At 44.2% G+C, this 72,089-nt stretch overlaps 1 pseudogene; it reads right to left on the bottom strand.

Annotated features, from left to right (window-relative positions):
* Positions 1–60,698: 60,698 nt before the first annotated feature.
* Positions 60,699–61,185, bottom strand: LOC109501140 (annotated as a pseudogene).
* Between the last annotated feature and the right edge of the window lie 10,904 nt (positions 61,186–72,089).

The following is a 72,089-nucleotide window of genomic DNA, read 5'->3' as shown; positions in this document are numbered from 1 at the left end:
CGTTCTCATGAGTTATTAGCTGTAGCCAGTGACGAGGTAACTGGTGGGTTTGCCTCAACCCTGGGAAGGGGCAGCAAAGCTAGTTAGCCTTTGTTTATGAAGGAAGATTCACTTCTTTCCATTCTGACCCTCTCCTCCTGCCAAGAGGCCACCGAATGGCTAACTCCTGGGGTCTGCTTCCCAGAGGTGGGATGTGTATGGGAAGTTACCACTTCAAGCAGCAGTAAAACAATGCCAACATTTTATCACTCCCAAAATACTTTTTAGTAATAAAGTGTCATTAATTAGAACTCCTCGCCCCCCAAAATTTGCTGGGAAATATGTTCCTGACTGTCTAAAGGAGATGACCAGGGAAGGCCACCCAACTTTTGTGAGAGCCAATGCCCCTCCCTCCTCTGGGCTGGTTTCAAGTGCACCCGTCAGGGGTGAGTGCAGCTGCTGGAGGGAAATGGCCCAAGAAGAGGAAAGCTGCACCCCTCAGTAAAGCTCCTCAGTTGCTTAACCCTGGAGCATGACCGTAGAGTATGACCTACCACTTCTACCCCCAGGGATCTCCCCAGGAGAATGGAGAACACAGTCCACTCAGAAGGTTGTTCATGAATGCTCCTAGTAGCACTATTCATGGTAGCCCCAAAGTGGAGACAACTCAAACATCCATCAATTGGTGAATGAATAAGTAAAATGTGGCATATCCATATCATGGAATATTATTTGGCCAAAAAAGGGAACGTATACATATTGTATGTATTCGTACATGTTACATGTTATGACATGTGTGAACCTCTCACCTGTTACAACATGAATGAACCTCAAAAACATCATGGCAAGTGAAAGAAGAAGAAGCCAGACACAAAGGACAAATATTATATGATTCCATTTATATGAAATGTTTAGCACAGGCAAATCCATAGAGGTAGAGAATAGATCGGTGGTTTCCTAGGGCTGGGCTGGGGTTGGGGAGGAAATGGGTCGTACTTGCTAAAAGGTACAGGGTTTCTTTTTGTAGTGATGGATATGTTCTAAAAATGGGTTATGGTGATGGAGGCGCAGCCCTGTGGATATGCCAAAAGCCACTGACTTGTACATTTTCAGTTGGTGAATTGTAAAATATGTGAATTATATCTCAATAAAACTGTTAATAATTTAAAGAAGGGTTGTAGTAGGGGTAAATGATTGACTTACAAATAGTCGATTGCATCCAGCTATTTGGAATTATGGCAAAACGGTTCATATCCCATCACCTATTCCAAAGGAGACAATAGTATAATACTACATCCTCAAACATTAAAGACCTGCATATAGTCTTATAATTTTATACAGGAAAGACTGAATGTTTAGTACCCCTGAATCCAGTATTTGGACCCATGAAATTAAAAAAAGAATAGATTGCCAAATTGTTGTGTGACCTTAGGCAAATGACCTCTCTGGTTTGCAGTTTCTTCATTTATAAAATGGGGGTAACAATAGCAACTATCCTCTAGAGTTGCTGTGAGGGTTAAACACGTAAAATATATAAAGCACTGAAAACAGTGCCCAGAATATTATAGAATGTATTTGCTACTATTTGATTTCTTTTTTTTAAGTTAACTTATTTATTTTGAGAGAGAGAGCATGTGCACATGCTACTGGGGGAGGAGCAGAGAGAGGGAGAGAGAGAATCCCAAGCAGGCTCCACCCTGTCAGCTCAGAGCCCAACATGGGGCTCCTTCCCACGAACCTTGAGATCGTGACCTGAGCCAAGGTCAAGAGCCTGATGCTTAACCGACTGAGCCACCGAGATGCCCAGCTATTTGATTTCTGTGTCATGGCCTTAGGACTTTGTTTCCACTGCCTAATGTCTTTACCTTAAATTTTCATATGGCTCAGCCCCTTACTCTTATCAGGTCACTACTATCACAAGGCAGATGACATAGCCCCTTGCCTGACCACCCTAGCTGGGTGGCCTCTCCCATCACACCACTCTGTTTTATTTTTATTCATACTGCTTTTATTACCTGAAATTGCTATGTCGGTATTTGTTAGATTACCATCTAGCTGCTCTACAGGGATGCACACTGTCTTGTTCACACTGAACCTTGCCTGGATCAGAGGCATTCGCTGAAGGAATAAATGAATCAGGGCATGGCTCTTCACTGGGTGTGGAAGAGATCCCAGAGACCTATGTTCCCACCTCAGAAGACTTAGGCCCATGCTGAGGAGCCAGAGGATCCTTTATCCATTGTGTGCATCCAGGCGTCTCTTAGTTCCAGAAGTTCTGGAAATGGAGTGGCCAGAAACTGGAAGCTACAAAAACACAGTGAAGTTGGCCAGAGGCAGAAGCCAAATTCATTTTGAGGGAGAACTCCTTCCACTTTGGGAAACAAAACCTTCAGTGGCTTTGTCAGGTGAAGGCAGGTCTTACTCTGGGTGGGGCAGCTGACAAGGGCAGAGCCGGGCACCTTCAAGCTGTTGATACTTTGCAGGCAGGAAAGAGGAAGAGGGACAACTGGCCAAGGGCCATTCTAGCTGAGCTGGTCACCCCGTCTTTCCCCCAGATCTGGATCACATGGCTGCTGAGCTGCGGCCGAGCCAGGAAGTGGATATATTTTTGCTGGGCATATGGATACCCTCATCAAAATTAGAATGGAATGAAGAAATCTAGAACAGCTATTAGCAATGGAAAAAACTAGCTATTGGATGGGTAACCAGTAGTACTTGCCACGGAGGCTATAGAAGAGCCGGGTGCCTTCACCACTGGTGAAGGATGGGAACTGTCAAGCTGTATAAAAACTTCAGCACCATTCAGTGCCATGTTTACAAAAAAAAAAAAAAAATCACTCTGCTGAGTTGCCCCCTCATCTACATCACCATTTTTTGTTTTTCATTTTTCAAAGTTTTTTTTTTAATGTTTATTTTTGAGAGAGAGAGAGAGAAAGAGAGTGTGCACTGGTTCGCGCAAGAGTGGGGAAGGGGAGGAGAGAGAGAGGGACAGAGGATCCGAAGCGGGCTCTGAGCTGACAGCAGTGAACCCAGTGTAGGGCTCGAACCCATGAACCAAGAGATTATGAACTGAGCTGAAGTCCGACGCTCAACTGACTGAGCCACCCAGGCACCCCTAAATCACCATTTTAAAAAACTGCAGGCCCTCAGCTGCTAATTAAGGAAAAAACCACGCGTTGGGATGATTTACATGGGGCTGGATGGACCTGCTCTTGGAAACACCAAATGACCCCAGCCCAGGGGCACTCAAAGGTAAGCAAAGACACAACCCTGTTCTCCTTTTACAAAGCAAGCAAACAAATAATGTCCCGGACCCCAACTATAAGCAAAATGCCATATCTGTTCATCATTGAGCATTTGGAAAATTCAGAGAGATATAAAGAAAATGAAAGTCTCCACAACCCCACTACTCAGAGATGAGCACAGTTAAGATGCTGACGTACTTCCTTCTCATTTCTTCCTCCAGCTCCCGATGGCATGGTTGGCCGGGGACCGCCCCTTCCCGCCCCCCCCTCCTCCCCCCCCAGCACCTTTGGAGTTTATGAGCCACTTTTCCCCTTGTGTGTATATCAACCTTATCTCTGTAGAAAGTGGCTTGAATCTCTAGAAGCCAGTTCAGGGGCTTAAGCAGAGAGAAAAACCACTCCTCCAGCTTCTGGCTTCCCTATCAGATGTGCACCACTTGTGACTTCCAAATCTGGGTGCAGGAATTGTATGTTTCTTAAATTACACTGACGGAAGAACCACGTGGGAAACAAGTGATTCTCCAAATGGGGTTTTTATATGCCTTGTGTGGCCAAGCGAGCCTCGGGCCTGGGGGAGAGGAAGTGCACGGGGTTTGCTTCTTGGAGAGACCAGCCATCTTCAAGTATTTTTTTTTTTTTATTCAATTAGCTTTGGAGGGAGGAGGGTCACCAGCTGCATGGTTTGTGAGTCACTTGGATTTCAAGCTCTAAACTGCCTATTTTAGGCAATAGATGCTTAAGGTTTGAGAGTTTTTATTATTATTATTATTATTATTATTATTTACTAATTTTCAAATCTGGCCCTGGAAAAGACTGGTTCTTTCCCCTCAAACTTTCAGCGTTAGATCTTGAAGCCTGTAAATAAGAAGGTAATTTAAAATACCCATGACCTAAATTTGGGGAATTAAAAATGCAATTAATGTACAAAGAAAAAAGTAATTGGTGTTGTGGGGATGGAAAGAGAGGGTGCAAAGTCTGTAAATCACCCATTTATCTCAAAGTGACCCCATACATCCAATGTTGGCTCTGAAACTTAACTGGGTTCTACAGTCTGACCACAAGGAAAAACATTTGCATCGAAACTGTCCTGGAAAGTTTGAGGAGCACTATAGCCATAAATATTGACTGTGCTTTGTCTTGTTTATTAAATACACATTGATTAGGGCCGCTTGGGTGACTCAGTCAAGTTAAGCATCCAGCTCTTGCTTCCCGGCTTGGGTCATGAGATCTAGCCCCGAGTTGGGCTCTGCACTGAGCGTGGAGCCTGCTTGAGAGTCTCTCTCCCTCCCCTTCTGCCTCTCTCTCCCCTTCTCCCCAGCTTGCTCTCTCTCTCTCTCAAGTTAAAAAAAAAATACTATTTAAATACACATTGACTGATTTGAGCTGTGTGCTGAGCACCTTCCCTATGGGAAGCAGTGTGATGGTCCGCACTCTTAGAACTTGATATGTGAAGAATAATCAACACTCCGGGGGTCAGGAGGGGGTGAGTCCCTGACTAGTAGTGTTTGCAATGTCTATGGTGTAAATACTCCTGCCAATGAGACATCATTGAACTTGGAGCTGGGGAGAGAAGTACAGCAGCACATACTATATGGTATTCCCACCATATAAGCACCATATAGATCGTAAATAAATATAAATAAACTCAATTGTAAAATAGAGTAAATTAATTAGGAAGTGATGAGTTAGGTGGGATCTGTGTTTTTGATGCAATGTATTTAATTGTAAGTTTATAATTTAATTTTCCGTAAAAGCTGTGTTTAACAGCCAGCTCACAAAATTTCTGGAGTTGTCCTGGTATTCTCTCATGATCAGGAATGAGCCAGCTCCAGGATGCTGCTGTCAAAGGGGTCAGAGAGGGAGTAAATGAATATTAAACCTCGATGGTTGGCCGATCAGGTCTAGGAAGATCTGATCCCTGCTGTCCAGAGAATGCAGCCTTTCTACCCTGGCTAGCACAGTGGCTCGGCCACCCGACTGATCATATGATGGTGACCAGAGCCTCTTCCTGATTCCCAGGTCTGCTAGATTTGGAGCCTATCTCTGAGCCTCAGACCTGCCTGACTTCTCCCAATTCTGAGATCATCTGTCTTCAGATGGTTCAGGGCATCTTCAGTGTAAAAGCCTGGCTAGTGAGGACAGAGCTTCACTCTGCTTTGCTCTCTGTGAATGTGCTTCCCTCCCTTCTCTCTCTCTCCCTCCCCTTACTATCTCTCCCTCTGTCCACCTTCTCCCTTTTCCTCCACCTCCAACTCCCTCCCTCAGTCCCTCTCTGTCTCTGTCTTTGTTTCTCTCAGTCCAGGACAGCAAGTGAAGTTAGCCCACTGCGTGCCCTTATTAAAAATAATTTGTTGTTGGGGCGCCTGGGTGGCGCAGTCGGTTAAGCGTCCGACTTCAGCCAGGTCACGATCTTGCGGTCCGTGAGTTCGAGCCCCGCATCGGGCTCTGGGCTGATGGCTCCGAGCCTGGAGCCTGTTTCTGATTCTGTGTCTCCCTCTCTCTCTGCCCCTCCCCCGTTCATGCTCTGTCTCTCTCTGTCCCAAAAATAAATAAAAAAGCGTTGAAAAAAATTAAAAAATAATAATAATAATTTGTTGTTGTACGGAAACCAATTTGACAATAAATTTCATATAAAAAATAATTTGTTGGGGGAAGGGGTTAAAAAGTACAAACTCTTGGCTCTAAATTAGGTAAGTCATGGGGATGTGATGTACAACATGGGGACTAGAATTAATAATACTGTATTATGTATTTATAAGTTGCTAAGAGAGTAAATCTTAAAAGTTTTCATCACAAGAAAAAGAAATTCTATAACTACGTAACATTAGGGATGTTAACTAGACTTATTGTAGTGATCCTTTTGCAGTATATACAAATATTGAATCATTGTGTTGTATACTGGAAACTAACATAATATATATGACATATATAACATTATATATGTCAATTATATAAAAAAATCATCTGTGGGAGAGTCAGGTGGGGACATTGGAAAATCGCATGAACTCTTGAAAAAGAGGGTAAAGATAGAAAACTGGGTCTCCAACCCCTAAGCTAGCATCTAGAGCCCTTGTCTCCCTGGCCTAACTGCTAGAGGTCATCTTACACTAAAGAAGGGGTAGGTGGCTGACGAGCACTCTGTTCCTAGAGCCACAACCTGGAGAGAAATGGGGCTCTTGCTGCCTGGAAGAAGGCCACCCTTTGGTTGACTTGGTTTGGTTTGCTTCAGACAAACTCACCTTGACTCAGGCCACCTTTGACCTTGACCCACCCTAGGCCTCTAAGCTAGAGTGGGCAGAGGTATCAATGCCACCTGCCCATCAGGACAAGGTGCCCACCCCACAGAGCCAGTCCCTTCACTTGGCACACCCATGGGAGGGGTGGTGTTCAGTGTGGGAAGGAAAGGCCTGACAAAGACTAGGTTTTCATGGGACACACTCGTCTTCAGAGACACAAGTGATGATAATGAAGATGCCATTAACTAAATTTTATAGGACAAATTCTGGGGAAGCTGGCCAAATAATGGAAGGCGAAACGAAGGGGTGGGGGGAGTCAGAAACCTAGAATATTGATTTTATTGGACAAATTTGACATGTGATATTGTGTCCATTTAAGATGTTCAGCATGTGACTTTGGTACACTTGTATATTGTCATATGGCTGCCACTGTAATGATATTTATCACGTTGCACACTTACAGTAATACGTTATCATCTATATTCAATACACTGTACATTAGATCTCTATGGTTTAGTATTCATTACAAGTTAGTAGTCTTACACACCATCAATCTTACTTCCCCGGTAACCACTATTTACTCTCTGGGTTTGGTTTTGTTTTTTTAATAGGTTTGACTTTTTAGATTCCAAGTATAAGTGATATCCTACAGTACTTGTCTTTCTCTGTCTGACTTATCTTGCTTAGCATATGGTGCTAAAATATTGCAAATAGCACAAAGTCATCCTTTCTCATGGCTGAATAGTATTCCATTGTGTTTCATGTCTTTTGTATTCATTCATAAGTTAATGGGCATTGGGGATATTTCCATATCTTGGTTATTAAGTAGTTGCATTTTGATTACTTTTGAAAATATAAAGTGACTTGAAGGGATCTGACTATGGGTTGCCAAGTAGCCTCACTTAAAGGATTGTTTTTTAAAAAAAGTTGGGAATAATGTGCTATTTCCATATTGATGTTTTTAAGAAACGCTATCTGCTAAAGTGCTCAGAGGTTGGGCGGGGGGATGGGTGAGGAAGAGCCAGGAAGAAGACAGACTTTAGTGAATTCAGGGCATCTTGAGTCTACCACCTTTAAAAATTTTTTTTCATCTTTATTTGTTTTTTTAAAGAGAGAGAGAGAGACAGAGTGCAAGTGGAGGAGGAACAGAGAGAGAGGGAGACACAGAATCCAAAGCAGGATCCAGGCTCTGAACTCTCAGCACAGAGCACCAGGTGGGGCTCGAACTCATGAACCACGAGTTTGTGACCTGAGCTGAAGTCGGACACTTAACCGACTGAGCCACCCAGGTGCCTGAATCCACCATCTTAATGGGCTTTTGACACTATGTTTATAAATATAAAACTATTAGCCAAAAATATTTCAATTTTTTTTTAGGGAAGGAGGTATTTTCTAGCATTAATTCTATCACAATAATTGCAATTCAAGATGCTTTTCCCATGAAGGGGTTTTAAAAGATCTGTTTGTCCAATTGTTGTTTTTACTTTACTGAAACTTCTTTCATCAGAATTAATTCTTGGGGCACCTGGATGACTCAGCTAATTGAGCCTCCAACTCTTGATGATTTTGGCTCAGGTTGTGGGATCAAGGTTGTGGGATCAAGCCCCACATCAGACTCTTCGAACTAACTGTGTATGAGCCTGCTTTGGATTCTCTCTCTCTCTCTCTCTCTCTTTCTCTCTCTCTCTCTCTCTCCCTCTCTCTCTGCCCCTGACCCACTCGCACTCTCTCTAAAATTAAAAAGAAAAATGAGGTGACTGCCTGGGTGGCCCAGTCAGTTAAGCATCTGATTTTGGCTCAGGTCATGATCTTGGGGTTCATGAGTTTGAGCCCTGCACCAGGTGCTCTGCTGTCAGCATGGAACCCACTTCGGATCCTCTGTCCTCCTCTCTCTGCCACTCCTCCTCTTGTGCATGCTTGCCATCTCTCTCTCTCTCTCAAAAATAAACATTAAAAATTTTTTAAAAAAGAATTAATTATTTTTTCCAGGACAACTAGAACCGGGTCCTCTGATACCCTCCTCCTGCCAAGACTCTTCTCTCTCCTCCCTGCTGGCTGATTTTTCTCAAACACTTGGGCCCAGGCAGTTTCACCCTACATGTCTCCCAGCTCCCCTCCAGGAGATAGACTGAGGCTCCCTCTGGCCCCAAGTTAAAAATCGTGGGGAAACCTTTGACTGATTCAGCCAGTGTTCCACATCCATTCCTGGCTGGACCACCTTTGGCCAATAGGGACAGGTTCAGTGGCTTCCCTATCAATCATGGAGCTAGGGTGGAGTCAGTAAATAGATGGAAAACCTGTTTGAGCCCCGAAGTGTTTAGAATGGGGCTGGTGTTATGGGCAGATGAAAAAGAGTTGTTCCAGGAGTGCCTCGGTGAGGTTTTTTTTTTAATAATTATTTATTTATTTATTTATTTATTTAGGGGGAGGGGCAGACACAGGGAGAGAGAGAATCCCAAGCAGGCTCCACACTGTCATCACGGGGCCTGACTCGGGGCTCGATTCCACGAACTGTGAGATCATGACCTGAGCCAAAATCAACAAGAGTTGGATGCTTAACAAACTGAGCCACCCAGGCGTCCTTAGTTACTTTTTTTTTTTTTTTTTTTTTTACAAACTCCATATTACTGCAGTTCAATTACAGGGATCTCTGTAAAGCTCAAACCCTGCATAGACATGTGTGGGTCAGCTTGGTGGCACCCCAGAAGGATGAGGAGGCACAGTGGCATCAGAGAAGAGCCCCCACTCTGTGATCAGACAGGCCGGCCAGGAACCAGGTGACCCTGGGGCCTCCATTCGGCAGGGCCTGATGGGCACAGTCAGAGCTGTGAGTGGCCTGGTGCCTCCTGAGGTCAAAAGCTGCGGCAGAAGCAGATGGTGGAGTCAGGAAGACTCTCCTGATGTTTGGCCCACTTGTGATTTTCTCATTGGCCCTAGTATGGCAGGCCATGCATGCAGGATGCCACGGGCTCTTATTGGCGCTCCTGTCCTGGCTCTTGGTGGGTTGTGTCAGGGGCAATATGATGGCTTCTCTCCTCTGGGCTACTGCCAGGTCTCAGCACCCTTCCAGGGTATATTTCTTACCTGCTCTGTGCTTTGGTTTTCCTCTTCTGTGAAATCCTGTGAGAATTAACATAAGCATTAGAGCAAGTTCCTGGCACTGAGGGAGAGTGACACGTAAGCATTTGTGATTGTTGTCAGCTCTTAGGAGCTGGGATCGACCTTCAGGTTTGCCTAGCTCCCCACTCACAGGACTGCCATCCATTGTTCCATCCTGGCGTCTGGATAATGCCCAGAAGGACACGGATCGGATCCTTGGGGACTCCGGGTTCCTCCAAGGAGGCCTCCTGCCTGCAATAGGGGAGGCCTCTGCACCCTAGGCTGGACTCCGATGGACTGGGCGGGTCGTTCTGGCAGCCCATGGGAAGGCAGGACCTGTGGAGGCGGCCACGGGGCAGGGCAGCCATCGGCCATCCCGGGAGGACAGTGCTGTAATGGACTTGGCCAGGAGGCCCAGGCCGAAATGCTGATCTAATGTCTCCATGCTGGACTTGTCTGGGCCATAACAACCGATAGTAACAATAAAGCAGAAGAGAATTAGAAAGGCGTTGAATCCCCTTACAACCCATGTGCCAAGCTTCTAGGTAGGAGAAGACTGGTCATACTGGGGAGCAGGAGGCAGGGGCGTCAAGTAAGACAGGATCACAGAGGCCCTCTCTACAGACTTCCTGGAAGCCAGGTCTTCCCCAGAGTGAGGACAGGACCCTTGGGGAAGCTAAATGTCCACACTTGGAGTTATATAAAGTCTCATAAAGGTCCTGCTAAGCCCTCAGGGTGGGAGAGGAGTGGTCTCGCTCTTGTCCTATGGACGCAGCTGTCTCTGCATGTCCCTGAGGACTTTGAATACGTCCCCCTTCACCCCTAGCCTTCAGGTTCCTGAAGCCCTTTCCCTGGGGCTAAGCCGCATGAAATCTAAGCCTCATGCTCTTTACCCCAAGCATCATCGGGAGGGAGGTTTTTAGGAAGGGTGTCATGTACACAGACTGCCCCTTCACTATCACTTGTCTTCAAGGTGGCTCTAATTCTCCTCATTTTATAGAAAACCAATGATCAGAGAAGCCCGATGAACTGTCTGCATGCACCCAGGATTCAAGTGCAGGTCAGTGAGAGTCATAGGCTTCTATCAGAATTCCAGGGACCCGACCATGATGGGACCAAGCCCTTTCTGCATCCCAACCTCAGATGAGAGGAAGAGGAAGTTTGAGAGACTGAGGTTGGCCATCTGACTGGGTCAGCTTGGTGGGTTGGTGTGCTTTGCGGTGAGTGATTGGAAGGGGTGGTAGCCAAGGAGGAAGGGTGGGTGCCTCTGGGGCTCCAAGGCTTGTGGCCCTTGGTGCATTGAGAGCCCTCACTGCTCTGAAGGGTGAATAATTTCCTCCCAGGCTGCCCTGGTGCCTAAGCAGTTCAGGTGTCTCCGATGCAGAGGCACAGAGATGCACTCAGGCCACCTTGCAAAAGGGGGCTGTAGTGCCCTCAGTGCCTGATGCCCACGGCTGGAGTTGGAGCCAGAGGGGCTGCCATTTTCCCCTAGAGGTGCTTCTTCTGTGTATGCAGCCTTCTCTCTTCAGTCAACAGATGAATGGGGGAGATACAGATGAGTGAAAGAGGGAAGACCCAAGGAGGAGGGAGAGGGAAAGGGAGGGAGGGAGGGGGATAAGGGGAGAGGAAAGGCTGGGTGGGAGCAAGCCCATCTGGTTTCTGTTTCCTGGTCCTTCTTCTCACCAGCTCTAGAGACTTTGGCCAAGATGCTCAGCCCCTCTGAGCCTCAGTCCCCTCATCTATAAGACAGGGAAGCAGTCCTCCCCTCAGGGATGTTCTGAGAAACATCCAGGGAGCAGTCATCTCACTTCATCCCTGACCCTTAGGGCAGGGTAGGACCAGGCTCTCCACAGGGCAGGGGCAGGGTGAGGTTTTGGCCTCAGTGGCCACCCACTGAACAGGCATTTCTGAGGTCTCCGGGGAGGATGGGCCCTGGCCCAGGCCCTGGGAGAGCAGCAGTACCTGCCTGCCCACCTGCAGTGCCCTCCCCAGCCTGGCTTCCTGCCTGGCTGGGGTGCAGAGGCCCTCACTCCCTCTGTGACCCTGTGTTCCTCATCTGCACGGGCAGTTCTGATGGAGGTTAGATGGTGAGGCCCTGCCCGGTGCCTACTTCGGAGAACATGGCCCACGGTTGTTTCCAGGTGGGGAAAGTGGGGGTGGGACCCAGGCCAGTGCCTGTGGCTTCCTTGTCCAGCCTGCTTCCCAGGCTCACAGGGGCTACAGCTGGTGCCAGGCCAAGGTCTCCTGGACCAGAAACACCCAGGCTTTGCACAATCCTCTGGTCTTAGTTCACCTATATCACATGTCCCCTAAATCACTCGAGTGACTGCATGGCTGTCTCCCCCTGTGTGTCCCTCACTGTGTCTGTCTTCTTCCTATCTGTTTCCTTCTGTGCCTGTGTCACCATCCACCCTCCCCCCCCCATCTCTGACTCTTGTCTCCCTGCCTCCTTGCCTCCCTGCCTCCCTGCCTCCCTCCTCTTCTCCCTCCTCCCCTCCCCCATCTCTCTCTGGGCCTGTCTCTCGGCAACCCCCCTTCCTGCCTCATACTCTCATTCCCTTCCCCCACCCAGTTGCGTCTCGAGGGGACAGCTGTGAAAAATTAGGAACTCGACAGTGAGCATCAGTCCCGAGTGGCACAGGATGATTTATGTCTCCGTGGGAGATCAGGCAGGTTTTCTTAATTATTTCACCCAATAGCACATGTCCTGGGGCTCTTGGGGCCTTTCCTTTCAAAGTCTTGACTCTCACCTGAGTTGGACAGTTTGTTTTTATTTTTAGAACAGTTCCGGGCCCCATGAGTCCGGCCCAGCCAGCCTCCCCCCCCCCCCCCCGCCCCCAACCCCGGTCCAGAGAGCATTCACGCAGGAAGCTAGCCTGCAGCTGGGACCGGCCTATGCTCCCCCATGCATCTCCCTGATCTGTTGCTGGGGCCCCTGCCCCCCAGCCCCCACATCGGCCAGACTCCAGATCAAAGGCACACAGACCTGAGCTGCCACTGTCACCTTGGGCAGCCGCCCACCCATTCTGAGCCTCTGCCTTCTCCTCTGTACAGTGGGTGCCAAAGGTGCCTGCCTCCCGGGATCACTGCTGAAGCTAGAATAATCCACCGGGCACTGAGCATGCGCCAGGCACCGTGTTAAAGCCCCTACATGCGTAATCTCCTCCCTCTCCATGACCATGGGGGCAAGCCTTTGTGTGCCCATTTTATGAGTGGAGAGGCTGAGGTTTAGAGAAGTCAAATTGTTTTCCTCGGGCCCCAGGGTGGCTGGAGACGGTGGTGCAGTGGAACCGCCCCCCCCCCCCCAGCGGCGTCATTCCACACACAGGAAGCCCCCGAAGTGGTCCGCCTCTAGCCACCCCTCCTGATATTTTCCACTGCTGTGGATGAATGCCCACACGGCCTCCCAGCACACACAGGGGGAGGGAGCCAGGATGCCCTGGCAGTTCTGCTCGTGGTTAAAGTAGGGGGAGCTCACATTTCAGTTCTTTCTGGCTTGGAAAAGGCCCTTGGAAAAAACAACTCTCCCCCACCCCCAGCAACATGTGTTCACAGCTTGTCAGTCCTGGCAGGCCCAAGAGAGCCTCCCGGGAGGCAGTGGGGGGACCTGGGGCAGTGGGCGGCGACCAGGCTGTGGAACTTGCTCAGTCCATCCTTTCTCAGTTCAAGCCCCTTGCACTGCAGGGTCCAGGGGACCCAGGGGTCTGAGGCTGGGTAAGCCCAGGGTCCTGGGAATTGGCAATGCTTCCTACCCCGCAATGTGGGGCTGATAAAGGTTGGTAGAAATACACAACAGCAAGGCCAAGGTTGTGCAAACAAGAAAGAGATTCATTCCCTCAGTCATTCCCATTGCAGATTGCAGGCAAGCGGCAAGGCTCCGCACTACTGAACAGCCTAAGGAAAGCTCCATTCTTTACACTGGCCAACGGGAGGATGAGGAAAAGGTGGCCTGACCAGGAATGCTAAATGAGCCAGAATTTGTGAGGTTCAAATAACAGAAACACAAGTCAAACTGTCATAAGCAAAAAAAGGAAACTCATTGAATGTAATTAAAAAGTTCACAGCATAGCTTCAGGCATAGCTGGATCCAGGTACTCTAATGATGCCATCAAAAAGCTATCACTCTCTTGCTTAGCTTTCTTTGGCTTGGCTTCACTTTCAGGCAGATTATTCCAAGAAGAGCCTTCCCGCATCTCCAGGGCTACATCATGGTCTGCAAACAAGTCTTGAGGCTGCTCCTCATTGGCCTGAATTGGTCCATGTGTTCATCCCTGAACCTATCATGATGGCAAGGAGATGCACTGTGCTGATTGCTTTGGTCTGAGTCACATCCTTCCTCTGGAGTAGAGGTGCTATGCAAGACCACAAACCACATGACAGAACATAGTAGTGGTGGGGTTGGCACCCCAAGGAAAAGTGAGGAGCTGTTATCAGCAAAGGTAATAAGAACAGAGCTAGGTCCACTTTGAACCCCCACCTGGTGCCTCCAGTTCCTCATCAGAGCCAGAAGAAAGGAACTCCACATCCACAGTTCCATGGCTCCGTGGTCTCAGCATGGTCTGAGCACCTACCCTGGGCCAGGTGTGAGTCATGGGGAGTTGGACTTCGAGCCAAGGGTTCTAGACCCTCTACCCTTCACCTCAAGTTCAGGGAACAAGACATAAGTCGAAATAAGGACCAAGATCCTGTCACAGGCTACAGGGGGCCTTGCGTGTCTCCCGGCCTCTTCTCACACCTTGATCTTGCTGCCTAGGCTCCACCCGCCGGCTGTCAGCTCTTCCTTCTTGCTTTGGGGCCTTCAGTCAGGCTGGTCCCTCTGCCTGGAGACTCCTCTACTCTGGGCACTTGGTCAAGTCCTGCTCATCCTTTAGACCTCAACCCAAGAGTGCTTTCTCAAGAAGCCCTCTGTGGCACTCCAGGCAAGCTGCGGCCATGGGCTTTTAGAGTGCTCTATGCTCCTCCCGTCCTGGGGACTCAGTCTGTTAGCTGCAACCCTGAGTGAGATCACTTCTGTCTGATTTCTGTCCGATTTCCAGAGCCAAGCTGGAAAAGAGGGAGGGTCGCCCACCAAAGCAGAGAGGAATAAGCAGACATGGCATGTGGTTCTCTTTCTCTGCCATTCCTCTTTGCCCCTTTGAGCCTGATCTTGAGGCTGAGGCTGACTGTGCCAGGGAAGGAGGACCTGGAGGCACAGACTGAGACACAGCAGAGGAAGCGGCACAATGCAAACTCTGATCTCAGAGGCACGTGTAGGGCAGTAGCTTTAAGAAAGCGCAGGTGCTCAGTGCTGCTCAAGAAAGACTCGGTGTATAAGGTTTACCCCAGAAAAGGAGGAAGTGTGGGTGCCTCTGGGTCTTCAAGGCTTGTGGTCACCAGCTAAAAGGCCTCAGGAACATCCCCGGACTGTGGGATGACTCACCCCACTCTCCAGGGTTCAGGGAAAGACACCTTGCATGGGTTGACGGGTGCCAGGTCAAGGGCACTGGGTCTTGTCTTCCACCTGGGACTCTGAGGGTGACAGCTTCTCTCACTGACCTGGTTGGTGTAAAGATGCCCCTCTGGTGGCCATCTAGAGGGACATAGTGGTGGAGGAGGTTGGGACAGAAACACCTGCCCTCTCTAGAGCCAGGGCAGCCCCGAGAGAATCCACAACTTTCCCAGGGCTCTCCAGAGAGGTGTGGAGGTGGCTCAGAGGTGCGCAGAGAGGACGTAGAACTGGCACCTCTGAAGGGTGGATGGAGGCCCAGGCCCAAAGAGGGAGACGTGGTGTCTCAATTCAGAGAGCATGTGCAAAAGGAAGCCGGCCTATCACCCAGATGATCCCTGGCCCACACCAGCATTAGACCTCCCCAGGAAGAAGGAGAGACAGAGGAGAGACTCATAACTCCTGAGATAGGTCAGCATTTGGAAATCAGGGAATCCCAAGCCCTGGGGTCTCCCTTCCGTTCCAGTGATCCAGGAGTCAGCCCCTTGGCCAATACCACACTGTCTTGATTTTTGCCACTCTATGGTAAAACGTAATATCAGGCAAGTGACGCCACTGCCTTCATTCTTCTTTGTCAAGATGTTTTATTCTTGAGTCTCCCTTTCCATAGGAATTTACGGATCAGCTTTTCTGGGTCTGCAAAAACCTTGTGGAGATTTTGATTGGCATTCCATTGAAACTATTATCAATTTGGGTAGAAATTGACATCTTTACAATGCAGAGCCTTCCAACCCATGAACACAGATGTTTCTCAGTCTGTTTAGGTCTTCTTTGATTTCTTTGATCAACAGTTTGTAATTTTCATCATACAGATCTTTCTTTTATTATTTTTAAATCCAATAAAAGGACACACCGGAACTTTCCAGGGTAACTGTGGCTTTCCTTCTTTGTCTCTTTTCTTGATCTCTTGCTGAAGTCAGCACCCCATTCCACTAAGGACATCTCATTGAGCCCCCAGTCCATGTGATTGTGGCCAAGTTGTCACCGTGCACAAGCTTAAATACCTCTGGGGACAGGAAACACATCCTGCTGAGGCAGTTCATCCTTTGGTTGTGCCTACTGGAAAGTTCTTACATATACCAGGTTTCTGCCCTCAGTGGTCGTGGTTCTACCCCCAGCTAGAAACACCTACCACAGTTCTAATCCCTAATCACATCTCTGCTTTGCAAAACTTTCCTCTCTTCCTTAAGCCTCAACTACTTCCCTAAGCTAGGTATTCCCTGCCCTGCTCTGTGCCCTGTCCTGTGCTCATCTCCTGCATCAGACCCGGGCACCGTCTGTCTGTCTGTCTCACACACACACACACACACACACACACACACACACCATACCTTCCTTTCTTCTTCCTTCATCTGACCCACACCTGGCGGGGGACAAAGCATTTTGCATGAAAGGAAACACACCCCAGCCGCTTTTCTCTTCCAGGCTAACATGGTAAAGGTAGGGATGAAGAGGGAAATGGCCACATCTAGCAATCTAGCTTAGGTCTTCACCTATCTTTTCAGGCTATGGTGATAAGGCTGGGCTCTGCGGGCTGATAGGGTCACTGAAGCTACCATGACCAGCCGATTTGGTCAAAGTTTCAGACCCTATAAATGCCAACTGCATCTGTGACTAGTAGCTGATAACCTGGAAGAAGCAGCAGGGTTTGTAGAGGCACTGATGGCTTTGCTGCTCTGGCCATGAGGCCCCCAGGCAAGACACTTGCGTCTCTGAGTCTCTGTTTCCTCCTCACAAAACAGGGTGCTAATCCCTACCTCCCACAGAGTGGGTGCACGCTGTGGAGATCAGATCCAGCACCAAGCACCACGCCTGGGACATGGTGGTGGCGGCTGCGACCACAGTCGTCATAAATGTTTTGGAGGGAGGCCACCCAGCTCTGCGGCTTCCCGCCTCTCTGAACTTGATCACTTGTGTGGCTCCCTGAAGAATGGTCTGTAGTGGTTCCTTCCTCTAATGGGAACAGCACTGGGTCTATTTGCCTTATGTCTCACCAAAGTGCTGACTCTCTCAATCCAATATACCCAAGTCTCTGGGCTGAGGGAAGAGCAGTGGGGAGGGTGGCCCTGGGGTGGTCAGGGGCTCCAGCCTTCCTGTGCTGATGCTCTGGGACCCTCAATGCCCATCTGCACTTCTGTTCCTTCAGAGACCCAAACTCAGCTTTGACTGCTCCAGAGGGAGGCCTCATCCTCACTCAGAGAGAGAATCCAGATGATAACCAACAAGATTTTAGAACTTTCCTGTCCAATATGGGAGCCGCTAGCCACAGAAGACTACTGAGCCTTTGAAGTGTGGTTAGTCCTAATTGAGATGTGCTGAGAGTATAAAATCCACACTGGCTTTCAAAGACTTAGTACAAAAAAATAGTGCAAACTATCTCATTAATCATCTTTATATTGATGATATATGTTGAATGACAGTATTTTAGGCAGATCAAGAAATTATATTATTACAATTAATTCTACTTGTTTTGTTTTACTTTTTAAAATATGGCTACTAGAAAATTTGAAATGAGGTAGGTGGCTTGCACTTGTGGCTCATATAATGTTTGTATTGGATAGCATCTTTCTAGACAGTATGGCCAATATGACATGGCTTGCTTTAAGGGCATGCTGCTAGGTGCCAGAGCCCTCTTCTTTCCTTGGTCCATGGCATTTTAGCCCCCATCCACTCTGGCACACATACAGCAAAACACAGAATCATGAGAAGCTTTCATTGCCCCATGCAGCTTTGGATTCCCACCACCCAGAACCATCTTCCCAGTTCCTCAAGCAAAGATAGCACTTTTGTGTGATCCATCCCTTACTCAAGATACTTTATCGTTATTCTCTTAAAAAACTGGCACAAGAAGGGCACCTTGGTAGCTCAGTCAGTTAACCATCTGACTCTTGGTTTCAGCTCAGGTCATGATCTCATGGTTTAGTGAGTTTGAGCCCTGTGTTGGGCTCTGTGCTGGCAGCATGAAGCCTGTTTCAGATTCTCTCTCTCTCTCTCTCTCTCTCTCTCTCTCTCTCTCTCTCTCTGCCTCTCCCCTACTTGCACTGCCTCTGTTTCTCCTCAAAATAAAAAAAACTTAAAAAAAAAGAAAACTGGCACAAGAAACATGAAAATCTATGATATCTGTCTACTATGGGATTGGTGCCCCTTTAATAGATCAAGCTTGTGCAGTGTGAAACCTTCTCAGCTGTATGTGGCAGATCTGCCAATATCTGTCTGCTCCATATATATTAGTTGGAGGGATTTATGAATACAGAGTAGCAACCATCCCCACACCTGCCACCTTGGTATTCCCAGGCTGAGGCTCCATCTCTTCTTCAGCAATTAGAACTGAGAGACTTGATTGAATCTCAGAAATATGGTTTCACCCTCATTGTTGTCCATATGAAAAATATGTCAGTGTAGAGCCATGGTTCCAACATTTATCCAGGAAGTTCACAGAGCCATAGACAGAAGGTAAACTCCAACCAATGCTTCAAGACCTAGGCTCAGGGACTCCTCAGTGAAGAATATCCCCCCTCTGAGCTGTTGAGGTCATACAGGTTCCCCAGGTGAGTGTAACCTGGAGTTGTTACCACTTTGGTTGGAGGACCGTTGCTTTGTTGAGGGATGGGTGCTGGAACAGACTGGTATAAGGTTCTGGCATGCTTTTATCAAGGAATGTTGACACACATCTGCTTAAAATCATTTAAGTTTATCATCTCCACTGACTCATAGGGCAGCATACACAGAAAAGCAGGAGGATGAGGTAAGCAGGGAGGGTTGGGAGTATTGCCTCATGACTTTTCACGGTCATCTCTGTTTTCACCTCCAAATGCCCTATTTGCTTTCAATAAGTTTTGTTGGTTGATTATGTAAGCACATAGATATTTATTTACCTGTGTTGAGGTTAGTTCTAATTCTACACTGTGTTAGTTTCTCACAACTGTTAAGTATAGATTTTATTTGTAATATGTTTTATTAATGTCTAACATTCATGATTTACCCTCACTTTTACACTTCTTTGTTACATGGAAATTTATCTGCAGTCCCCAGAAAAATGTAAAAAAATGTATTTTGTTTGTTTGTTTATTCCTTTATTTTAAAAATATTTTATTTTTCCCCCAAATCTGAGTTTGATCTCTTCTGGGGAGCAATAGGAAGTGAGTTAGGGGCCAAACCAAGAGGATAAAAACAATTCACAGCCCAGTTTTCCAGATCTCCTTGTGGTTCCTGTAACTAAATGGATGTTTTGTGGACAGTTAGGTTATTTTTTACAGTAAATAATTTCTTTTCTTTTCTTTTTAGCCATTTAATGTGGTATCATGAAAGGAAGATCAACTTCTTAATGAAAAAAAGCTGAAAGGGGAGAGGGAGGCGAGTACATGAGGAGCACTTCCAGGCTTACATAAGTAACATTCCCGCTGCATAAACATCTTGGCAAACCCAGAGACTAAATCCCCATCCCACACTGCTGGCCTGAACCAAACACTGTATAATATTTAAAAAAAAATCCTGTTGATGGTAACATTTTTCTGTCCAGAAACAAGTCATTAGTTTGGACAAAGGAATCCAAATGCATCTGCTTCATTCCCCAAAGTTCTAGTGGAAAATATTATCTAGAGAAAAAGTAAGTGAAGAATAAGAGTGGAGGATTGTGATTTCTTAAGAGTGAAATAGAGAAATGACACAATCTCATGAAGCTCTTCTTAGCACAAAATCACAAACTCCAAACCAAATTAAACCATCCTAATTTGGCAAATGCCAACCTGAGTCCAAAACAAATCATTTTTCAAGAATTACTATTTCTATTGGAGATTTTAACCAAAATTGAATCTTTACTTATTAACCTAACTGAATTGACATGACATTGAAATATGCACTTGGTGGTTTTGGGGATCCCAGCTCTATTGTGATATGTACACACCAATGTATTTATACAAAGTTTTGTTTCAAGTAAAGAAAGGTCTTAAAGAATGCTGTTTCACAACATATTATCAAGGACATTCAACTTCCAAAAAGATCTAATGTAAGTTGTGAAGAAGGACTATTTCTTCTTTCTATTGTGTTTAAAGCATAAAAACAAAGTAATATACCAATAAAAACAGTACCGTGATCCCCGACCTACAAAGAATATTTGCATTTCTTTCTTTGATTCTTGCATGTCATAACCCACTAGAAATGGCCCCCTTTCTTCAAAAAGCCTGAACAGACCAATTATCATAGAAGTAATAGAGAAAGTAGTTAGAGCTGTCCCCCAGCACCCCAAAAGAACATTAAGCCCAAATAATTTCTGAGGAGAATTCTAACAAACCTTCAAAAATTGGGTAATTCCAGTGCTACATAAACTATTCTGCAGCATAGAAAGAGAGGGAAAAGTTCTGACTATTGCTAAGAATATCATCATTTGAAAATATGAAAAATTAAAACTACAAACCAATATCACTTACTAATATTGATATGCAAATATTAAAGAAAAACCTAAGCAAATAGAATCCAACAGCACATTAAAAGTAATACATTATGAGCAAATAGTGTTTGTTCCAGGAATTCCAGTGTGGTTCAATATAGGAAATCCAGAAATATAATTCATAATATTCATAGAACTAAGGATAAAAACAGTGTGACAGTCTCCAAAGATACAAAAGACATTTGAGAAATGCAGCACTCATTCATACTAAAAATACTTTCTCATTGAAGTCAGAGCCAAGCAAAGATGTCCACATCACCAATACTGTGTCAATTTGTGTTGGAAACATTAGGCAAAACAATGAAACAAGGAAATATTTAGAAGCAGAAGAATTTGAAAAGAGACAATAACAAAATGATATCTGTTTATAGATGATATGATAATATATTGGGAAAACCCGAGAGAATCTATGGAAAAACTAACATAAACAATAATGAAACTCAAAAGTAGCAGGCTGTAAAATCAATAAGCAAGAGCAATGGCCTACATATCTATAAAGAAAGGCCATTTGAAAGAAACAATGAAAGAGGAGATTTCATTCATGATAGAAAAAGAAAACTGTGGGTATGAACTCAATGAGAGATGTTTAAATCTATGCAAGATAAATATAAAACTTTTGTGAAAGTAGCAAAAGAAATGGGGAGATATACCATGTTCATAGATAGAAAGACTGAACATCAAAAGATATCAATTCAATTTACCCTAAAATAAATTATGAATTTAACATAATACCATTTTTTTTCTGGAGCTGGACAAATTGAATCAAAAGTTCAAGCAGAAATAGCCAGGATAATCTAGAAAAAAGCAATGTAGAGAAACTAGCTTTACCAAATATTAAAATGTATTACAAAGTCTTTATCACTTAAAAAAAAGTGTAGAATTAGTAAATGGATAGGCAGACTGATAGAACTGAATCAAAAGTCCAAAAAATAGCCTCCATTGCTTATAGAAATTTAGTATATACTAAAGGAGGTATCTCAAAAGATACACTTTTTAAATAGTGTTGGGATAGCTGTACAGCTGTAGGGAAAAAGAAAACTGAATCTGTCTCTCACTCTGTATACCAAGATACATTCTAAATAGCTCAGAAATTAAACAGAATATTTAATAATATAGAATAAATCCTAGAAAATATAGAAAAAAAGGATTAATTCCTAAAAATTCAGAGACTAGGGAAAACTTCTTAAACTATGATTTGAAAGAAAAAGTCTAATAAATCTAATAGCAAATACATAAAATTTCTGCATGGCAAAAACAAACCAAACAAAAACATCATAAATAAAGAGAAAGGCCAAATGATTAACTATGAAAAACAGATTCTAAAAGAGAGATGGAAAAAAATCCAACAATCTCATTTAAAAAACAGGCAAGAGCTATCTATAAACAAGTAGGTCAGAAAAGAAATGCAAATGGCCCTTACAAACATATACAATGCTTAACCTTCTTTATAATAAGAGAAATTTAAATGAAACCCATACCAAGTATCCCTTATAACCTGTTATGGGACAAAAATTCAAAAGTTTGATGACAAACTTATTGCCGGTGGGAATAAAAAGGTGCTACAACTCTATGAGAAGAAATTTGGAAAGATTAGCTACATTACATAAGCATTTAATACAGAAATCCCTTCTATATAAATCAATACTGAAAATATAGTGCCAAATATGAAAAAAATTATACACCAAGGCTATTCATAGCAAAAGACAGGAAGCAAACCAAATGTCCACCAATGGGATTGTATAAATTAAATGTATAAACTATAGTACTTCCACTCAGTAGAATGCTATGTAGGTTTTAAGAGAAATTAAGAATATCTCTATACATTGCTACAGATAATCTCTAGAATATATTATGATGTGAAGAAGAAAATTGGACAATAAAATTGTAAAACTAATATATAACTAGACTTCTATGAATGTACCTGTTTCCAGTACTTGACTTTGCAGCCATGTAAATGTTTTACATATGCATAAAATTAAATAAAAGGAACACTTATAAGGTAATTTCTAAAAATCGGAAGCTAAATTGGAACAAATAAATCTTTTTATTTGACTGGTGGCTTATTCATACAAAGGGGTATAACTGCAAATGGTTTTAAAACACAGTAATTTTATTGAACATTTTTTTTGGATATACTCCAAAGACAAAAAATAACTACAAGGGACTCTTAACTGTTAATAATCATGATATTATAAAAAATTTTGGAACTGATATTCTGAAACCAATATATATATACATATTTATATTATTTATTTATTTAATATATATGTATTTATATAAATATATATTTGTGGAATATATAATATATATAAATAAATATATATTTATATAAATATATATATTTGGGGCAAGTAAATAAGTAAGTATGCTAATCTTGTTAGGAATCAAGATTTAATGTAAAATTTCTGTAATCCTAAATTTGAATTTGAAAATAACATAAACTCATGATGTATTAAAAAATAAAGATTTTTCTAGTTCTGTTCAGTAGCAAAGGCCTAAAATCAATGGCCAACCAAGGATCAGTGAAGACCAGTAATGCCCAGATTTTGGTCTCTAAATTCTATTTTCCACCAGAAGGAACAGGCTCCTTGAAGAAATGGCTAAATCCTAGTCTGGTACAAGAACTGTGCAAGAGGAACCCACAGCACCTTGTCAAGCTGGAGAACAAGGAAGTGGTTGTGGACTTCTAGGGATGAGCTAAAAGGACTCAGAAGCCAACTTAGAAGGTTCCCAATGGCCAAAGATAGTACAAATTGAATATCAAAAAGAATAGTGGTTACCAAAGATTGAAGCACATGAAACATGTTTAACACATGAGTTCATAATGATGAGGAGACACACAAAACAAGACAAAATTCAAACTTATTTTGCATTTATAGCCTGATAGAATGCCAATTCATTATTCTGAAACTGGTAAACAAAGGGAAAGAATCCAACATTTATCCTCTGTGTCTTCTATGAACTGTATCTCAGAGTAATCAAGTTGTTGATGAAAGGAAATTTCTTGTTGTAGATGCAGTCCAGCTAATAAATTAAGAAGGAATGATAGAAGTAGGAGATCACCATTTTGTAGCCTCTGATGATCATCAATGCCTGATAAAAGTATTAGGTGAAAAACTGATGGGGAACTTTATAATGGATGGATCAGGCTAACAATATCTGAAACCCTATTGATCAATTCTGATAGCATAGACAGGACCAGACATTATGTACACAGCATGACTTATGAAATATTCTTGTCTCCAAAAGTCAATATGTTTATAATCAAGTCACCAAATCTACCATGTTACACAAGGAAGACTGCAGATGGAAGAGTATGGTAAATGACATCAGGGGTTGCAATCAGCAAAATCTAAAATACCACAAACTCTATAGGGTGAATAATTTAGACATTCAACAGGTACATTAAGGGAGAGAGGAAGTTTATTATGGATTAAAAAAGATTTAGGAAACTCATCAACCAATACAATGTACGGACTTTGTTTGGATCCTGATTCAAACAAACCAAATGCAAAAAGAATTATAAGATATTGGAGAAAATAAAAAAGCTGGTAATATTAAGACATTTAGTTCACATTTTTAGGCTTGATAATAATAATATGGTTATTTTTTAAAGTCTTATCTTTTGTATATACATACTGAAGTATTTACAGATTAAAAGACTTGATGTTTGGGATTTGCTTCAAACAAATCCACTTAAGGGAAGAAAGGAGAGATGAAACAAGATTGGCAATGAGCTAATGATTACTGAGACTCAATGATGGGTGTTCATTATACTTTGTATGTATATTTGAGTATGTTCAAAATTTTCCTAACAAAATAAAGTTGTTCTCGGTATCTCAGCAGCCCCCCATTGTCTGGTGGGAAACCACAGAGTCCCCATCTGCTTATAGCACTACTTATGGCCTCAGAAAACAGGCCATCTGATCACCTGTCTTGTATCCTCTATACCAGACCCTCATGGTGAGGACAACCAAAAATAGAAGAAGAATCTTTATAGTTCACATATAAGTGGGGATGATATATTTGGCAAGAGGGACTGGTGGCTAAAGCCCTAGGCAAAAGGTGGGGGAAGGGGCAGTAAAACTTAATAGTATAATGAAAAATAACCATAATAAAACTTCTTTTGAATAATGGGAGGGAAATTATGCAGCTTTCAATCTGAAAGTCATTATTTTTCTACCAAAAGTCATAGTACCCACACAGACCTAAATTCATTAACCCCATTCATAAAGTGTCATGCTGTACCCAAAGGTGAATCCAAAATCACCCACAAGTTGCTATATCAATCATCTTTTCAGACTAGCACTTTATTTTTTTTAATATGAAATTTATTGTCAAATTGGTTTCCATACAACACCCAGTGCTCATCTCAAGTGCCCTCCTCAATGCCCATCAACCACTTTCCCCTCCTTCCAACCCCCCATCAACCCTCAGTTTATTCTCAGTTTTCAAGAGTCTCTTATGGTTTGGCTCCCTCCCTCTCTTTTTTTTCTCCTTCCCCTCCCCCATGGTCTTCTGTTAAGTTTCTCAGGATCCACATAAAAGTGAAAACATGGTATCTGTCTTTCTCTGTATGACTTATTTCACTTAGCATAACACTCTCCAGTTCCATCCACGTTGCTACAAAAGGCCAGATTTCATTCTTTCTCATTGCCACGTAGTATTCCATTGTGTATATAAACCACAATTTCTTTATCTATTCATCACTTGATGGACATTTAGGTTCTTTCCATAATTTGGCTATTGTTGAAAGCACTGCTATAAACCTTGGGGTACAAGTGCCCCTATGCATCAGCACTCCTGTATCCCTTGGGTAAATTCCCAGCAGTGCTATTGCTGGGTCATAGAGTAGATCTATTTTTAATTTTCTGAGGAACCTCCACACTGTTTTCCAGAGTGGCTGCACAAGTTTGCATCCCCACCAACAGTGCAAGACGGTTCCTGTTTCTCCACATCCTTGCCAGCATCTATAGTCTCCTAATTTGTTCATTTTAGCCACTCTGACTGGCGTGAGGTGGTATCTCAGTGTGGTTTTGATTCATATTTCTCTGATGAGGAGTGATGTTGAGCATCTTTTCATGTGCCTGTTGGCCATCTGGATGTCTTCTTTTGAGAAGGGTCTATTCATGTCTTCTGCCCATTTCTTCACTGGATTATTATTATTTTTTTGGGGGGGTGTGGAGTTTGGTGAGTTCTTTATAGATTGTGGATACAAGCCCTTTGTCTGATATGTCATTTGCAAATATCTTTTCCCATTCCTTCAGTTGCCTTTTAGTTTTGTTGATTGTTTCCTTTGCTGTAAAGAAGCTTTTTTTTTTATCTTCATGAGGTCCCAATAGTTCATTTCTGCCTTTAATTCTCTTGCCTTTGGAGATGTGTTAAGTAAGAAATTGAGGTCAGAGAGGTGTTTTTGTTTCCTGCTTTCTCCTCTAGGGTTTTGATGGTTTCCTGTCTCATATTCAGGTCCTTTATCCATTTTGAGTTTATTTTTGTGAGTAGTGTAAGAAATTGGTCTAGTTTCATTCTTCTGCATGTTGCTGTCCAGTTCTCCCAGCACCATTTGTTAAAAAGACTGTCTTTTTTCCATTGGATATTCTTTCCTGCTTTGTCAAAGATTAGTTGGCCATACTTTTGTGGGCCCAATTCTGGAGTCTCTATTCTATTCCATTGGTCTATGTGTCTGTTTTTATGCCAATACCATGCTGTCTTGATGATTACAGCTTTGTAGTAGAGGCTGAAGTCTCTGCTTTGGTCTTCTTCAATATTACTTTGGCTATTCTGGGTCTTTTGTGGTTCCATACAAATTTTAGGATTGCTTGTTCTAGCTTTGACAAGAATGCTGGTGTAATTTTGATTGAGATTGCATTGAATGTGTAGATTGCTTTTGAGTAGTATTGACATTTTAGGTTATGACTAGCATTGAATAGATCTGTGCAGTATTTTATGTACTAGAAAGTTAGATCTACAGAACTAAGATTGACCCAACTTAAAGTATGAACTTTGAAGGAGGCAAAGGATAAAAGACTCTGGTGCATAGAGTGAGCCCAAAAGATGTTTGATTGTATGTTAGAAGAGCAACACTGATACCTACTTTGTTACACTTAGAGATAGAGACACTTCAAATTAGATACAAGTCACAAAAGTAAGTGCTCAATAAATGGTAACCATAAGAGAAAGACTAGCTGGGAGACAAAAGAAAGACTCATGACCAAGAACCAGTAGCTTAAAGAGAACTGAATAGGTCCTTGGATAACAGTCTTATGGAAGTCTTAATGAGGAAGAGTGGGAGCTGGACATTCCATTTAAATGTTGACTGTTGTGTATATATAGTGAATCATTTGGTTCACTCCATAGAGTGTGATCATTATCTTTATAAAATCCTAAGCAAGAAAGCACATCAGGAATCATTCCAGAGAAGGACTTGGACTGGAGAACAAATGGACCTTGGAAATCAATATTCTTGTGCACAGAGTGGCAGCTTGGATGAGCAGCATTCTTACAAAGTGGTGTCTGATCTGCTCCTGCTCCTTTTGGTGGATATGTTGATATTAGATTAAAAATAATAAATGTAATAAAACTGTTGATATTTTGACTGTGAAAACAGCAACATCATAGGATTCTAAACTGATTCTGTAACTTCAACATGCAGAAGGTTGAGGAAGTAGGTCAGAATGAGGTTTCTCAAAGGTGGTAGTTCTTAACACTACCAGATAACATCCTCTTTATAACTAATGCTTTGCAATGTCTCCTTCATTTTCTTGAGAGTCAGGTAATATCACCCAACCATATGTATTTTTAGAAAAACAATAATGGTCTTCAACTTTATCATAAGGGAGAAATTAGATGAAATTGCTTTATAATAAGGTAATATTGTGATTTTATGTGTCAACTTGGCTAAGGCCATGGTATCTGGGTATTTGGTAAAATACCAGTCTAGCTTTGGCTGTAAAGATATTTTTGGATGGATTAGGATTTAAATCAATAGATTTTGTGTAAAGAAGATTGCCTTTAATAATGTAAGTGGGTCTCAAGTAATCAGTTGAAAACCTTAAGAGACAAATAAATAAATAAATAAATAATAAAAAGAAAACCTTAAGAGACAAAAACTGAAGTCCCCCAAGGAAGAAGAAATTCTTCCTCTAGACTCCTTTGGACTTGAGCTGCAACATTAACTAGGTATCCAGCCTCCTGGCTTGCCCTATGGATTTTAGACCTGCCAACATCCACAATTGTGATGATCACAGTCATGTAAACCAATTTCATAAAAATCTGTGTCTCTCTCTCCCCCCCTCTCTTACCCTCTCCCTCCCTATCACACACATACAGTTCTATTTCTCTGTAGAACCTTGACTAATACATTTTAATAACAAATTTTGGAGACTTTTACTTTAGGGAAGATGGAATAGACATACTTTTCCCTATTCTTCACACTAAGTGCAACTAAAAACTAGACATTATATATAAAACAAAAGAAGACTCTGAAAAGTGAAAAGAAGAAGGCAGGCTGGCTAACTGCCTTGAGAACAAGGAATGACAACATGGCGATGGCTCCCCTGGGGTTTCTTCCTGCCTCACATATACCAGTCTTGGAGCCGAAGGAGGTGGAACCCTTGAAATACCAATGGGGACAAACAAACAAACAAAAAAAACAATAATAAAAGCCTTCTCTCTCAAACCAGAGGACCAGAAAAGGACAGCCTAGCAAGACCAAAACTTTTACACAATAACTGCTCTATTCTAATAAAAAACCACAGAAAACATTACCCATGCCAGCAAAGACCAAGTGGGGAGCCTAGACTTCTATATTTGTGAAGCTCTAATGACATGTCCCAACACCCCCACAAGGGTGGTGTCAGAGAAGACCAAGCAGAAACCTGGGTTTTTATCCCTAGTGACTGAAACACTCCACTTTAACCAGGGTCAGAGTGGTGACCACGTGGGAAGCTAAATCTCCCACCTACATGAGGCTATAATGAAAAGCCTTATACCTCCAGTGTCTATAGTGACTGAGTGAGGGTACTGGACTTATACTTCCGTCTGACAATAATGAGGCAGCACTTCTGTCCTTCCCCTGCAGAGTAGCAGCAGAGAAAGCCAGCTAAAATAGAAAATTTAAATGAGATATAGATTCATAACATAATACAAGAATGTCCAGTATAAAATTGAAATCACTCATTATATCAAGAACCAGGAAGATTTCAAATTGAATGGAAAAGGACAATACCATATGATTTCACTCATGCAGAATTTAATAAACAAAACAAATGTAAAAAGGAGGGAAAAAACAGAGTCTTAAATCTGGAGAACAAACTGGTGGTTGCCAGAGGGGACTGGGTGGGGTGGGGAGATGGGTGGAATAGATAAAGGAGATTAAAAGTACACTTATGATGAGCAGAGTTAATATATAAAGTTGTTGAATCATTATATTGTAAACCTGAAAGTAACATAATACTGCACATTGATTGTACTTCAGTAAAAGAATAAAAAAAATCAGACGCAAACATGAAGACAAATGAGAAGTTAAAATTATCTAAAAAAGATTTTAAAGAAACCATGATCAAAATGCTTGAGGAAGCAGTCATGGTCACACTTGAAACAAATGTGGAGAAAGTAGAAAGCTTCGGCAAAGAAACGCAAAATGTAAAGAAGAACCAAATGGAAATTTTAAAAACTTTAAAAATTAAAAAAAATTAAAAATACAATAACTGAAACAAACAGCCTGATGGATGGGTTCAATGGCAGAATAGAATATACAGAGGAAGGAATCAACTAAACTTGAAAACAGAAAACTAGAAATAATCCAATCTGAACAAAGAGAGAAAATAGACTGGAAATAAAACAAACAGAGGCTTAGGGATCTAAGGGATTATAACAAAAGGTCTAAAATTTGTGTCTTCAGAATCCCACAAGGAAGAGGACAGAGATGAAAAAGTACTTGAAGAAATAATGGCTGAAAACTTTCCAAATGTGGCGATAGATTTGGCCTACAGATTCAAGAAGTAGAGCAAATGCGAAAGAGGATAAACAAAGAAAGGCATGCTAAGACATATAAAAACAGAACTTCTGAAAGCTAAAGGAAAAAATAAATCTTGAAAGGAGCCAGTGAAAACAACACATTACTTACAGAAGAAAAACAATTTGAGTGATAGCAGATTTCTCATCAGAAACCACAGAGGCCAGAAGGAAGAGGCATAATATTTCCAAGTTCTGAGTGTACAGAACTGTCAACCCAGTAATCCTGTACCCAAGAAAGACATTCATCAGGATGAAGGGTAAATCAAGACATTTTCATATTAAAAAAAAAAAAACACTAAGAATTATCACCAGCAGATCTACCCCAAAATAATAGGTGGAAGAGAAATCTCCATATAGAAATGAAATAATAAAGAAGGAATCTTGGAACACCTGCAAGGAAGGAAGAACAAAAATATGAGCAAATAAAAGGGATTTTTCTTCTTCTCTTAAGTTTTCTAATTTATGCTTAATGGTGGAAGCAAAAATTATGACACTGCGTGATGTGGTTCTAAATGTATGTAGAGAAAATTGTAATACAAATGTAACTGGAGAGGGTAAATCCCTTTACTCTTCTTGTAAAGGAAGGCAAGTTTTCTATTCATGCTTCAATAAACTGGTAAAAGGACAATACCAGTAGATTGTGATATGTTATTATATGTAATGTAATACTTAAAGCAACCATTTAAAAGCTATACAAAAAACAGACTCAAAAACACTACAGATAAATCATACTGGAATTCTAAAAAATGTTCACAAAATCCACAGTAAGGCAGGAAAAGAAAACAGAGAAACAAAGACAGAAATAGCAAACAGAAAGCATATAACAAAACGGCAGACTTAAGCCCTAACATATCAATAATTCTATTAAATGAAAATCATCTACTTTTTAAGTTTATTTACTTATTTTGAGAGAGGCAGAGACAGTGCAAGTTGGGGAGGGGGCAGAAAGAGAGGGAGAAAGAAAGAATCCCAAGCAGGGATGTCAGCATGAAGCCCGATGTAGGGCTTGAACTCACGAACCGTGAGCAAATGCCACTGAGTAAGCCACCCAGGCGCCCTTGAAAACAATCTAAATACACCAATTTTTAAGACAGAGATTGGCAAAGTCTATTAAAAAACACAATCCAAATATATGTTGCCTAAAATAAATTCACTTTAAACACAACAACATAAGCAGGTTAAAAGGAGATGAGTAGAAACAGATATACCATGCAAACATTAATTAAAGGAAAGCAGAAAGCTATATAAGTGTAATATAAAAGCAAAGAAAATTGTCAGAGACAGAGAGACATTATATAATAATGAAGGGGTCAGTCCACCAAGAAGACAGGAATCCTAAGTGGGTAGGCACCAAAAAATAGCCACAAAATATGTGAACCAAAAACTGATAAAAGTGAAAGGAAAAATAGATAAATCCACAGTTGTAGCTTGAGATTTTAATATCTCTCTCTCAGCAGCTGAGAGAAAAACTAGACAGAAAGTAAGCAAAGATATAGGAGAACTCAACAACACCATCAGATAACAGTATCCAAATAACATTCATAAAACACTGCACCAAACAGCAGAACTTACATTCTTTTCCAGTACCCATGAAACATATACCAAAACAGGCCACAACCTATGCTTTAAAAAGGAAAAATCAAAAAATTTAAAAGAATTGGAGTCATACAATATGTCTCTGATCACAGTGAAATTCATCTAGAAATCAATAGCATAAAAATAACAGGAAATTGTCTGGAAACTAAACAATACACTAAATAATCTATGGGTCATAGAGAAAGTCTCAAGGAAAAGTTTGAAAATATATTGAAATTAATAAAAATTAAAACAAATATATCAAAATTAGGGGGACACAGCATGTAGTAGTGAGAGGGTAGTTATAACATTAAATGCATACATTAGGAAAGAAGAAAAGTATCACATCATTGATCGTTCTTACCTCAAGAACCTAGAAAAAGAGCAAAATAAATCCAAAGCTAGTGGAAGGAAGTAATATAGATAAGAGCAGACTTCACTGGAATTGAAAATGTTAAAGAAAAATAAAGAAAACAGGTAACTAGTTCTCTTTAAAGATTAACAAATTGTGGGGCGCCTGGGTGGTTCAGTTGGTTGAACATTGGATTTCGGCTCAGGTCATGATCTCACGGTTTGTGAGTTCGAGCCCCGCATCGGGCTCTGTGCTGACAGCTCAGAGCCTGGAGCCTGCTTCAGATTCTGTGTCTCCTTGTCTCTCTCTCTGACCCTCACTCACTCTCATTCTGTCTCTCTCTCTCTCTCTCAAAATAAATAAATAATTTTTTAAAAGTTTATTTATTTACTTTGAGAGAGTGAGAACATGAGCAGGGGAGAGGCAGAGAGAGAAGGAGAGAGAGAGGGAAAGAAAGAATCCCAAGCAGGCTCTGCACTGTCAGCACAGAGCCCAACATGGGGCTCGAACCCATGAACCAGGAGACCATGACCTGAGCCAAAACCAAGAGTCAGAAGCTTAACCAACTGAGTCACCCGGGCGCCCTAAAATTTTTTTAAATACAACACCACTTACAATCTTTCAAAAGAAATAAAATAGGTGTAAATCTAACAAATTATTTGTGGGATTTTTTAAGCTAACACTACACATGCTGATGAAAGAAATCAAAGAAGATAGAAATAAATGGAGAGGCATATCATGTTTGTGAATTGGAAGTCTCAAAATAGTAATTCTTCCAAACTGATATATAGGGTTAATGCAACTCCTATCAAAATCTCAGCCAAGATATTTTATGGATATGAACAAAATTATTCGAAAATTTATATGGAAAAACAAAAGGAACCAAAGTAACTAAGGTTTTGAAAAAGAAGGATATGGTGGAAAGCATTGGTTTCTGCAATTTCAAGACTTCCTATATGAGTATAGTAATTAAGACTTTGTGGCATTTATAGGATAGACATAGATCAGTAGAGCAGAATAGAAAGCCCCGAAATAAATTCATATAAATATGATTTTTCTTTCACATTGGAACAAAAACAATTCAGTAGGGGTAAAGATAGTCTTTGCAACAAACAGTATCAGAGCAACTGGGCATCCATAGGCAAAACAAAACAAAACAAAACAAAAAAAACAAAAAAACCTTGCCCTGTAGTATACAAAAATTAACTCAAAATGAATCATGGGCATAAATGTGACATGTAAAATTGTAAAACTTTTAGAAAAAAATAGGGGAAAGTATTTCCCTATTTTGCCTGACTTGGGGCACCTGGATGGCTGAGTTGTTTAAGCAACAGACACTTGATTTCAACTCAGGTCATGATCTCAGGGTTCATGGGACTGAGTCTTGCATTGGGCTCTGTGCTGACAGAGTGAAATTTGCTTTGGGATTCTCTTTCTCCCTTTCTCTCTGCCTCCCCCCACCACCACCAAAATAAATAAACAAAAAAAAAGTTCTTAGACTTGATATTAACAACATGATGTGTAAAAGGAAAAAAATGGATAAATTAAATCTCACCAAAATTTAAAACTTTTGTTCTGCATGAGGCCCTGTTAAGATGATGAAAAGAGAAATTATGGAGTGAGAGAAAATATTTGTAAACCATGTATATGATAAAAGGCTAATCTTTAGAGTTTTTTGGAACTCTCAAAACTAAACAATAAAAAAGCAAACAATTCTTCAAAATTGGGCAAAGCCGTGAACAGACATTTCACCAAATCAAATATATGGATGGCAAACAAGCACATGAAAAGATACTGAAAAGATACAGAGAAATTGGATTACTCCTACGTTGCTGATGGGAATGTAAAATGGTAGTCACCCTGGAAAGCAGTTTGGCACTTTCTTTTAAACCTAAACATGTGACTAGTATTGTACTCCTGAACATTTATCCCAGAGAAATGATTTGTGTTCAGACAAAAAACTGTATATGGATGTTTATAGTGGCTTTATTTGCAGCAACCAAACACCTGGAAGCAAGGCAGATGTCCTTTAGTGGGTGAATAATGGAACAAGCTGTAGTACATCCATGCTGTGGAATACTACTGAGCAATGAAAAAGGAACAAACTTGATTTACACAGCACCCCAGATGAATCTCCAAAGAATTATGCTGAGTGAGAAAAGCCAATATCCAGAGCCTACATACTGCATGAATCCATTTATATACCAATCTTTCAATGAAAAAATTATCAACATGGAAAACATATTAGTGTTTGTCAGGGGCTCAGGAGCAGGTGGGGAGAAGGGACGTGGGTGTGGCTACAAAAGAGCAATGTGAGGGATCCTTCTGGTGATGGAAATGTTCTGCGTCTTGGCTGTGTAAGTGTCAATTTCCTAGTTGTGATACTGTGCTATAGTTTTGGAAAAGGTTACCATTAGGGGAAAGTGGGTAAATGATTGTTGGGATTTCTTTGTGTTATTACTTTTTTATTTTTTTAAGATATTTATTCATTTATTTTGAGAGAGAGAGAGAGAGAGAGAGAGAGAGAGAGAGAGAGAGAGAAGGGTAGAGAGAGAGAATCCCAAGCAGGCTCCAAACTGTCAATGCAGTGCTCAATGTGGGGCTCAATCTCATGAACCTCGAGATCATGATCTGAGCTGAAACCAAAAGTCAGACACTTAACCAACTGAGTCACCCAGGAGCCTCTCTTTGTATTATTTTTTTTTACCATTGCATGTGAATCTGTAATTTTCTCAAAATAAAATCTTAATTACAAAAATAAATACAGAAGCCACAGATATGATAGTAGACAAGATTCTTGTACCTATGGGATAGTTAGGAGGACAACAACAGGCTCAAATCCAGGATAATTCAGGAGTTTGTGCTGGTAACTCAAATACCACAAACAACATTGCCGTTAATAATGTGTTTTCCAAAAGGATTAATAACTCTTAGTAAAGTTCTGAACAAAGCAACATGTAATCTTCTCTCATTTGCCATGGTAGTTGAATTCTTGGAAAATACTGAGTATATTAAAACTATGCAAACATTACTTTGTGTTTACACGTAAAATGGAGCTAGATTCCTGGCTCAGTTAATAGTGCCCTACAACTAATATGACAACTAAACATATCTACAAAAAGCAGTACATTTTCCTGACACTAATGCCCGTGGCTCATTTTGAGTGGCTCTCAAACTGTCTATTGAAGCCCAGTGGGCCCCACTAGGTCAAACCTATTTTCATAATTAACACTAAGATGTTATTTCCCTTTTTCTTATTTCTTCTAAAGTCTCCAGGATGTGATTTATCAGAGCACATGGAATGCAGAAGCAGATATATGAATCCAGCTGCCTTCTATTAAATTCAACATTGAAAAAGTCTTATGGAATTTATTTCACATTAGTAAACATGTAAAACTATGTCGCTTCTTCTCATTAGCTTTCCCCCTGCCCTGTTTTGGAGAATAAAGTGGAGGAGCAAAGGGGTTCTCAAATCAGAAAGTTTGAGAATCACTGCTCCAGGGCGGGATCCCATCTTTTAACCTTGCTCTTGCCAGCCTCTAATAAAGGGCCTAAGACATAATAGGTGCTAAGTAAACATCTTATTGAACTGAACAAACAGATCAGCTAAAAGAAAGTGAGATCGCAATTGACCAGAACTCCATGTGTTCCTTCAATACGCCGGATTTAATGAGTGGGGTGTAGGCTCCCTGAAGTTGAGTTCTTCCTTATGTTCTCATGCATCCCATAGCAGCATGGGCAGTGCCTTGCACAGAGTTCCCATTTCCCATACTGGAGAGCTGAGGCCTAGTCTGGTCCAGGAACCTGCCCAAGGCCACAGTTGGCGAGAGAAGGAACCAAGACTTTTGTCTCAATTCCCTCGATTTTCCCACCATGCTTGGCTACAATTTCTCTCTCCTATCTAGTTGGCTGTGGGGCAGAACAAGAGGCTATAAAAACTGTGACTCTGATTCTTTCCCCCACAGAATCCTGTGATGGGTGAAACTTTCTTGTGAAAAGGCTGGAAAAGTCAGGCTCTTGCCTCTGAGTTAGGAGATATCCCATCTTAGGGAAGGACTCAGCACTGGCCATTCTGGAGAGAAAAAGACTCACCTGGCTGCTACTAACTCTCAGACATGGCACCCATGCCCTGGGCCTTTGTGAGATCTCCAGGTGGTATTGAGTCAGGCCATAAGGACACCTTCCCACAAGACACAATCAAAGGCCTTGGTCCTTTGTGTGGGCCAAGGAGGCACCAGGAGAAATCTTCCCTGTGTCCTACTCGCCCACCCACTGCAGACTCTCCAAGGGCCAACCACTTGGTAGGGGCCAGTCAAATTTCACTGAGTTCCAGGGGTATTTGGTTTGCAAGAGGCTGAACCAGACAGATGGTAGCTTTCCCCTTTGTGGGCAATGTGGGTACCTTCACTGTACCCTCATTAAGCCTACCAGGTAAAAAAGAGGAGCTGCCTCTGGAGCTCCACAGCTACCACCACCCAGCCCAGAGTGGGCTCTCTTTGGGACCAGGCCCATTGAACAAATGAGTTTTCATTCACCCAATATCTCTCATCAACTGGTTACCAGGACCTAGAGTGCATGCAACACTGCTCAGTGAGAGTGAACAAGACAAGGTGCATGATTTAATATGCCCTTGGTGGTCCTGGAAACCCAGCAGGGAGGTGGTGGAGACCCGGAAGCCAAGGTACTGTTTTTGCCCTCTTGCTTCCTCTCCATCCTGGCATACAGGAGCTCTCTTCAAGGTACAGTGTCCCTCCAGGCTTGGAGATGGGAGGCGCAGTTTCCCACTGTGCTCAGTTCTCCCAGAACTGTCCTGCTCTTTACCTTCTCACCCCATTTTTCAGAGATCCATGCCCAGATGTGATGCTGTTTCTCTCCCCACCAACTGTTCTCCCTGCAGCCCACAGGAGTTTTGTCTAGTTTGAACAGTGGGAAAAACTGGCCCTGACCCATTCATGCCCTTTGCACCAGGTGTCAGCTGGGATGCTCAAAGGTTAGACTTTGTTTCTGTTGTTCTCAGTGATCCTCAGTACCTTCCCTAAGCTGATAGAAGTCAAGACAGCATAAACAGGAGCATTGGACAGAAAAAGCATGGAAGGAAAACCAAAATAAGGTCCACAGCCTAGTTTCCTGGAAGGTTGTGTTATGCTTGCCTGTGTGCTGCTGGGGCATTGTCACATCATCAGCAAGATGGTTCTGGTCATAGGGCAAAATATTACACCAAAACCCAGGTGTGAGATCTGGCATTAGAACTTGAGGGGCTGGAATTTCAAGGGAGATGGGTGAGAACCCTTTCTTCAGGACCTCCCAGGGCCTGGAAAGAATTTCCCCTGGCCCAGCATGGACCATCTTTGCTTATCAGTCTCCTAAGAGGCCCACTTCCCAAATATTAGCCAGTCCATGCCTGTGATGGCCAATTCTACGTGTCAATTAGGCAATGGTACCCAGATATTTGGTCAAACATTCTAGATGTTTCTGTGAAGGTATTCTTTAGATAACATTAACATTTTAATCAGTAGACATTTTTTCCTCATTTACTTAGTTATTTAAATTCAAGTTGGATAACATACAGTGTAGTCATAGATTTAGGAGTAAATCAGTAGACTTGGAATAAAATAGATTACCCTCTATAATGTGGATGGGCCCCATCCAACCAGTTGAAGGCCTTAGGAGAAAAATGACTGGTCTCCCCCAAGGAAGAGCAATTCTGCCTTCAGATGACCTTAGAACTCAAGCTGAAATATCATCTCTTCCCTGGGTCCCAAGCCTGCTGGCTCACCTTGCAGAAATTAGACTGCCATCTTCTACAATCATGTCAGTCAATTCCTTAAATTTCTTGGAGAGAGATGGAGACAGAGAGACATATATATGCACATCCTATTCTGTTTCTCTGGAAAACCCTGATTAATACAATAACCTCCTATAGTACCTGCTAAAACATGTCCTTTAAAAGTGTTGCAGTGAGCATCCTCCATCAGGTCAGCGTGCTGAGTGTGTGTTTTCTCCAAGCCTCAAACTCTCTGAGTCTGCGGGACCGCCTGAGACACAGACACCAGGAAGGAGCTCTGGTTGAAATCTCAAATGTTAATCCAGTTTTTCCATGTTTAAAGGACATATTTTTCAGGATCAGAGTGAGAAATGTCTAGAAATGTCTAGAATAAACCCCTTGTCAATTTCTTGTATCTGTTTTGATGGTCCTCATCCAGGGAGAAGCTAATCTTCTGGGCAAAGAGTGATGGTGGCATAGGCCGACCATACCCCAACTATAGGCATGTTGAAGATTGGAAGCTTCCTCTGTTTCTTCATGTTAACATGAACAATAGTAAACCTTAATCTCCAGGCCTAGAAACATTCTACATTGGACCACTATGACTTTTTTTTTTTTTAAATATTTATTTTTATTTTATTTTTGGGACAGAGAGAGACAGAGCATGAACGGGGGAGGGGCAGAGAGAGAGGGAGACACAGAATCGGAAACAGGCTCCAGGCTCCGAGCCATCAGCCCAGAGCCTGACGCGGGGCTCGAACTCACGGACCGCGAGATCGTGACCTGGCTGAAGTCGGACACTTAACCGACTGCGCCACCCAGGCGCCCCTCACTATGACTTTTCAAAACAAGCTAGAGAACACTTCATTCTGAAAATCAAATGAATCAAGGCAAAAACAAACAAACAAGAAACACACACACACACACACACACACACACACACATGACTATGAGCGTTTTTAATTAAGCAGTTTTGTAAACTGGTTTAATGACTGACTTCTGCACAGCTGATCTGATGGTACTCAGGCGTAAGCTGTCCCGCACCATGCTCGCTGGTTGTGTTTATGGTGGGGATGGGGAGGTAAACTAAAATTGCCATATTTTGTGTGTTTTCTTCCACAGGTAATCATCACTCAACAGAAAGTACAGCTCAAAGATCCAGAAAAGTCTCGATGTACTGGATATGCTCAGAGCTATTAACTGCTTTGTGGCTGTTGCTGTCCTATTGAAGGATAAGAGAAGTAGGTAGAGGAATGGCTGTATGAGGCAGTGCCCAGCTCAAGAATGAGCCTGCGCTGCTGGCCGGAGGCCCGCCTTTCGAAGCCAGACGTGATGCTGGAGGTGTGCGCTGCTCTGCCGTCCTATGCCTGGGGAGGGAGACACTTATCCTGACCTGCGCTCAGATCATCTTCTGTCCTTTGAGCCTGAAAGCTGAGCTGCCTGTCATTTCATTGGGGCTATTGTTACCGGTGGCGTCTCTCAGTTTCCCACTTGGCAGGGCGCTCCCGGCTTCTTGCTAAGCCCAGCCCAGGGTTCCCCGCAGTGGTGTGCCCCGCCATTAATTATTTGTGGTCTGAAAAGTCTGTGATAATCCTCTTAGGATGGGTGGCCTTTTTGTTCCTTCTCATTGACAGAGGCTTGCAAGACAAACCAACCCGTCTTCGTTGTGCCCTAGGCTGCAAGGACAAGGACAACACATGGGTTCCAACAAGACCCTCAGCTCCTGGGGAACACGTGGCAACGGTCAGAAGCCAATGGGCACAAACATCATCAGGCATTAAGCGGCATCAAACCACGCATGCGTAAAACACCCTGCTCACAAAGTGGGAAGCTGTGAATCCAATTCAACCTGTGGATATATTTTATTTAATTCCCGACAGTTTCACTTTTTAAAAACTTCGTTACACATTTTATTTTAATCAGAAAAGTTTACATGAAAATCTGCACTTCTGGCTTCCTCTGAAAAATCAGGAGACCTGGCAGCATTACGTTGTAATCTCCAAGGCAACCGCAGGCTGGCACTGGGGAACCAGCGCCCCCTTCAGGGAGGGCGGTGGTCCTCAAGGCGTGGTCCCCAACCAGCAGCAACAGCTATCCCTGGGCACTTGGGAGAAATGCCCGCTTTCAAACCCAGACCCACTACAGCAGAAATGCGGGGGGCGGGGGAGGGGGGCAGTAGTGTGCGTCCTGACAACCCTCCAGCGGGTTCTGCTGCCTGCTAGAGTGAGCACCTCTGAGGTAGAGCCAATCTGCCCAGGGGCTTGGAGGAGGGGGTGGAGCAGGCCCAGAGCTCTTCCCGCCTAGGTGTGAGCTGCCAAGGTCAAGGGCAGATTTGTCTTAGTGTCCCAATCTGGCACTGTGCATTTCACAGAGCAGGTACACCCTAAGGTGTGCTGGGAGAAAGGAAATGAAAATGTGCTAAATGGAAGCTGAAGGGGAGAGTTCCACTTCTCATGTGCTCACCCAGCCCTTCATCCATTTACTGTGTGGGACACACTGGAAACACATCCTGCTCTGGGCGCAGGTGAGGCACGTGGTCAGTGGCTGCTGGATCTACTAGGGAGAGTGAGGCACGCGCATCAACACCTGCATGACACAGCAGGGAGAAGGAAGGGAGGGCAGGGGTGGCGCCAGAAGCTCTCAACCATTTCACTCATGGACCTATCAGGTGGCTACTCCTGTCTCAGCCAATGAGGGCTCCTTCCTCACCAACCCCCTGGAGTATGATGTGGGTCACCCCCACTTTAGCAGAGCAAGAGGAAGACAGAGGACTACCTAATCTGTGCAGTGTGGTGCTAGGAGCCTTGGACCCTCACCACCCTGAGGAGGAGGTGTGTCTGCATGGGAAAGAGGATCTTAATAATAGTGGGCACAGATACTTACAATGAATATTATTATGACAATAGAAGTGGTAGCAATAGCTACTTCCTTTTCTCACATTCTCACTAAGACCTAGACCTTGTGTCAGGGTCCTATTTTCTACTTTATAGCATTTACTCATCCCAGCAATGGAAGTTGATTTTTTAGCCTGAATTTACAGATGAGGAGCCCAATAGTGTAGGCATCAGGCATCTTTTCAAATTCAGTGAGGTACTTCAGAAGGAGAGACAGCAATGGAAAGAAAATAGAGTTCAAGGCCAAGGTCCTGAGTTTCACCTGGCTCTGTTAATGATTAGCTACAGGGACACTATGTTCAGCTACCCAGGTAGTGCACTGCACAACTCCAGGAGGTGCCATTCACTTAGATCACAGTGTGAATGTTGCCCCAAGTAGTGCAGCGTAGTGGTTCTGCTTAGCTCTGTGACCACCTAACTCTCTCTCTCTCATAGTTTTGTGAGGGCTCAAGCAGATGTCTGCACAAAGACTTTGTGAGCAGAGCAGGGAAGTGCTAGTCAGATACCTGTACCTTTCCACAGGGTGTCCCCTTGATGGAGAATCTTCCATGCATCACCCAGGATTAACCAAGACCTGGCTGGCAGAAGCAAATGCTCTCACAATAGCAGTTTTCTGCCTCTTTTTGCATGACAGGACTCATCATGGCCCTGTGGAGAAGTTGTATGGATGCTAGGCTTGCTCTCCCCATCCCCAGATGCTTCCAGGCAGGTTTGGAAGATGAAAGTTATGCATCCTAAATGAGTTATGCATCAGGGTTGGACTCCTGGATGGACAACTTTAGGAGGCCCTGGTCCTGCTGCACTGAGGACAATCCCATTGGGAGGAGTGGCTGACACAGTGTGCCAGGGCTGAGCTGGGCCCCTCCTTGTAGCTGATTGGTCTGGGGGTGAAGACCCTCATGCTGGGCCTGGGAACTTGTCGGTGGGATTTGGAGATGTCAATGATCTCTGTTGCTCACCTGAATTGAAGACATGTCAGCAAGGAGGTTCAATGTCAGCTACCTTGTCCCATGGGCCTGGCCACAAGCCTGCTCAAGAGGCCATGTGGAGAGGCAGACAATGAGAGAAGGGAACCCAGAAGGAAAGAGGGTTTTCCATGGCTTTCCCATTCCTGGGTCCAGGTCTTCCTAGGCTCACATATTTTGAGGGGTTCCCTCTGCTTTGTGATAATAAATGCACCTCATTTATACACCTGGTTTTTTTTTCTCCTATTTGAGTGGGTTTCTGCTAATGGTCACCGAAAGCCATGACTATCAGAGCTGCAGACTTGGCACCCCACTCCTCACCCCAGTGGTGCAGGAGAGAAAGATGTGGAAGCCACAACATCAGACATTCCCCAACCTTAGGATTAAAATATGGGGTCCAGACATGGAAACTTGCATGAGTGCCTGTTAACAGTCAGACATGAATGTTCCTCATCTCAATTAATTTTTTACAATATCCCTTTGAGGCAGTTCTTGTTCCCGGTTTATAGGTAAAAACATCAAGGCTCAGAGAGGCTAAGGAACTTGCCTGCGGTCACACAGAGCCAGCTGATTCTGCATATTTATTCCTCATCTCACTCAATCCATTCCCAAGTGCTAGAGACCCCTGGTCAGAAGTGCTCACAGAATTAAAAATGTTAGCCGGAGCAGGACTCTGAGGAGTTTACTGGTCCTATTAAGGCCTGACACATGTTTTAAATTTCATTTTCTCAAGCCCTGGGGAAGACTTGCTAAAACAGCCGAGTAGACGGCAGCTGTGGACACAGATCACTTCCTAGGGGCCCCACTCAGTGACTCTTCTCATCAGATGGATTCTCTGTGCTGCTGTGGCTATTGCCTGGAGAGGAGGAGACTGTTGTGTTTCTGAGAACCCCCCTGCTCTGCACCCCCAGGCCCAGTACGGTCCCAGACCCCCAAGTCAGAACCACTAGGGCCACTGGCCATAAATGCAGTTCTCTGGGTCACTCCTCCCCCCCCTCCGCCCCCGGTTGCATTGAATCAGAGCCTGCTAATGTCAGTCCTGGGATCTGCACATTTAAAGGCAGATGCAGAGAATCTTACGCACACTTGACATTCAGACTTGGGCATCGTTTTGGAGACGTTGAGGACCCTGTGTCCTCCAAGTGAGCCAAGAACCCTCCTCGTGGGACCTTCCCAAGTGTTTCACTTACATTCCTTTCCTTCATTAGTGCTTTTGGTTTCCGTTGGAGCCACTGTCTGACTCGGCCAGGGAGTGCTTGGGAAAGCAGATGCATTTCTGCCGTCCCACCGTCTTCCAGGAATGCGGGAGGTCGTCCTGGGTGGCTCTGGGAAGTTTGCTGTCCTGCTGACCAAGAGAGTGAAGACCCCCAGGAACAACTGGGTGATTTCCAGGGGCTACAGAGGCCTGGAGCCTGAAAGGGACCAGGGAAGTGGAACCCCCTGTAGAAAGCCCCTGAGCAGGGCAGGGAGGGGTCCCTTTAGAATCTTTACAAAAGAAGGTCTGGGAGGCAGTTGGGCGGGACAGAGGAGCTGAGAGGTTGAGATGGTCTGATACTTCATGCAAGTTTGAGAAAATCTGAATTCCCCCATCTCAAATGTGGGGGGCAGGTGTGCAGATGGACACTGAGAGGGTCCCTGGTGGTTGTGGACTGAGCTACCACTAAGGTCTAACCCCTTGAGCCACGTGGGAATACAACCTGAGGCTGAAAAGAACATCTGATTTTTCCACAGAGGTTGGAAATCCTGATTTTATGTGAAGTCTCCCCATTTTCAATAAAATGTTAGCAACTAATGTAATTTACAAACAAGATTCTATGCCAGCCAGATATGTCTGCTGACTGGATGTGGCCCCCTTGCTTACATTCAGTTTTGTCTGGGAGGCAATGACTCGCAAGAGGTGAGTAGAATTCAGTAGGACACAGGCCCTCTGGTGGACAGCCTCACAGGCCCAGGCTGAAGGCGTTGTTGTAGGCAGAACCACTCAGGACACAGGCTGGGGTCTTGAACCCTTGGATAGACCAAAGCTGGCTTGGGGAGCATCCTTGGCTCCTTGGCTAGGAACATTCATTTATGCTTTCAACAAATATCTATCAACTATCTGCCATGGGCCAGGCACTGGGATATGGTAGTGTATTTACTTTCTGTGGCTGTTGTAACAAATCACCACAATCTGGTGACTTAAAACCACAATGAAATATATTCTCACAGTTCTGAAGACCAGAAGTCAGAAACCAGTATCGCTGGGCTGGAATGAAGGTGTGGTAGAGCTGTGCTCTTTCTGGAGACTCCGAGGAAAGAATCTGTTCCTTGCCTCTTCCAGGTTCTGGCAGCCGTGTCCCTCACCTCCCAGCTTCTGTGGTCACATAGCCCTCCTCTCCTTCTGCCTCTCTCTTAGAAGGATACTTGTGATTTGGTTTAGGACCACCCTGGATAATTCAGGATAATCTTCCGTTATCAAGATCTTTAATCATATCTACAAAGACCCTCTCACCTTATAAGGTGACATTTACAGGTACCAGGAATTAGGACTTGATATCGTTAGGGGAAAAAGATTGTTCAGCCTGCCACTGGTGGTTAAAAAGAAAACAATAAGTCCCTGGCCTTGTAGACCCTACTTTCTCGTAGGGGAGGCAGGAAAATGCCAACAAGCCAACAAATACATAAAATAATGTCATACTATGCAAGTAGTAGGAAGAACATTCAAGCTTCTTTACGTACCCTCCAACCTCAGGGGTGCTTTATGGGACAGGAGGGTCTCCTTGCCCCATTGGGCCTGCCCTGGCCTCCCTCCAGACAAGCAGACAGACCCAGAGTGTCCCCAAGCTGCACTTCTGTGTTTCTCAGCTCACACCTGTTGCAAGTGTGTGTTGGAGCCCTTGGGAGTTGGTGAATGAGAATGTCATCTGGTGGAGGTTGAAAGCACAATGGGGTCGGACCTTTCCAGATGTAGGATGTGGTCAGCCTGGTTGTTGCCAGGCTCCTGCAGGGCTTACCTTGATGGATGAGAACAGACTTGGAGTACACTTCCTTTCTAAGTTCCAAACCCCACTGGGGGAGATTTTCCAGGCTCATGAGGGCACGCATCATGGCTTCCAAACCTGCCTATCACTGGGCAGGTACCAAGGGAGTCTCAGTGGCAGTGACCTTCACTGAGGGAGAACTCTTCGTGGGAGGGCATGGCAACCAACCACACAAGGCCCCCAGAACAGTCACCTCAAACTTTCGGTATCTGACCTGACATAGTCTTCTAACCAGTGAACCCAGCCTTGGAGGCATACCTTGGAAGGGCCTGCTGAGAAGGGGCCAGAATGGGGAGTCTTGGACACCTCAAGGTCACACGATGCATTTCAACATGTAAGTGCCTTCCCCAGTCCCACTTGATCTCCCCTGCCAGGTGCATTACCCTGTTATTCTCCCTTTATGAATGAATGGGGAAACTGAGGCCCAGGGGTAATGTCCCCTATCTAGAATCGTTCAGCATGCTGTACCTGCTGGCATCTGAATTTAAATGTAATTTGTATATAAAACCCCACACCAGTCCCTCCTCTCCTCCCTCCACCCTCTGTCAGCCCCACATCTCCCCTCCTGGACATTGGGAAACTCTGGAATAGGGAACCTGGTCTACTCATCCCCAAGAGCAGCAAGAGCCGAGGCCTCTCCCTCCTGTCCCCAAGAGCGTGGGCTGCTGGCAAGTCAAGCTCTTGGTATCTCCATTGTGAAATGTTTCTTCACCTTTTTTCAGAGGGGGGAAATGCTGGGGCAGGTCTATGGAAGCCAAGGACAGCCCTAGGCCCCAAGGCACCCTTGAGGACAGGGAAGGGATGGGGAATGTTCAGGCCCTGTCGCAGTGCCAGGAAGCAGCTGGGCATAGTGGCTTCAGAAAGAGTGGGGACAGCATTATCCTGCTTACTCACCTGCCAGCTGTATGACCTTAATGAATACCCCTTGTGGGGACTCTTGAAAAATAAGAAGAAAGCTCTCTCTTGCATTGTTGTTATGAAAATTAGATCTAATTTCAGCATATCCCCTAACACATAATAGGCACTAATTAAATGGGAGAATATTATTGTTCTTTTTTATTTAAAAAATATTTTATTTTGGAGAAAGAGATAGAGCACAAGTGGGGGAGAGGGGCAGAGTGGGAGAGAGAGAGAGAAACAGAGAGAATCTTAAGTAGGTTCCACGCTCAGAGCGGAGCTCAGCATGGGGTTCCATCCCACGACCATGGGATGATGACCTGAGCTGAAAATGAAGAACTGGACACTCAACCCACTGAGACACCCATGCACCTGGGGAAAATACTATTATTATAGTTAATACGACATGACTTTGAGAAAGCCATTTCATCTCTCTGGAATCAGTTTCCTCAGCTGTCAAATGAGGCATTCTCAGGGTCTTTGGTTTTCTCGTCTTTAAAATTGGAATGGTTCATAGCACTTTCCCTATCGGTTGTTGTGGGGGTTACTCAAGTCAGTTGGGCACAGAGTTACTGCCCCCAGGCCCACCACCTTGGCCTGGCCTCTGTGGCCGTGGCTCTGCCATATGGCAGAAGAGGATAGCATTGTGCAGAGGTCACTTCAGCAATGACCTGGAGGGTCCAGGCCCAAGAACAGGCTGCAGGATCACAATGTGCATGGTGCCTAGGGCATGGGATGTACTCACAGGCTCAACTGTTGTTCCAAAGTTCTCCTCCAACCAGGCTTGTTTCCAGTCTTGCACCTTTATTTTTTTAATGTTTATTTATTTTTGAGAGAGAGAGAGAGGGAGAGAGAACGAGTCAGGGAGGGACAGAGAGAGAGGAAGACAGAATCCCAAGCCGGTTCTGCACTGTCAGTGCAGAGCCCGATGCAGGGCTCAAACTCACAAGCTGTGAAATCATGACCTGAGCCAAAATCAAGAATCAGATGCTCAACTGAGTCACCCAAGCACTCTTCCAGTCTTGCAACTTTAAAGTACTGCTGTAGTACAGACACATGTGAACATAGTGTGTTATTTGATTTGTGAATACACTGCTCCGTCATCACGGAGCCCCTGTCCGTTTTCCCCCTGGGAACACAGCTAGACAAACTTCGCTGTCTCTCCTGCCATTTGGAGCATGCTGACTCGTGGGCAGTGGAATGCGGGAGGAGGTAATGTGGACACCTCCAGGCTGCCCAGGAAAAATGCCTACAAAATCCTCTCTGTCGTCTCTCTCCTTCAGTGAGAGAGTAGAGAAGACTTGAAGGTCTGTAAAGGGTGGAGCACAGGATCCTGGATCCCTGAGAACCCACTGGCAAAGAGCCGCCCAGGAGGGCCTTCCAGCCAGGAGCCCCCATGTTGGACCACTGCCTCAATGAGAGGAAACTTCCAGAGCTTCAGGCAGGGGCCAGCCAACTGTGGAGCTAAGGCCAAATCCAGCCTGCTCCCTCCTTTTCTATGGCCTGTGAGCTCCACATAGTTTTTACATTTGTAAAATGGTTTAAAGGATAGAATTTTGTAACACGTGAAAATGACGTGAAATTCAAATTTGTGTCCATAAATAAAGTTTGACTGGAGCACAGCCACACCATTCATTCGCTTATTGTCTGTGGTTTCTTTCACAAAGACAGAAATGATCAGTTCCAACAGAGATTGTATGGTTTACAAAGCTTAAAACAGTTACTATCCAGCCTGTATAGATGGTTTGCCAACCCCGCCTTTCTCTAGCTAAGATTTGGGGGCTGTTGGTTATGAAAGTAAGCTTACCTGGACTGACATAACCAAAGGTCTTTTTTAAAGAGACAGGATGAAGAATTTCAAGACTGAGATAAAAGGCAACATTGCCTTTTGGAGGATTATGCTAATTTACATTTCCAGTAAGGCTTATGAGCCGAACCATTTCCTGCTCCCTTGATAACCCTGGGTGTGTGATCCACCCTTACCTGGAAAATCAGGGTAAGAATTTCACCTTCATAGGGTTGTGATAGAGCCAATGTGAAATAATCTATGAACATAACCTGTGCTTGATGGAGTTGGTATCTATCTTTGGATGCCTGGGGGTCCTTCTTAAGACTGTTACAACACATGGATGTTTTTAGTGCCTAAGACCCACCCTGGGAGGAAGAGCTCCTTACTAAGTCAACTTACATTGCTTTGAGAGTGTCTGTGGATGGTGCTCTTTCTCCTTCTGACATGCATGTTATCACATGGCCTTGTGACAGAGTACCAGAACTCTGGTTCTTTTTTCTCCATTTGCTGGGTTTCCAAATCTCCTCCAGACTCCACTGGAAGTAGAATGCAATCAGATGGTATGATACTGTGACTTCCAAAAAGGAATATATATTTGGTCTTCCATCCTGTTTCTGGCTCCTAAAACCCTTGGAATTTCCTGAAATGAGAGGAGTAAAGCTGTCTTCTGCTATGTCAATGAAGTGACTTTTATACCCCCAACTAAGGGTAGGGACTGGTTGCCTTAGGAACCAACCATGTGATTGTAGGACTGGAACTTTCAGTCCCATCCCCCAACATCTGAAGAGGAAAAGGAACTGGAGGTTGAATCAGTTGCCAATGACCCACGGTTTAACCAATCACAGCTATGAAGTGAAGCTTCCGTAAAAAAATCAAAAGGACAGGTTTCAGAAAGCTTCAGTTAGTGAACATGTGGAGATTTGGGGATACTGGTGGGCCTAGAGAGGACATAGAAGCTCACACCCTTTCCCTATACCTTGCCCTAAGCATCTCTTCCATTTGGCTGTTCCTGAGTCACACCCTTTTATAATCAACCAGTGATCTAGTAAGTAAAATAGTTCTTTGAGTTTTGTAAGCCACTCTAGTGAATTAATCGAATCGAAGGATGGGGTCATAAACCTCTCTGACAGTTGATCCGAAGCACATGTAATAATCTCAGCTTATGACTGGCATCTGAAGTGTATGTGTATGGTGAGGACAGTCTTGTAGAACTGAACCCTTTAACCTGTGGGATCTGATGTTCCACTTGGGTAGATAGTGTCAGAATTGAGTTGAATTATAGGATACCCAGCTGGTGTCAGAATTGGTTGATAATGTTGGACTCCGCATTCCCCAAAACACACTCAGATTGGAATTGGATCCAGAATCGTTGTGGGTAGAGGGTGGGCAGAGAAGCCTGAGCACTTATACAATGGAAAACTCTACTGGTAATAGATTAGTCCTCAACACAGGTAGAATGAGGACACCCAACTGTAAATTAACAGATCCCTACAGAAAACCAAGAGCCCTCTGTCTCCTTTGAAAATTCCTGCTGATGAGATAGCCAAAGAGTATTCAAGAAGATGGGAGGCAATGGTTAGACCACCGGAATTCTAGCACATGAGCTGGTTAAATGTAAAAGTCAGAGGCACAGATGGAAATTCTATCTGGCAACATCCACAGGTCTATCAGGAAAGTATAAAGCATAAAGGAGAGAGAAGGAAGAAGAGATGTGCTGCAGTGAGCTCCTACCATCCATCATGGCCAGTTATTAAATACTTAGGAACTTTGTGAGCCTATTGATAAACTGTTCATAACTTAAACTCAGCCATGGTGGAAGTATTTATACCACGGAGATTGGCAGAATCCACAAATCAAGACGTGATTATTTTCAGAGATCTAACTTACCACTTAACTACAGGGAGTAGAGGAATGAAGAATCTGGAATGAAGACAATGTCCCAGGAGGGAAAGATCCTCCATTCAGGGAAGGAGAAACAGAAAAAAAAAAAAAAAAAAGAGTAGAATAACCTTAGGAGGTAGGTATGTTTCCTTTATGGAGATTTTTCAGCTAAAGCTCAATGGTTAAGTAATTTGCCCAAAGTTACACAGCTAATAAGTGCCAGGGCTGGAATCTGAAATCAAGTGTTTCTGGCTGTGAGAGTATTTTTGTTTTTTGTTTTTCCATTCTGCAAAAAAAAAAAAAAAAAAAAAAAAAAAAAGGATGTAAGAATTGTTAAAATGGAATTACTGGGGTGCCTGAGTGGCTCAGTAGGTTAAGTGTCCGACTCTTGGTTTCAGCTCAGGTCATGATCTCATGGTTCATGAGTTCAAGCCCCACATTGGTCTCTGCACTGAAAGCATGGAGCTTGCTTGGAATTCTGTCTCCCTCTCTCTGCCTCTCCGCTGTTCGTTCTCTCTCTCTCTCTCTCTCTCTCTCTCTCTCTTTCTCTCTCTCCCCCTCCCTCTCAAAAATAAATAAATAAACATTAAAAAAATAAATGGAACTGCCTGTTTTAGAGTCTTTCTAGGGCTGGTTCAATAAGCTACCTAAAAAAATCAGAGTCCATGAGTTAGAATTACAACTTGTTTTGGCTTGATTTTCAATAGCTTGATTTTCACAAATCAAATACACCCTCAGTAGACCCAAATTTGCTATCGTTAAAGGTTTTCTGTATGACTAATTCTTCATGTATAGTCCTAGAAGCTAATGCCAAAAATGTGTTTTGAGAAAGCTTTGGTGTTGTCCCTGGAGTCATGCCTAACCTCGCAAGAAAGCCAACTTTAGAAGCAAAAATCTGGATATAGTCACCACATCCAGGGACAGGGTGGTGACTTTGAAGGGGTTGACTGCCATTGAGAGTCTAAGTCCTGCCAGCTGTCTCATCATACCCCTTGGTGAACCCTTGGCAGATGTCTCCAGTGGGGACAGGGAGATGGGGAAGTTAGAAACTCACTAGACTTCTGTTTGCATTTCTTTTGGCAGGGATAGCTACATGTGTGGACAAGTATTATTAGGATGACTTACCTGAACTTAACTAGTCAGGATAAATTAAAAATCTTCTTGACTTTCAAAAGTACTTTTACATTTTATAGTAAGGTCTTGGTGCTTTGTCTGCAGTGAGGAGTCAAACACCAAAACCCAGTAGTTGGAAGTGATGATTCACTCAACACACTCACGGATTTTGAAATAGAACATGGATCTCTCTGCTCACAAAAATTTTATTTTATTTTCCTTTCAGAATTCAGAGTTATCAGGAAACTTAGGAATGAATGTCAGCTTGTTCTAGGCTGTGTTCAGGGTTTTGTTTATGTCAACATGAAGAGTGGGATCACCCTTGACATTAGCACTCCTCTTCATTCTCTGCATGTGTCAATGCTGCAGCTGGCTTGACTCTTGACTGCAAATGGTTCTCCCCATTAGGGTTGGGCTCTTCTTCTGCAAGATTTATTAGGGCCAATTAGTTCTTCAGAGGGGTATTGCAAAAATACTTACAAAGTAAATTCAGGAGACACCTCCCTTTAAATGGACAATGTTCTACCAACAAGATGTAACACATCCAGAACAGGGATGTTAAATTTTGTCTTTGGGACATATCCTGCAGCCCTCCTTCTTTTCCCCAGCTTCCTCTGGAAGCATTCTTACCACATAGACATGCGACGGACAGGCATATGAGCTGCAAAGTAGTGGGGCACTGTGCCATATGTGAAAGAGATAACTGGTCTGGAATTACCCACTTCTCGTGTCTAATCTAATCTGGATAGTTGTGAGGCTTTCCAGAATACTATTTACATTTTGAAACACTCTCAATAATTTGCAGATACTCATCTCTTCTGGAACGTTCATGAGTAATTTGTCGTGGTATCTCTATGTAACTGAAACAGAAGACTTGGCTCTACCCATGAAAGGATTAGTCACTTATATAAATAAGGATAGAAACAGCTTGAGGAAATAAATTCTGTGAGACTCAAAACGAGATCACTGAGCAATGAAATGTACACCACTGAGGCACATCACGCCACACATGGCACACACTATCTGTCATTGCATCCGCCCACCACCCGCCCCCACCAGCAATACCAACAATGAACAATGGAGAAGAATGTGCACAGTATGGTGCCATCAACAAGGTATCATCAACGTGCCCTCTTTCAAGCTAACTAGCATGGCATCAACTCACAGATTCATTCATTTGAGATTCATTCATTCCTTAATCTGACCTGACTTCCCATTCCCTCCCTCACCCTAAACCCTTCACCAGGTTCTCTGGAACTTTCCATCTCCCCAACCTCTTCTCTAAACTTTTCCTTAACTCTTTGCCTTAACTGGAATGGAGCTGCCCCTCCCTGGAGAACTCTACTTGCCCTGCTGCCTCTAGGAGAGTGGAAAGGGAGCTGGTATAAGAGAAAGATGGGTTGGGTCAGAAGGCAAGGAACTCCCACTGCTGCTTCCACACCACTGTCTTTCCCTTCCCGCTCTGCTGGCACCCTGTTCTTGCTGCTGTCATCCATCAACCCATCTGGCTGCTCCCCCAACCTTAAATGGACTCAACAGTTTGCCTTACCCACATGTTTGTCATTGCCACAGAAAGACTCCCAACCAAGTGGACACGTTCCACCTGAGCCCTTTAGGACAAGCCTCAGAGATACTCAGTGCTGCTCAACACCCAGAATCATTCCCTTGGGGTTGATTTCAGGCTATCTGAGACAATTTCATGCCCTTTCCCACCCACATCCCATTTTCAGGGATGCCTTTGCCTCATATTTTCTGCATGGAAAAACTGAAACCAATAGAGACGCCATCCCTCAACTTCCCACCACCCGGCAAAGATGTGTACCTGCATGGTCCCCATCTCCCCAGGCCCCCCCTGGTGCAGTGGGCAGTATATCCTACTCCTCTTCTCACCCTTGTATGGCATCCTACTTCCCTGTTCTCTTCCTTACCGTCACCTTCCATCTTGCCACTGGATTGTTGCCTGCAGTGTACAAACATACTCTGGCACCCTTCAACCTAAAAACAAGCAAACAAACAACCCAGGATTACAAGATCCTCTGTCTCATCTCTCTGCTTTCTTTCACAGCAGAATGGCTCCAAATGCTGTCTCTACTCTCTGTCTCCATGTCCACACCACTACAATCTATACCTCTTCATTTCTTTCCAATCTGACTGTTGTCCTCTAGTCTCACTGAGACTACCTTTAGCAGGATCACCAATATCTCCTTGTAAACAAATCTGATAGACACTTTCTTCCCCCATTAGTATTGCTCACATTTGTCTATTCCCTGCTAATTGAAACACCCTCCTCTTTCAACTTCCTGGGCCTCTCCCCAACTTGATTTCCTCCTGCTGCATTTCCCGCCCATATTCTCTGGCCCTTCCTTTACTGACTAATACTCAATTTGACAGCACCCCAGGCTTAGCCCTGGGACCTCTTCTCCATCTGCACTCTCTTCCTATGTGATCCTATCTGGTCTCATGACTTTATATACCTTCTATACACTAAGGACCCCAAGAAGACCTCTCTAGACCTTGCCCCTGATCCTCATATTCTTATAATCAGGTGCCTCTTTGGAATTCCCATTTGCGTGCCTAGGAGGCATCTCAAATGGAATATGACCAACATGGAGCTGCCAATCCCCTCTTTCCCTCTGGGAAAACAAAGCAAAACAAATAAAGACATTTATTTTCTTGCCTTCTATAATTCCTCTCTCATGTCTGCATGTCCACAGTGCCTGCAGCCAAGAGGACTCCTCTGGATGCTTGGCACAGCATCCTGAGTCATACTGATCTCAAGCCATTATGCCCTTTTGTGGGAAAGGTTGAGAAGAGAAACACTGTGGTCTACTAAGGTGACATGCTCAGCTTTACTTTCATTCAAGACTTTAACATCTCTCTGGTCTTCTGGGCTCCAGCTACCATCTGCTGCCATGCAGAACTGATCTCCTTACCTGCTCTGCAACTCTGCACCCTTCTCTGTGAACAACACCCTTATTTCCCCATGGGGAGCTCTGTGCTTAGGGTGACTCTACTCCTCAGCATAGGCAGGTGACCCAAGTATAGCCAACCAATCTATTCCATTTCCTTTGGAAGCATGACCCAAGCCTGAGCAGGAAGACAAAATTCCAGAACTTTGGAATTACTGGAAAAGTAATTACAGCTGCTCAGCTAAGAGAGTGTTGATAACATTTGAGCCCCGGATACAGCTAGGCTCCAAGTTATTTTCATATCTTGAAGCCAATAAATGTCCTAGTTTTATTTTTACTTAAGTCAGTTTGAGTTGGGATGATTTTATGCACAACCCAAGGAGCTCTAATTAATGCATCAATTCATTCATTTATTCACTCACCTACATACTAGGTACTAGGCATTAATCCATCTACTAGTGACTTATCTAAATCATGTCACTGAAACTACAAATGCTGCCCTCTCCCTGTCCTGTTGCCTATGTGACCAATCTCAAGTATTTATAATCCATAATTGGGCCCCATCTGATATCATTTCTCAAGACTCTCCTTAAATGAGCCCCCCACACCAAGGAAGCCAATTATAGTCCCCTTAAAAAAACTGTGTTTATTCCACTTTCAACCCTTTCTTGGCACTCTCCCCATGTGATCCATCTTCAAGACCCATCTACCAGTCATAGCCCCTGTGATCTATGGATCCTTCTGCAGCAGCTTCTGGGCTGCATCCCTTGCTGGAGCCCGGCCTCCCTGGTCTCAATACCTATGTCTTCTCTCCTAAAGAGCAACATGAAGGCTAGGTCTGGGTCTCATGCTTCTTTCAGGTTCTTGAGAGCCTGAAACAGAGCAGGGTATGCTCATCAGTGACAAGAACTGACATGTGTACATTGTCTAGTATTTGCCAGACCCAGTTCTATGCTAATTCAGCTAATGCTCACCATAATCAACAATTGAGAAACTGAGGCACCCTTGAGTTTACCCAGCATCAAACAGCTGATAGGTGCTGGAGCCAGAATGAAAACCTAGAACTATCCCAACCCACAGTGGACTTTATGGGCACGAGACTGACACATCTTCAGTGTCAGTTTGAGTTGGGATGAGGAGAGGCAGAGGAGGCTTGCAAGGAACATGCATTTCTGGAGCTACCTTTTACCACCCAGCACCTCTCCCACCATCTATGGTGAAGAGCCAACTTGAATCCATGCTAGTGGTTCAAGAAGATGAGTCCACAGGTCAGTTGTTTGGCCCTTGCAGCAGTGTCAAACTGCTCTAAAAATGTCTCACTCTCAATATCTGTACTTGTAGCCTTGCAGACAGTAACAAACAGCGGGCCAGGCATTGAGTAGCAAATATAACCAACCATTTTCCCAGGGAGTGTGGCGCCTTTCTCTCTGCCCTGTCTTTCTCAACCCTTTCTATCTGATCCTGGAGTCCACGTGCCTGGAGAAATGAGCTGGGAAGCAAGAAGCCAGCCCAGACGGGACACCAGACTGACCAGAAGCCTGGCAGGGCCACTGCTAAGGCAACGATGGGAAAGCTCAGCCTCCTGCTCCTGGAGCCAGTGGCCATTGGCCAGGACCGCTCTGTCATTGACCAGCAAGGAAACGTGGATTCAGTGCCAAGGGCCATTGGGTCTCCTCAGAAGGACTAATCTGACCACTTGAAGACAGAGGTCAGGCCGATGGACTCGAACCAGGGGTTAATGGCCTCTGTCCAGTAAATGCTCCAAGTTTGATTAATTCTTTCAACAAATGTTTATTGATTGCCAGGCCCTGTGCCAGCACTCGAGATAGAACCAGGCCATGTCTCCTGCTGGCTGGAGACAGACGCCTGAACAAGAGCTCACAGGGACAGGAGAGGGTGTGTGGACAGGGAAGCAGAGGGGGGACTGAGAGCTTGGTGGCCTCTCTTCCATGCTGTGGGAAAGCCATCTTTGCCCCTTCCTGGCCCAGCCTATTTCTTGGCATCAGTACAGCAGATTCTTCCAGGTGCCCCTGGGTTAACAAGCAAAGGAAAACCTGGGGGTCAGCACAATGTCTTGCACCTAAGGAACTGGAACTAAACCGAAAGTGCAGCACTAGCACAGGAGACCCCTCCCTACTAGACCCTCCTCCTCTCCCTAGCCCCCTTTCTACCCACCATTCTTTCCCGTAGTGGGAATCTGATGTTCTGAGCTGGGATCTGTCACTTCCCCAGCAGCCATCGGTGGGCCATTTGGAGAGCCAAGTTCTTTTCCAACCTGAGAGGCAGCCTGACAGGGTAGAGAAGGTGGTCTGGATTCAAATTCTGGCCTGGTCACTTCAGAAGGATGACATAAAGGGGTCGAGAGCTTAGACTGTGAGTCAGACTGCCCGAAGCCAAATACCAGTGATTCCAGGTACTGGCTGTGTCATGTTGTGTCACTTACATTTCTAAACCTCGATTTCCTCCCTCATAAAGTGGGGATCGCTGCTGGAGGGTTGTCAGGAGTACTGGGTGAGTGAATTCATATAAACAGAGCTTAGCAGTGCTTAAAACAGAGCTAACCGTGAGTGCTTAGTTATTACTACTTAGTTATACATTAGTTATTACCAGCTACAGTTATACCTACGCACAGGGGTGCTTAAGGAATTAAGTGGACTAATCACTGAAAAATGTTGAGTAGGTGCCTGACAAATACTAGTGTCCTTTCTTCCACGTTTTCTGATAAGATGAAAAACACACAGAAGGCATAATCTGCCAGCTCCACCATCCTAACAGGGCACGGGCCTGCTGTAAAGAGGACTGTCCCGGGGGCTGTTCCTGCTGCCCCTCAGATGAGCACTTCCCAACTCCTCTAAAGGGGTTGTGAGATTCTTGAGAAAGTATCCATTTAAGTTCATCTCAATGTTTACAGATGATTTTGTAATTATTAAGGAGCTTTTTGTAATTATTATTTTTTTAATTTACTTATTTTGGGAGAGAAAGAAAGTGAGCAAGGGAGGGGCAGGGAGACAGAGGTAGAGAGAGATAATCCCAAGCAGGCACTGCACTGACAGTGTGGAGCTGATGGGGGGCTTGAACTCACGAACTGTAGATCATGACCTGAACTGAAGTCAAGAGTCAGAAGCTTAACTGACTGAGCCACCCAAGCACCCCCAAATGTAGGCAGAGAAGGGGAAGAAGCTGATGGCAGAATCCAGCCTGCCATAGGCCTGGAACACCCCTGCCGTTGACTCTGGGGTAGATGCCAAGGGTCCCTCTCCCTGGAACAGAACCTTCGCCTTTTGCAAGGAAGGAAGCCAAGGACTGCCCCCCCAAAACAAGGCTTTAAAAATGCTTAGTACTCCCAGCATGTGAGTTTTCTTGCCGTCTTTTCCCGGGAATTTTTGTGAAGGAAGGAGGAACACTGTCAAGTGCCCCAGAGCTGAATCTTGAGGCCAGAGGTGACTATGAGGAGGTGAGAACAGAAGGGGGAGGGCCCCAGGCACCCTCTTCCACCGAAAATTGCTGCCCCACAGTCTGACTAAGGGATGTGGAGAGGGAGCTGGTTTTGCATGAGGTGTCTCCAGAGCCCTCCTCTCTGTAGCCATTGTGGTGCCTAGCCCCTTATAATCCCTTACTGCCCATTACTGGGGAGAGGAAAGCCCCACTAAGGGCCTTTCTTCACACAGCCTCTGAAACCTTGGAATCACCCCCAGGTGGGCTCCCAGGATGGCTGGGATGGACCTGGCCTTAAATTCTTGTTCCTGAACCCAGACTGGTGCCCCCTTGTGCTGACTGGATTCTCCATCCAACTGGTTCGTGCCAGCCCTCCCCCACATGTCCAGCCATGACTTGGGGCTGATGTCTCCATCTGAATGGTGACCCCAGTCCCTGACTTGGGCCTCACAATGGGATTTGGTTTCCTCTCACCCTCTGTCTTTGACCCCTGGCCTCTGTTTGCCTCTCTAGTTGGTGGAGTCATGTCATGCCTGAGCTGAGGACACAAACAGGCACCTCTGGACTGGGCTTGCTGAGGTGAGACCAGAAGAGTCCAGGGTAGAGGCCAGCAGGCAAGGCAGGTAATGTGTGATAAGGTCTCCTTGGGGTAGCCTTGTGGCAGGTGAGTCACTCCTGAGGAATCCTCTAAGGTTATAAATAGGCCTGGCTGGCAATGATGGGAAAGAGAACAATAAGGGGACCATTGTCCTTCCTGATAGGCTGTTACTAAACCATGAATAATCCCTTTGAGGACTCAGATTCTACAGACAGTTCCCAAGCCCCTTCCGTGCCAGACTCCAGCATTGCAAGGGCACTAGGTGCCCGGGAGCATGCTGGGGCTGTATATACATGCCTATACCAGGGCATTTAATGAATCAGCATACCAACCTGCGAGGTAAGTATGCTTATCCTGATTTAGAGATGGATCAACAGGTTAGAGGGGTTTCCTGCCCAGGCCCATGGCTGATTCACTGTCAGAACCCAGGTCTGTCTGTAGCAGAGCCTCTGCTCCTTCAGTCAAACCATGGGGCTCTCTAGCCTGACATGGGGCAGGAGGGTCAAGGAGCCCCCAAATGACCAGATCATGTGCTCTGACATCCAAGGCTAACTAACATAGCCCCACCAACCAAAGAATTCACTGAGACTTGAGTATAAGGCTGGCTGTGGGAACTGCCACTCAAGGGGAGAAGTGGTTGGGAATCCAGTTAAGCATGAATGGATCTATTAAACTTTTTTTTCATCTCTTTTTCCCTTAAAAACATTCAATAAGAGGCCAGATCCAGGAAAGCCTTCCAAAAGGGACTAAACAAAAAATACTCTTCTCAACTACAAGGTCATCCAGCTTCCATTTGCCAATGAGGGTCAGGTCTCTCTTCTTGCAAGAGTTCTGAAGACCATTCTCAGCAATTCCCTGGCCCATGTCATCACCCCCACACCTGCTTGTCCCATGCACCCCAGGATGGAACAAGGCTGGGACTGGCTGGGTGGGCATCAGAGTTTCCAGGAGACCAGGATCAGGTTGGATTGAGACCACCCAGTTCCTTGGGCCTCAGGATCAACATGCAGCACGATGCACATTGCAAAGCTGCCTGTGACATGCACATTGGGGGCAAAGGTCATCAGAGCCTGAAAGAGCTTCCTCCCAGCTGACTCCTGGGTCTTCTGGGGACAGAATCTGGGAAAGGTTGTGTCTGAGAGAGCAGGCACTGGACTGGAGAGACAGAGCTGGACTGTCTACACCGTCTACCCTGTCTAAACTGGCAAGGTTAGAAGGGCACATTTTAGCACTAGTAATGCAAGCTAGGAGGGAGGTTGGTTTGCTTACTTTTGTTTTTTGCTTTTTTTGCATAAACACTAAGCTGTGGTCTTTATTTCCCCTCCCCAAACCAGCAGCTACATTGTGAGAGCTTTCAGTGGGGGATGCATTTCAGGGAAGAGACGAAGTCTGCCTGGGTGTCTGCAAGTCCAAAAAGGGATTTCTAAACAGGCTGTCTGGGAAGATCTTTCCTACACGAGATCCTGGATGGAGCTGGCAGTGGTCTGACACACTTTCTCTATAGACACCACTTGAAGGCCTCACCTTTTCCCCAATACCAGAGGATGACATAGTCCCTAAGTGAGGCCACAGGGTTACTTACCATTGATCGTCAAGTCCTATGGCTTCCTTGAACTCTGGGCATCTTACACACAAATTAGAACCAAGTATAACTCTTAGGTTAAAACAGACTTTGACCTCAACACCTAAAACCTCAATGAAATGGCTTGATTTTCAATGCATATGTCTTTTTTTTATCATTTTAGTTTTTTTAATGTTTGTTTATTTTTGAGAGAGGCAGACAGAGCACAGGCAGGGAAGGGGCAGAGAGAGAGGGAGACACAGAATTCATAGCAGGCTCCAGGCTCTGAGCTATCAGCACAGAGCCTGACAGGGGGCTCGAACTCACGAGCAGTGAGATCATGACCTGAGCCGAGGTTGGACGCTTAACCGACCTAGCCACCCAGGCGTCCCTTCAATGCATATTTCAATCAATATTTAAACGAAATATCTGTGTAATAGATATTGTCTATGTGTCTGTCTGTGTACCTGGAAGTTTGTTTCCTATGATGCCTCCAAGCACAGGAATCCAGACTCACAAGCCAAATGCAAACCCACAACAAGCATACCCCCTACCAATCCCAAGCCTTCCCTCCTAACATTGGCACCCAGGGTTACAGTAGGTATGGTGGTTCTAAGTTTGAAGAAGCCCAATAGGCACCAGGCACCCTGCTGGGACCTCTGGCCTCCAACTCCACTAGATTTGCCAACACATTTGTCCAATAATCCAAGATGGCAGAGGCCACTGACTCCATACTGAGATCAGTACAGCCCAAAGGGCTTGGAGGAAAGGAATCCGTGTGATCTGAGCACACGCCCAGTTGGCGTGCAAGCAAGACACCCATCTGCAGAGCCACTGTTCGCTCCTGTGCCAAGCCAGCCTCCCTTAATCTGCCAGCCGGAGTCCAGCCAAGGAATGGAGATGTAGGGCTGTCACTTCCAAATGGCACACAAATCCTCCCCCGCCAATTGGCTGCCTATGAGTAACTGGACCAAAAACATAAACATAGTCCATTAGGTCCATAGCAAAACAGGGCAGGGCAAGGCAGGCCCATCCTTGTCCAGATGGAGCTGGGCTTGGCACTTTTTCCTATAAGAGCAGGGCCTGCACTGGACCCTGAGTGTTATGCCCAGGAATTTTCTGGTACACGTAGCACTCAAGAGACATCACTGGCCCATTCCACTGGAGCTTATCTAGGAGACCCTGACCCAAGCCAGTCACCAACCAGTCCCCTTGTCTTCCTTTCTCCTTGCCTTTCCTATGGTTCCATCCACTTCTGTGGCTATTGACCCATACCCAAACTTGTATCCCAGAGTCCTCTCCTGAGTTCCAGCAGGTAAAGCAGCAGTTCTTTGGGACACCCTGTGTCTGCTCTGCAGATGTCTCAAACTATGTCCAAGATGAACTGACTTTATTTTCCCACCTTTTATCCCAGCCCCAAATCTACCCTCCACCTACATTCTCTCTCTTGATAAAATTCATCTAGACACAGGGTCAGGAATTTCTGCTACTCCACACCATCATCACCTCCGCCTCCGCCATGACCATCACTAAAACTTCCACCCTGACCACTACCTCCATATTCACCTCTGTTTGTGCTTTCACCTCTGCCACCATCACCATCACCTCTGTCACCACCACCTCCACATCCTCCACCACTACTATAACAACCTACACCACCTCCAGACTTACTTGTACCAACACCTCCACCTCCACACACACGTGCGTGTGCGTGCACACACACACACATTCACACACTCACACACTCACATATACCCCTAATGGGTCATCCAGTTTTGGTGGTTCTTTCTTCCAAATTTCTTGGAATCTGTCCCCTTCCATGCATCTACCCAAATGCTGCCTGAGCTAGGACTAGGGCACATTAATCTTGCCATAACCAGCTCTCTATTCTTCATCTCTTCCTCCCATCTGCCTACACATAACTCTTAGGGGAACGTTTCTAGTGTGCTCAAAGCCCTGCAATGGCTCCCTACCACCTGCTCCTAAACTTCCCCAAATGTACCCTTAAAAAGAAGGTTTTTTTTTTAATTTTTTTTTCAATGTTTATTTATTTTTGGGACAGAGAGAGACAGAGCATGAACGGGGGAGGGGCAGAGAGAGAGGGAGACACAGAATCGGAAACAGGCTCCAGGCTCTGAGCCATCAGCCCAGAGCCTGACGCGGGGCTCGAACTCCCGGACCGCGAGATCGTGACCTGGCTGAAGTCGGACGCTTAACCGACTGCGCCACCCAGGCGCCCCAAGAAGGTTTTAATAAAATATGGGAAATGCTGGATTAGAAATCTAAGACCTTTCTTTTTTGTGAGATTTGTCAGAACTTTAATATGAATAGCATGGAGACATTTCACTGGGAAGAAAACAGATGTAAGGTGTAGTTTTCTGAATTTTTTTTTTTTTTACAGTCTAGAGGTTTGTTTGTTTGGGTTTTTTTATACTTATCATGCCATGAATGAATAGAGAATGGGTTCCAGAAGCCCAGGCTCCTTTCCATTGGTTCTCACAAAGTGAGCTTCTCTGGATGGAGCAGGCTGGTGCTTCAACTGAACCCAAGTATCTTTCTCTTTGGCTTCCTTCACTTTCTGATCATTTTCCTTCACATGCTTCAGGAAGCTACCTCAGCTCTGTGAGTGCTTAATATGATCAATCTGTACATTAATTCTCTCAGCAAGAATCTTGCCTGTAACTTGTTTGTTTACAACAATGCCAACAGCATGCCGGGTGACATTGTAGACTGTGCCAGTCCTCCCATGGTAACATTTGTGGGGTATTTCGTTTTTGAACAGTGCCCGTTCCCTTGACGTCTCCAATATCACCTTTCTTAGAGATTTGCATGTATGTGGCCAAAGGAACAACTCCATGTTTTCTAAAAGGCCTACAGAACATATAGCAAATGCCTCTCCACTTTCCTTTTGTGTTGGTCATTTTGGCAAATTACTGGAAGATGGCAGAACTTGCTGAAGTTTCTCAGGGTGGAAGAAGCAAGACCAAGACACCTGTTTTGGCTCTGGCTTCCCCTCCTCACAAATCCCTTCCTGCTGTTCACTCTGCACAAAGGTCCTTTCTCTCCTTGACAACCTCCAAGGTCAACATAATCACCCCCCCCCCCCACATACTCCTACCTTACTCACTTTCTAATATTATAATTATCTTAATTTCTGATTTACCCACTGTTCTAGGATCTCCCTATGTGTAGGGAGTATTGGGGATCTCCTCAGCCAACACAGTGCTCGAGAAATGGTGGTGCCCAGTGTTTGTGGAAAACTGTCCAGTGCTTACTGATCTAGGCAGGAAAAGTTGAAGCAGACCAAATAGTGCCTTGTGCTATTTGCCCACACTCTGAATGTACTTCCCTCTCCCCTCTCTTGCTCCTCAGACCACCACACCCTGGAATCTGCCTCGGCACCCCCACCTACAGAACTCCTACTCATTTGCCAATGGCCCAAATCACTAAACTTGCCCTGGTGTGTTGCAGTTTTCAATGGACTCAACTTCTGGTCAGAAGTCTACACAGCTGCCCCTCTGTCTTTCCCAAAGCCTCTCACCCACAACCCCACCTGGTTCTCTTCCCACTGGCCACTCTGTCCTATGCCTTCACCCTTCCAGTCAGTTCTGCCACTCCTCCCCTTTCAGGTTTGGCTTGGTTCTCCTCTCCTGCCCTGGGCTCTTCCTCAGTGAGTTCTCTTTGCAGCTCCTCCCGTGGCTTTGGCCCCACTGCATCCTCTGATAATTCCCTCATGGTCTGCCTCCCTCAGTCCTCTTCTCCAAGATCCCGGTCTGATTCCACCAACTGCCCACTTGACAAATATACTCTGATATCTCATTGAGGCCTCAAATTCTGGACAGCCAAAATATAAACTTTTGATCTGCAGGCTCAAGTATTTTCCCACAGTCCTAGATGGCACCACTATTCACGGCCATCCACCCACTCCCTCACCTCCCCAGCTTTGCCAACAGTTAGCCCCCGTAAATATGTTCTTTTTAAAATCGTTAACATTTAAAAAAAATTATATTGTGATAATATTTCACATGAGATTTACCCCCTTAACATTTTTTTAAGTGCACACTGCGGTATTGTTAACTACAGTCACAGTGTTGTACAGAAGACCTCCAGAACTTCTTTATCTTGCATAATTAAGACTTTATGCCTTTTGATTCCCCATTCCCCATTTCCCCCTCCCTCCAGCCTCTGGCAACCACCCTTTTACTCTCTGCTTCTATGAGTTTCACAATTTCAATGACCTTGTCTGAGTGGATTCATACAGTATTTGCCCTTCTGTGACGGGCTTATGTTACTTTACATAATGTCTTCAAGGTTCATCCATGGTGTCACATATTGCAGGATTTCCTTCTTTTTTAAGGCTGAATAATATTCCATTGTATGCATAGACCATAACTTCTTTTATATATATATATATATATATATGAAATTTATTGACAAATTGGTTTCCATACAACACCCAGTGCTCATCCCAAAAGGTGCCCTCCTCAATATCCATCACCCACCCTCTCCTCCCTCCCACCCCCCATCAACCCTCAGTTTGTTCTCAGTTTTTAACAGTCTCTTATGCTTTGGCTCTCTCCCACTCTAACCTCTTTTTTTTTTTTTTTCCTTCCCCTCCCCCATGGGTTCCTGTTAAGTTTCTCAGGATCCACATAAGAGTGAAACCATATGGTATCTGTCTTTCTCTGTATGGCTTATTTCACTTAGCATCACACTCTCCAGTTCCAACCACGTTGCTACAAAAGGCCATATTTCATTTTTTCTCATTGCCACGTAGTATTCCATTGTGTATATAAACCACAATTTCTTTATCCATTCATCAGTGGATGGACATTTAGGCTCTTTCCATAATTTGGCTATCGTTGAGAGTGCTGCTATGAACATTGGGGTACAAGTGGCCCTATGCATCAGTACTCCTGTATCCCTTGGATAAATTCCTAGCAGTGCTATTGCTGGGTCATAGGGTAGGTCTATTTTTAATTTTCTGAGGAACCTCCACACTGCTTTCCAGAGCGGCTGCACCAATTTGCATTCCCACCAACAGTGCAAGAGGGTTCCCATTTCTCCACATACTTGCCAGCATCTATAGTCTCCTGATTTGTTCATTTTGGCCACTCTGACTGGCGTGAGGTGATACCTGAGTGTGGTTTTGATTTGTATTTCCCTGATAAGGAGCGACGCTGAACATCTTTTCATGTGCCTGTTGGCCATCCGGATGTCTTCTTTAGAGAAGTGTCTATTCATGTTTTCTGCCCATTTCTTCACTGGGTTATTTGTTTTTCGGGTGTGGAGTTTGGTGAGCTCTTTATAGATTTTGGATACTAGCCCTTTGTCCGATATGTCATTTGCGAATATCTTTTCCCATTCCGTTGGTTGCCTTTTAGTTTTGTTGGTTGTTTCCTTTGCTGTGCAGAAGCTTTTTATCTTCATAAGGTCCCAGTAATTCACTTTTGCTTTTAATTCCCTTGCCTTTGGGGATGCGTCGAGTAAGAGATTGCTATGGCTGAGGTCAGAGAGGTCTTTTCCTGCTTTCTCCTCTAAGGTTTTGATGGTTTCCTGTCTCACATTCAAGTCCTTTATCCATTTTGAGTTTATTTTTGTGAATGGTGTGAGAAAGTGGTCTAGTTTCAACCTTCTGCATGTTGCTGTCCAGTTCTCCCAGCACCATTTGTTAAAGAGGCTGTCTTTTTTCCATTGGATGTTCTTTCCTGCTTTGTCAAAGATGAGTTGGCCATACGTTTGTGGGTCTAGTTCTGGGGTTTCTATTCTATTCCATTGGTCTATGTGTCTGTTTTTGTGCCAATACCATGCTGTCTTGATGATGACAGCTTTGTAGTAGAGGCTAAAGTCTGGGATTGTGATGCCTCCTGCCTTGGTCTTCTTCTTCAAAATTCCTTTGGCTATTCGGGGCCTTTTGTGGTTCCATATGAATTTTAGGATTGCTTGTTCTAGTTTCGAGAAGAATGCTGGTGCAATTTTGATTGGGATTGCACTGAATGTGTAGATAGCTTTGGGTAGTATTGACATTTTGACAATATTTATTCTTCCAATCCATGAGCAGGGAATGTCTTTCCATTTCTTTAAATCTTCTTCAATTTCCTTCATAAGCTTTCTATGGTTTTCAGCATACAGATCCTTTACATCTTTGGTTAGATTTATTCCTAGGTATTTTATGCTTCTTGGTGCAATTGTGAATGGGATCAGTTTCTTTATTTGTCTTTCTGTTGCTTCATTGTTAGTGTATAAGAATGCAACTGATTTCTGTACATTGATTTTGTATCCTGCAACTTTGCTGAATTCCTGTATCAGTTCTAGCAGACTTTTGGTGGAGTCTATCGGATTTTCCATGTATAATATCATGTCATCTGCAAAAAGCGAAAGCTTGACTTCATCTTTGCCAATTTTGATGCTTTTGATTTCCTTTTGTTGTCTGATTGCTGATGCTAGAACTTCCAGCACTATGTTAAACAGCAGCGGTGAGAGTGGGCATCCCTGTCGTGTTCCTGATCTCAGGGAAAAAGCTCTCAGTTTTTCCCCGTTGAGGATGATGTTAGCTGTGGGCTTTTCATAAATGGCTTTTATGATCTTTAAGTATGTTCCTTCTATCCCGACTTTCTCAAGGGTTTTTATTAAGAAAGGGTGCTGGATTTTGTCAAAGGCCTTTTCTGCATCGATTGACAGGATCATATGGTTCTTCTCTTTTTTTTTTGTTAATGTGATGTATCACGTAGATTGATTTGCGAATGTTGAACCAGCCCTGCATCCCAGGAATGAATCCCACTTGATCATGGTGAATAATTCTTTTTATATGCCATTGAATTCGATTTGCTAGCATCTTATTGAGAATTTTTGCATTCATATTCACCAGGGATATTGGCCTGTAGTTCTCTTTTTTGACTGGGTCTCTGTCTGGTTTAGGAATCAAAGTAATACTGGCTTCATAGAATGAGTCTGGAAGTTTTCCTTCCCTTTCTATTTCTTGGAATAGCTTGAGAAGGATAGGTATTATCTCTGCTTTAAACGTCTGGTAGAACTCCCCTGGGAAGCCATCTGGTCCTGGACTCTTATTTGTTGGGAGATTTTTGATAACCGATTCAATTTCTTCGCTGGTTATGGGTCTGTTCAAGCTTTCTATTTCCTCCTGATTGAGTTTTGGAAGAGTGTGGGTGTTCAGGAATTTGTCCATTTCTTCTAGGTTGTCCAATTTGTTGGCATATAATTTTTCATAGTATTCCCTGAGAATTGTTTGTATCTCTGAGGGATTGGTTGTCATAATTCCATTTTCCTTCATGATTTTATCTGTTTGGGTCATCTCCCTTTTCTTTTTGAGAAGCCTGGCTAGAGGTTTGTCAATTTTGTTGATTTTTTCAAAAAACCAACTCTTGGTTTCGTTGATCTGCTCTACAGTTTTTTGAGATTCTATATTGTTTATTTCTGCTCTGATCTTTATGATTTCTCTTCTTCTGCTGGGTTTAGGCTGCCTTTGCTGTTCTGCTTCTAGTTCCTTTAGGTGTGCTGTTAGATTTTGTATTTGGGATTTTTCTTGTTTCTTGAGATAGGCCTGGATTGCAATGTATTTTCCTCTCAGGACTGCCTTCGCTGTGTCCCAAAGCGTTTGGATTGTTGTATTTTCATTTTCGTTTGTTTCCATATATTTTTTAATTTCTTCTCTAATTGCCTGGTTGACCCACTCATTCGTTAGTAGGGTGTTCTTTAACCTCCATGCTTTTGGAGGTTTTCCAGACTTTTTTCTGTGGTTGATTTCAAGCTTCATAGCATTGTGGTCTGAAAGCATGCATGGTATAATTTCAATTCTTGTAAACTTATGAAGGACTGTTTTGTGACCCAGTATATGATCTATCTTGGAGAATGTTCCATGTGCACTCGAGAAGAAAGTATATTCTGTTGCTTTGGGATGCAGCGTTCTAAATATATCTGTCAAGTCCATCTGATCCAATGTCTCATTCAGGGCCCTTGTTTCTTTATTGACCGTGTGTCTAGATGATCTATCCATTTCTGTAAGTGGAGTGTTAAAGTCCCCTGCAATTACCACATTCTTATCAATAAGGTTGCTTATGTTTATGAGTAATTGTTTTATATATTTGGGGGCTCCGGTATTCGGCGCATAGACATTTATAATTGTTAGCTCTTCCTGATGGATAGACCCTGTAACTATTATATAATGTCCTTCTTCATCTCTTGTTACAGCCTTTAATTTAAAGTCTAGTTTGTCTGATATAAGTATGGCTACTCCAGCTTTCTTTTGGCTTCCAGTAGCATGATAAATAGTTCTCCATCCCCTCACTCTCAATCTAAAGGTGTCCTCAGGTCTAAAACGAGTCTCTTGTAGACAGCAAATAGATGGGTCTTGTTTTTTTATCCATTCTGATACCCTATGTCTTTTGGTTGGCGCATTTAATCCATTTACATTCAGTGTTATTATAGAAAGATACGGGTTTAGAGTCATTGTGATGTCTGTATGTTTTATGCTTGTAGTGATGTCTCTGGGACTTTGTCTCACAGGGTCCCCCTTAGGATCTCTTGTAGGGCTGGTTTAGTGGTGACAAATTCCTTCAGTTTTTGTTTGTTTGGAAAGACCTTTATCTCTCCTTCTATTCTAAATGACAGACTTGCTGGATAAAGGATTCTTGGCTGCATATTTTTTCTGTTTAGCACCCTGAAAATCTCGTGCCAATTCTTTCTGGCCTGCCAAGTTTCAAAAGAGAGATCAGTCACAAGTCTTATAGGTCTCCCTTTATATGTGAGGGCACGTTTACCCCTTGCTGCTTTCAGAATTTTCTCTTTATCCTTGTAGTTTGCCAGTTTCACTATGATATGTCGTGCAGAAGATCGATTCAAGTTACGTCTGAAGGGAGTTCTCTGTGCCTCTTGGATTTCAATGCCTTTTTCCTTCCCCAGTTCAGGGAAGTTCTCAGCTATTATTTCTTCAAGTACCCCTTCAGCACCTTTCCCTCTCTCTTCCTCCTCTGGGATACCAATTATGCGTATATTATTTCTTTTTAGTGTATCACTTAGTTCTCTCATTTTCCCCTCATACTCCTGGATTTTTTTATCTCTCTTTTTCTCCGCTTCCTCTTTTTCCATAACTTTATCTTCTAGTTCACCTATTCTCTCCTCTGCCTCTTCAATCCGAGCCGTGGTGGTTTCCATTTGTTATGCATTTCCTTTAAAGCGTTTTTCAGCTCCTCGTGACTGTTCCTTAGACCCTTGATCTCTGTAGCAAGAGATTCTCTGCTGTCCTGTATACTGTTTTCAAGCCCGGCGATTAATTTTATGACTATTATTCTAAATTCACTTTCTGTTATATTATTTAAATCCTTTTTGATCAGCTCATTAGCTGTTGTTATTTCCTGGAGATTCTTCTGAGGGGAATTCTTCCGCTTGGTCATTTTGGATAGTCCCTGGCGTGGTGAGGACCTGCAGGGCACTTCCCCTGTGCTGTGGTGTATAACTGGAGTTGGTGGGCGGGGCCGCAGTCAGACTTGATGTCTGCCCCCAGCCTAACGCTGGGGCCACAGTCAGACTGGTGTGTGCCTTCTCTTCCCCTCTGTTAGGGGCGGGATTCACTGTGGGGTGGTGTGGCCCGTCTGGGCTACTTGCACACTGCCAGGCTTGTGATGCTGGGGATCTGGCGTATTAGCTGGGGTGGGTAGGCAAGGTGCACAGGGGCAGGAGGGGCAGGCTTCAATCGCTTCTCCTTAGGTGATCCACTTCAGGAGGGGCCCTGTGGCATCCGGAGGGAGTCATATCCGCTGCCGGAGGTTTGGCTCCACAGAAGCACAGAGTTGGGTGTTTGCCCGGAGGGAGCAAGTTCCCTGGCAGGAACTGGTTCTCTTTGGGATTTTGGCTGGGGGATGGGCGGGGGAGATGGCACTGGTGAGCGCCTTTGTTCCCCACCAGACTGAGCTCTGTCGTCAGGGGGCTCAGCAGCTCTCCCTCCCTTTGTCCTCCAGCCTTCCTGCTTTCCGAGCAGAGCTGTTCACTTATGACCTCTCAGACGCTAAGTCGCGCTTGCTGTCGGAACACAGTCCATCAGGCCCCTCCGCTTTTGCAAGCCAGACTCGGGGGCTCTGCTTGGCCGGCGAGCCACCCCTCCGCCCCGGCTCCCTCCTGCCAGTCCGTGGAGGGCACACCGCCTTGCCCCCCTTCCTACCCTCTTCCGTGGGCCTCTCGTCTGCGTTTGGCTCCAGTGACTCCGTTCTGCTAATCCTCTGGCAGTTTTCTGGGTTATTTAGGCAGGTGTAGGTGGAATCTAAGTGATCAGCAGGACGTGCGGTGAGCCCAGCGTCCTCCTAAGCCGCCATCTTGCAAAACCCTTCCCGACCATAACTTCTTTATCCATTCATCCACTGATGGACATTGAGTTTGTTTCCGGTACTGTGAATAATGTTGTAATAAACTCCGGGGTTCTACTATCTCTTCAAGATGCTGATATCAGTCCTTTTGGGTATGAAACCAGAAGTGGGATTGTTGGATCATATGGTGTTTCTATTTTTAGCTTTGTAGGAAGTTGCCATAATGTTTTCTACAGTAGCTGCATCATTTTGCATTCCCACCAACAGTGCACAATATTTCCAATTTCTTCACATCCTGGCCATTACTTGTTTTCTCTTTCCTTCCTTCTTCCTTCATTCCTCCCTCCTTCTCTTTCTTCCTCCCTCCCTCCTCCCTTCCTCCCTCCTCCCTCTCTTTCTTTCTTTCTTTCTTTCTTTCTTTCTCCTTCTTTCTTTCTTTCTTTTTCGTTCTTTCCTTGATAATAGTCATCCTGACAGGTGTGAGGCGCTATCTCATGGTGCTTTGGCTTTGCATCTTTCTGGTGATTAGTGACACTAACCATCTTTTTTAGTTACCTCCTTTTCTCTTGGTCCCCAATGCTGCCACCCAACCTGGACTCCACCCTCTCTTGCTCGGATTCTTACTAGAGCCAGAGCCTCCAAACAGGCCTCCCCTTACCTATCCATACTTCTACCCATGCTCTGTACAAGCAGAAAGGCCTTTCTAAATATAAACCAGTCGTGATGAGTATAAACCCTCTGATAAATTTCCTCCATTACTCTTGAGATAAAGCGAACATCCCTAGTGTAGACCCTCCACCTCATCAATGTGTTTCCAGCTGCATCTCTGGCTTCCCACAGGTCAGGCTCGCCAGCTTTTGTGGGTCGCTTTTCCTACCCTCCCCCTTCCTGCATCACTTACCCAAATTGTTCCATCTAACTCTGTAAGTCCTTTGGAGTTCAGTTCTGAACTGTCCTTTGGAGTGTGTTCTGATAGCCAGCGGGACTTAACATCTGGAATGTTATAAGTCAACAGCTCTGCTCCGAGGGTGGGAGGGCTAGAGGACAATGGGAGGGAGAGTTGTTGAGCCCCAGAGGACAGAGCTCAGCTTGGCGGGGAACAAAGGCGCTCGCCAGCACCATCTCCCTTGCCCATCCCCCAGCCAAAATACCAAAGGGAACTGGTTCCCATCAGGGAACTTGCTTGCACCAGGCAAACACCCAATGCTGTGCTTCTGTGGATCCATCCCTCCAATGGGTCTGCCTCCCTCCTGGTGCTGCAGGGCCCCTCCCAAAGCAGACCACCAAATGCAAAGTGAGCTGAGTCTGCCCCTCCTGCCCCTGTGCACCTTGCGGATCCACCTGGACTAATACACCAGATCCCAGATTACCACAAGCCTGGCAGTGTGCAAGTAGCCCAGACAGGGGCCACACCACTCCACAGTGAGCCCTGCCTCTGGCAGAGGGGAAGATAAGGTACACACCAGTCTGACTGTGGCCCCAGTGGTGGGCTGGGGGTAGACATCAGGTCTGACTGCGGCCCGCCCACCAACGCAAGTTACTCCAGACAGCACAGGGGAAGAGCCCTGCAGTTCCGCACCACTCCAGGGACTATCCAAAATGACGAAACGGAAGAATTCTCCTCAAAAGAAACTCCACGAAGTAGCGACAGCTAATTGGTCAAAAACGATTTAAGCAATGTAACAGAAAATGAATTTAAAATAGTAGTCATAAAATTAATCTCTGGGCTTGAAAAAAGTATAGAGGACAGCAGAGAATCTATTACTACAGCGATCAAGGGACTAAGAAATAGTCATGAGGAATTCAAAAATGCTATAAATGAGCTGCAAAATAAAATGGAGGTGACCACAGCTCGGATTGAAGAGGCAGAGAAAAGAATAGGTGAATTAGAAGATAAAATTATGGAAAAAGAGAAAGCTGAGAAGAAGAGAGATAAAAAAAATCCAGGAGTATGAGAGGAGAATTAGAGAACTAAGTGACACAATTAAACACAATAATACATGCATAATTGGGATTCCGGAGGAGGAAGAGAGAGGGAAAAGTACTGAAGGTATACTTGAAGAAATCATAGGTGAGAACTTCCCTGATCTGGGGAAGGAAAAAGTCATTGAAATCCAAGAGGCACAGAGAACTCCTTTCAGACGCAACTTGAATCGATCTTCTGCACGACATATCATAGTGAAACTGGCAAAATACAAGGATAAAGAGAAAATTCTGAAAGCAGCTAGGGATAAACATGCTCTAACATATAAAGGGAGACTGAAAAGAATAGTGATGGATCTATCTACTGAAACTTGGCAGGCCAGAGAGGAATGGCAGAAAATCTTCAATGTGATGAACAGAAAAAATATGCAGCCGAGAATCCTTTATCCAAGTCTCTCATTTAGAATAGAAGGAGAGATAAAGGTCTTCCCAAACAAACCTGAAGGAATTCATCACCACTAAACCAGCCCTACAAGCAATCCTGAGGGGGATCCTGTGAGACAAAGTACCAGAGACATGACTACAAGCATGAAACCTATAGACATCACAATGACTCTAAACCCGTATCTTTCTATAATAACACTGAATGTAAATGGACTAAATGCTCCAACCAAGACATAGGGTATCAGAATGGATAAAAAAAACAAGACCCATCTATTTGCTGTCTACAAGAGACTCATTTTAGACCTGAGGACACCTTCAGATTGAAAGTGAGGGGATGGAGAACTATCATGCTACTGGAAGTCAAAAGAAAGCTGGAGTAGCCATACTTATATCAGACAAACTAGACTTTAAATTGAAGGCTGTAGTAAGAGATGAAGAAGGGCATTATATAATAATTACAGGGTCTATCCATCAGGAAGAGCTAACAATTATAAATGTCTATGCGCCAAATACCGGAGCCCCCAAATATATAAAACAATCACAAATATAAGCAACCTTATTGATAAGAATGTGGTAATTGCAGGGGACTTTAATACTCCACTTACAACAATGGATAGATCATCTAGACACAGGATCAATAAAGAAACAAGGGCCCTGAATGATACCTTGGATCAGATGGACTTGACAGATATATTTAGAACTCTGTATCCCAAAGCAACAGAATATACTTTCTTCTCGAGTGCACGTGGAACATTCTCCAAGACAGATCACATACTGGGTCACAAAACAGTCCTTCATAAGTATACAAGAATTGAGATCATACCATGCATACTTTCAGACCACAATGCTATGAAGCTTGAAATCAACCACAGGAAAAAGTCTGGAAAGCCTCCAAAAGCATGGAGGTTAAAGAACACCCTACTAAAGAATGAATGGGTCAACCAATCAATTAGAGAAGAAATTTAAAAATATATGGAAACAAATGAAAATGAAAATACAACAATCCAAACGCTTTGGGATGCAGCAAAGGCAGTCCTGAGAGGAAAATACATTGCAGTCCAGGCCTATCTCAAGAAACAAGAAAAATGTCAAATACAAAATCTAACAGCACACCTAAAGGAAATAGAAGCAGAACAACAAAGACA

This window comes from Felis catus, chromosome B3, assembly GCF_018350175.1.
Source record: "Felis catus isolate Fca126 chromosome B3, F.catus_Fca126_mat1.0, whole genome shotgun sequence".
NCBI lineage: Eukaryota > Metazoa > Chordata > Mammalia > Carnivora > Felidae > Felis > Felis catus.
The sequence above is the reverse complement of the archived record's forward strand: the minus strand, read 5'-3'. Positions and strand labels throughout refer to the sequence as shown.